The sequence below is a fragment of the Miscanthus floridulus genome, chromosome 14 (assembly GCF_019320115.1).
Source record: "Miscanthus floridulus cultivar M001 chromosome 14, ASM1932011v1, whole genome shotgun sequence".
NCBI classification, from domain to species: Eukaryota; Viridiplantae; Streptophyta; class Magnoliopsida; order Poales; family Poaceae; genus Miscanthus; species Miscanthus floridulus.
In genome coordinates this window covers 16,626,126-16,698,214 of record NC_089593.1, presented here as the reverse complement: position 1 = coordinate 16,698,214, position 72,089 = coordinate 16,626,126, and the positions used below count along the sequence as shown (strand labels likewise).

Sequence of the window (72,089 nt, the reverse complement as noted above, 5' to 3'; positions counted from 1 at the left end):
CCTACTTAGCTCCATGAGTGGTAATTAGATCCACATTGTTCAACCTGCCTTGAATGTAGTTTTCCTTTAACTTATTGCCTTGCACCTGCTCCTTATGGACATTCTGTTCTGGCTCCTGCGGTTGTTGATTCTGGCCTTGATTACTCCCAGCAAACTTCTCAAGACAATAGTTCTTATAGGGTTCAATCTCACCACAATCATAACCTTCCTTACTAGTAGAAGTATTTGTCGTTATCAAGGTGATAGTGGGAGATGATAGGCATGGCTCTTGAGAGCTAAAATGCTCCACTTCATCATTAGGTTGATGATACTGATCTTGATCATTACTTCCAAGCAGATTCATAAGGTGTGACTGATATTCTTGTTGTGTAGCGAAACAGAGATGAGTATTTCTTAACTAGCGTTGAAGGTCACGCTTTTCCTTCTTCTCTTCCATCTCTCAACGCTTGTTCTCAATTACAATTGCTCTGTCCACCAATGTTTGATAATCGGCATACACCACGGTCATCAGCTGTAGTTGCAAACCATCATTCAGTCCTTTCAAAAAGCGTTTTTGCTTCTTAGCATCACTATCCACCTCTTTTGGAGCATAGCATGACAATTGAGTGAACCAGTTACGATACTCACACACAGACATAGATCCTTTCTTTAAGTTGAGGAACTCTTCTTGCTTAAGTTCTACCTCACCTAAGGGGATATGGTAGGACCTAAAATTCTCCTTGAATTCCTACCAAGTGATAGCAGGAGCATTGTTGGGACGCCCATAATTGAATAACTCCCACCAATCTTGGGCAGTTCTTTGCAGTTGACCGAAAGCATAAAGCACCTTTTCATGGTCATCATACTGAGCTATGTCCAATTGTCACTCAACAGCTCTAAGCCAGTCATTGGCTTCTTGTGGTTCGCTTGTATGAGATAATGTCGGTGGGTGTCCCTTCATAAATTCACCATGCTTGTCAATAGGTGGCGTTTGATGTGGGTTGTTCAACACACTTTGAGCAATAGTCTGTAATAATTGAGTCTACATCATCAAAGCTTGCTCTATAGATGGGGAATTGAATGGCAGTGGATTAGAATTGGTAGGATTCCTTCCAGCACCTTGTGAAGCACTTCTCCTGGTAGCAACCATCTGTTTTCAACATGTATGAATTAGGACTCAGTCATTCGTAGCATTCTTAAATGTAGCTTCAAGAGATGGCAAGATAGGATTGATAGTTTGAGAGACAAGACAAGACCCCACCACAGAGATAATCGATGCTTCCAAATGAATAACTAGAACGTATGAAACTTCATCTTGCTAATTCTTCAACTTGGCTACCCCCCTTAAGAAAAGATCAAACAGGGTAGCTTGCACCTTCTTCTAGATGGATTAACTAGCATAAGGGCATCCTGACATCCCAAAGAAACTCATGTGCAAAGGTGTGAACAGACAACTCAATTTCACTAGCGCGATAGGAAAATAGCAGCGCAGTAAAATAGTCATAACTCTCATTCTGTTAATCCAATGAAGTTGTAGCTTATATCATTGGAAAGATTATAAACTCCTCCACAACGTCCTTATAGAACACTTTTCCAAATTCCATAGTTTAGGTAGTCAAAAATAGTGCACAATAGAAACTGCTCCAGATTTTAGACAGCGTGGTTGCATCGTCTTGTGATTTTCATAACTCCATAACCAGAATAGATATCAGGGCGGTTCTTGCTGTCACAGAAAGATATCGAAGTCTACTATTGTCCAGAATTTTCTTATGATTTTTTGGTCATCCAAGAATTAGGATGTAAGCCAATAAAGACAGGTTGCTCCGAAAAGGCAGGATAGGGAAAACAGAAGAAAACCAACACCCAACTATTTATTTCATTAACCCTTATACCTTAGGCCTATAAACTAAATGAAATTGTGGGATCACCCAACAAGATCATTGCATTCATTAGAAAGATCCAACACAAGCATAAGCATAATGACAATTCAACAAAACAATAAAGGTGCACAACTCAATCATTGACTCGACTTGCGATGCTAACGTTTTTATTACATAAAGGGGCACAAACTCCTATTCCTTAACTAAGGTGTGGCTATGAGGGCATCTAGGGAAACATCCATTGCATGACAGTGAGGGCAACATATCTTCCACTTTGTTGATCTTGGGTAGTCTAGCATGACTTCTTCATTCATCATTCTCATCAAATGCTTCTTTCGGGTTGGGTATCACTGACACTTACTGGTGGCAACCCTATAGTGACCTGACTCTGGCCACTTACATGGTATAATTGTTGATTCTTCTGTGGGCAAAAATTAACATAATGTCCTTCCTGTTGGCAATGATAACACCTTCTCTTAGCTGGATCTTTAGTGATGTCATACTCCACCGAATTGTTGCTTGGTGTGTTGTCAGCTTGCCGACTCTAAAGGTTCATCTTTGTTTGACTGAACTGTCTCTAGCTTGCTTGGTATTTCGGGGTTGAAACTCCTTATAGGTGATTGTCCATCCATCTATGCATACCTCATGTGAAGTAGTTTTAGCTTGAGAATCTTCTAACTCTTTAAAGTCTGAATTTATCTGACAAGGGGTTAGAGCTAGATGTGACAATGTAGTAGAACTCAAATGTTGGTCACTTCCCAATACTAGCTCTAGTGAGTTTGCCTTCCTCTTATTATCCACATTGGCCTCACAACTTGGGTTCACCTTGACTTCCTTCTTAGTTGGCTTGTTTCGAAGACAAGGAAAACCATAATGTGCACAACAATGACATTGATACTGACTTCCGAGTGTATTACTACCAGCACCTTCATTGGACTTCATTTTCTTCCAAGCTTCTGCCAATTATCTCTTCACTGGTCCCTTTGGTATGTTGGATTGACCCTATGGCAAGCACTGTTGAGAACTCCCATGTTGAGTGATTCCTTCTAATACTTGTTGTTGCATAGCTAAAAGCTTCTCCTTGTCGAATGCAATCAAGGACAACGTAGCTTGGTCCTCCTAATCTCTGATGCTGGTGGTGTCCTCGTTACGACCCATCTATTTAGATGAAGAGAGAGGATTGAGAATAGAGACAAGGTTTTCATAACAGAACAGAGGCCGAAGTGAGCATAACTTTTAGCAAATAACAAGGTTGGAGAGAAAGCAAGGACTAAGCAGAGATGAAAGCATACTCAAACGTCTAGTTCTATCTAGGCTTGCGTCCTACAGTTAACATTGCTCTGATACCACTTTGTAGCACCCGGTTTTAAGAAAAAAACCAGATACACACCATATATGAGCCTAGGAAGTCAAATCTCACATATAGCTACAAGCAAGGGTAATATCAATAGACAATGCTCAATATATAACGTACTTAGTATAAAGAATATAACCTTAGATAGCAAACCACGGAAAGACAACTTCAATCTTCGGGTGAAGACTCTAATTCCACAGGGACAACTGACTGGTTGATCACAAGCCTAATTCCTCCAAACTCTAGCAATCTGGTACCCATCCGGGATTTTTATCTAAATATTTGAAAGAAAAGCAAGCATAAGTACATGTCGTACTCAACAAATGTAATATGGGGTTCATGAGGCTCAAAAGGCTGATACTAGTTTAACTGTGATTAGCTTTTAAAGAGTCACAATTTTAACAATTGGGTGGCATCAAGTTTATTCACAAGCCCATAAACACATGATCAGGTAAACATGAATAATGAATAGCATAAACAATAATTATAGTGAGCATCTTTATCATCAGTATCATCAGTGTTCATCATCTATTCCGTAAGGGTTCTAAGGCCACTCGTGACCGTGAGCACGACTGATATACCAGTTTTACACTCTGTAGAGGTTGTACACTTTCACTATGAGGCGTGATTTACCCTTTCGCCCAAGGCGACCAACCTCTTGACCCACTACCAAGGAAGGTCAGTAGGGTTCACTATAAAGCCTTTCAAAGGTTCGTCTAACAAGTTAGGGCCGCTAAGGTTTCCCCATCAATAAGCATGAACTCCCCTCCAAGGAGTGACTGACAAAAGACCAAGAAACTAAAATGCAGTCAACCTAGCAGGCAAAGGTCATACCTGTCGGAGCCCCTCTTATGCCATAAAGGTAACCATTACCAAGCTAGAAAAGGTCCTCATACTAAGCTAAAGCCAGAGCCATGTAGCCCTCACAGCTGTACTGTAAGTCTCGGATGATCACTTAGAGATAAGTCCTTAGGGAGAGAAATCTAGAGCACCATAAAATCGCCCAATGCTCTAGCCCCCTTGTTACATGTTGCTAAAAAACATCTTTTAATTTTATTGCATATTCCATTCATCAAGTTACAAGATCATGGCTTTAGTTTGAGCACTAGCATCATACTATCCAATGCATATCACATAGAAGACAAGGTATAAATTCAATTTTAGGGAATCCATATCAAGGTGACACATGCAATATGAATTAAATGTATTAAAGTTGATAGGAAATAAGGATGATCCCATGCTATACTTTCCTTGAACTCAGATCCTTCATCTATTGAATTGTAATCTTCAAAGGACTTCTTCTACATCACCAACTTTTTTTATATCACCAACGCAAAGCTCACCTATTGCACATGATCATAAAGCACCACACAAGCATCCATGCAATCATACACGAAGCAAACAATAGAACTAAATAATAACAATACACCAAACATAATAAATAGCAAGTAAAAAGGTTTTAAAAATGTTCTTCACGTTATTACGAACACACAGACGCGAAAAGCACTCTGATCGAAGCTATAACGAAGAAGTTATGAATTAAACAAGATTTCCTTTAATAAAATAATAGATTAAATCTAACCTCAAATTTCAAAAGTTAAAAACATGTTTAATAATAGGATGAACATGTATATTACGCAATTACGAATCTAACGCAACTTGAACGGGTCAAATCGGAGTTAAAACGGAGAAGTTATGGCCTAAAGAAAACTAGTAGCAAAACTGTAAATAGATGAAAACCTATTTTGAATCTACTAGAAAGAAACTAAGCTTCCAGAATAGGAAAACGTATTCTGGGACTACGCCATGGACTATGGGTTGTATTTAGGTAAAACTGAGGGTCTCTTTTGCAAAAATCGCAGCGAAGGGGTACAGTACGATTTGAGCCGTCGGATCGTGATTGGATGGTAGGGATTAGAAGAGGGTGGGAGAGAGATGAGCAGACCGCGGGTTGATTTAGTAAAAGTTAGGGGTCTCTTTAGCAAAAAGGCGATGAAAGGGTACGTTCTAATCTAATCCCTTGATTGTAGATCTAACGGTTGGAATCGAATGGAGGGATGGGGTCACCGACGCATAGGGAGCCGATGTTGGGTTATGAGGATGCTACGCTAGCGGGAAAACAAAAAATTCAACCTCATAAACCAGTATCTACTGCTAGTTATAGATCACGGGATTACCACTAGATGCGTAGGTGCAGCGGGAGCGACTCTATGTAGTCATACACGTCGAAGCAGTGCCGTGCAGTTGGAAGGTCGTCCGTACGTCTGTCCCCTTCGTGCGGTTCGTCCTTGTGCTCTAGATGCAGCACCTCCGAGGTATCCACACGTACAGGGAGGAAGCGTCGCACCTTCGAACTGCTAGGTCCACGAGGAGCAACAGGCACGGGCATAGGATGGGCGGCGGCGGCGGCTGCCAAAAAGGCGTGGATCCCTAGCCCCGTTGCCCACTCCACTTATTTATAGGCGTCCCTAATGAGCTCCCGAGTTGGAGGCCCATTAGTAACCCTAAGCCTTGTCTAACTCGGATCCAATCCGAATTAGGCTTCCAACCCCTTAAGCGTGCGACCCTATGGGTTCACGCACACATAGACATGGCCCGAGTACTTCTACTCAGCCATTAGTTGATAGCGGCCTCTAGCAAGGCATGTCAACTCCTATGCGTACGCAAAGATCATATCAGATGAACCACCACAAAACCACATACTTGTTATTCCCATGCCTCATGATATTTGGTCCAACTCATAGGTTAACACTTAACCCATGCATGGCCATGCATTTCTTGATCTAGTCATTAGAGTGATCCGGTGATATCTCTCTCATATAGAGAGGGGCAAATTCCATCTTGATTGTCTATGTCTCATAGCATGTTTCCCGACAAACCCAAAAAACCACCTTTATAACTACCCTATTACGGAGTAGCGTTTGATAGTCCCTGAGTAGGTCGTTTCACATCTTGAATACATACAACAATCTTAGGTCTAAGGACATAACGTACATGATGTGAATAGAGATAATAACAACATCTCACGTTGGGTCAGTCCAGCCCCATGTCATACATGTGCCCACATTATTAGTTTGACATCTCCATGTCTATGACTTGTGAAACATAGTCATCAACTAATAATGTGCTGATCCATTATTCATGTGTGTCCTCACAGGAACTCTGACCAGGGACAACATTAGAATAACCATACAAGTAAAAGAGTTTCACAAACAATTCACATAATTGCTAATCGATAAAGGTTGTCTTTAATGGAAATTCAATGAACTCATAATATATCATGGATACAAGGCAATATAATCATCTCTATGATTATCTCTAGGGCATACTCCCAACAATCTCCCACTTGCACTAGAGTTAATCTCGAAGATATCTAATACCCATAGCTCTCATGTGTGCCTCATGCTTAGGCTGTGGAAGAGCCTTTGTCAAAGGATCTGCAACATTCAAATCTATGTGTATCTTGCACATCTTGATCTCATCTCGTCTAACGAACTCTCGAATGAGGTGAAATTTCTACAGTACATGTTTGTTCTTTTGGTGATTCCATGGCTCCTTAGCCTGCACAATTGCCCCATTGTTGTCACAATGTAGATTCAATGGGCTGGACGCATTCGGAAACACACCAAGTTCAATGAGGAACCTCCTCATCCAAACACCTTCCTTCATAGCTCTAGAAGCTGCAATGTACTCGGCCTCTGCTGTAGAATCGGTTACCGTCTCCTGCTTGGAACTTTTCTAACTTACAGCACCACCATTTATTATGAACACAAAACTTGATTGAGACTGTGAATCATCCGTGTCAGTTTGGAAGCTAGCATCGATGTAACCATTTACAACGAGCTCCTCCTCACCTCCATAGATTAGGAACACATCTTTAGTCCTTCTCAAGTACTTAAGAATGTTTTTAACAGGTGTCCAGTGACTCTCTCCTAGATCAGCTTGGTACCTGCTCGCAACACTTAGAGCATATGAGACATCTAGGTGAGTACATATCATGGCGTACATGATGAAACCAACTGCCGAGGCATATGGAACCTTACTCATGTGCTTCCGCTCATCAGCTATTGAAGGACACTATTTATCGCTAAAGCGCATACCATGTGACATAGGCAAGAACCCTTTCTTGGACTGTTCCATGTTGAATCGTTTCAACACCTTGTCAATGTACGTATCTTGGCTTAATCCTATAAGCCTCTTCGATCTATCTCTATAGATCTTGATGCCCAAAATGTATGCTGCTTCTCCTAAATCCTTCATAGAAAAAATATTATTCAGTGAAGTCTTTACAGATTGCAACATAGGAATGTCATTCCCAATCAATAATATGTCATCCACATACAAGATCAGAAATACAACAGTGCTCCCACTTTCCTTCTTGTAAACACAAGGTTCTTCTTCATTCTGATGAAAACCAAACCCTTTGACCACTTCATCAAAACGAATGTTCCAACTCTGAGATGCTTGCTTTAACCCATAAATGGATTTCTGAAGCTTGCAAATTTTTCCAGCATTGTTTGGATCAACAAAACCTTCGGGCTATATCATATACACGTCCTCATCCAAATTTCCATTTAGAAAGGTTGTTTTAACATCCATCTGCCATATCTCATAATCAAAATAAGCAGCTATTGCTAGAATGATCCGGATAGATTTAAGCATCGCTACCGGTGAGAAAGTCTCATCGTAGTCAATTCCTTGAACTTGTCAAAAACCCTTTGCAACAAGTCGAGCTTTATAGATGTGAACGTTTCCATCCATATCCTTTTCCTTTTTATAGATCCATTTGCACTCTATGGGTCTAACCCCATTAGGCGGGTCAACCAAGTTCCAAACTTGATTGTTTCCCATGGAATCTATCTCAGATCTCATGGCACTTTGCCATTTCTCAGAATTTGGGTCCATCATTGCTTCCGCATAAGTCACGGGTTCATCATCGTCTAACAATAACAAATCCCCACGCAACTAACGGATTCTTACTGACCTTCATGGTTGTGGCGGTGTTTCTATTGCCACGGGTATCTCAACTTGTTCTGCTACATTAGCATCACTCGTAGAGTCCTTCCCAACTGGCTCATCTTGAACTTCCTCAAGATACACCTTCTGTCCACTTTTCTCTCTTTTGAGAAACTCTTTCTCTAAGAAAACACCGTTCTGAGCAACAAACACTTTGCCCTCTGATCGGTTGTAGAAGTAATACCCTAAAGTTTCCTTCGGATATCCCACGAAAAGCACTTGTCTGACTTGGGTGTTAGTTTATCTATCATAAGTCGTTTGACATAAACTTCACAACCCCAAATTTTCAGAAAAGACAAACTGGGACTCTTACCAGTCCACATCTCATGTGGTGTCTTAACTACGGACTTAGACGGTACCCTATTCAATGTGAAAGCGGTTGTTTCTAGAGCGTATCCCCAAAATGATAACGGTAGGTCTGACTGGCTCATCATAGATCAAACCATATCCAACAAAGTCCGATTACGTCGCTCGGACACGCCATTTCTCTAAGGCATTCCAGGTGGCGTAAGTTGTGGAACAATTCCACAACTCTTTAGATGATTGCTAAACTCATGGCTCAAATATTCGCCTCCACGATCAGATCGCAAAGCCTTAATTTTCTTGCCACATTGATTCTCTACTTCACTCTGAAACTCCTTGAACTTTTCAAATGTCTCAGACTTATGTCTGATTAAGAGACATAGCCATATCTACTAAAGTCATTAGTGAAGGTTATGAAGTATTGGAATCCGCCTCTTGCTGTCATACTCATTGGTCCGCACACATCAGTATGTATGAGTTCCAGCAAGTCTGCCGCCCTCTCAGGAAAACCTATGAAAGGTGTCTTGGTTATCTTGCCCAGCAGGCAAGCCTCACATGTCTCGTATGATTCAAAATCAAACGAAGTTAAAAGCCCATCAGAATGGAGTCTCTTCATGTGATTCTCACTTATATGACCTAAACGACAATGCCACATATAGGTAGGACTTAACTCATTAAGCCAAGGTTTTTTAGCACTTATATTATAGACAGGAGCATCTTCAAGATTTAAAATAAATAACCCAATCACAATGGATGCAGAAGCCACAAACATGCCATTTTTAGAGATCACACAACCATTGTCTTTACTCGTAAATGAATAACCATCCTTCATCAAACATGAAGGTGACACAATGTTTCGACTTAAACTAGGAACAAAATAACAATTATTCAACTCCATAATAAATCCTAACGGGAGGTGGAGTTGCATCATCCCGACATTCAACGCAGCAACTCTTGCATTATTGCCCACGCGGAAATCAACTTCTTCCTTTTCCACGCTTCTACTTCTTATCATTCCATGCATCGTATTGCAAATATGAGCAACCGATCCTGTATCAAATACCCAAGAATTAATATAAGAATTAGTAAGGAAAATATTCGTAACATAAACAATAAGTGTACAAGCTGCGGGAGTACCTTTACTGCCGTGATCCTTTATGGATTCTAGGTACAGCTTGCAGTTCCTCTTCTAGTGACCTTTCCCATGACAATGAAAGCATTCAGCATCAGCAGGTGGTCTAGCCTTGGGCGCAGGTGGGTTTGGCTTAGAGATCTCATCTTTAGCCTTGCCTTTTTCTTCTTCCAAGAATTGCCCTTCTTCTTAAACTTAGGCTTGTTTTGGACCGCCATCACATGGCTACTGCCAGCACCTTTCTTGATATCAGCCTCTATTGTTTTAAGCATGCCACATAATTCATTCAAGCCCTTCTCCGCCCCATGCATATGGTAGTTCGCGATGAAATTTTCATAGCTAGGCGAAAGAGACGCGAGAATAAAATTAGTAGCTAATTCAGGGCCAATTGGGAAGCCCAGCTTCTCCAACCTCTGAGTGTAACCAACCATTTTGACCACATGTGGCCCAACTGTTGCGCCCTCTGCTAGCTTGGTTTCAGCAAAAACCTTTGAGACATTGAACCTTTCAGTCCTGGCTTGAGTCTGGAATATATCATTGAGCGCCACGATCATATCATGCGCTGCATGGTTATTGTCAAACTGCAACAGCAGATCTGGTTCCATACAAGCAAGCATAAGGCAACTCACTTCAAGATCAGCATCACATGCTCTCTTGTAAGCATTTTTCTCTACAGCAGGTGCATTATCAGCAGGCTCATCTGGTAATGGGGTATCTAGAATTTCTTCCTTTTTCTCAGCCCTAAGAACAATTCTCAGGTTGCGGATCCAATCCGCATAGTTTGTTCCATTCAACTTATCTTCTCAAGAATTGAACGCAAAGTAAATGGTTGATTGCTAGGTGCCATTTATCTACAACAAAAGTAATGCAAAATACTAAGACAATGTATCCAAGACAGAGTAAACAATATTAAACCTTTAATAGAATCTACTCCCACTAAAATCAATATCCCTCTCTTGAAACTTAGTGATTCAAGACCCACAACTAACAAGTCTACTAGTGAGCTTTAGCATCACCGCAAGAAGACATGGTAGATTGGTAAGCAACTCTTTGCTAATCATATCACATATGACTCTTGTTGTTGGGTAGCATCTCTATGCTTTGGTGCCCAACTACTCATGCTCCAAGGTCCCTAACCGTTAGGATGACCTTGTCTAAGTAACTAACCCTTCTGTTGTAAGTATCCGACACGAACTTGTCTAGTCAAGGAAAACCAGTGGCACCCAAATTTCATAGACCCACCACCGATTGTACAAGACACATGACAGTGCAAGGTTTGGGGAAGCATTTTAACTTAAACATTGCCGAGGGATCGTTCTACTTCACCATCGCATGTAGACAAAAACATTATCGCACGTGAAAGTAGAACATAGTAAGAACAACATTAACACAGATATGACATAGTATAGCCCATTGTTCCTTTGGGGATCTCCATCTCCATCGAACTATTCCTCATGATGATCTCCATCTCCATGATCCATGTATGCCATCCTTCAGTGATGAGTCCACCAAGACTAGCTATCACTAACGCAAGGCAGTGAAGAAGATTACATAGTCACGGATAGGGTCATCACAGTTTGGCACTCATGCCATTACATCAAATTGACAATATCTTTGTGGCTCCAGCCATATTGTCATACTCATGACATGCAAGCCATCAATTAATTACATACATGTATCACATACACATAAGGGCTATACCAGTCATAAATTCCTGCAAAACAGAGTTAACCGATTCCGACGTCTAATCTTAAAATGCCGAAAATACCATCTTCCTGGCCATTTTTCGCAAATCTAATTTCAGCGAAACCGCAAACGGGGGTGAGAATCGGATGTAAAAAATTTTTCTCTACAATTTTCGTTTAGAGTTCGTCTTAATCTGAGGTCGTATGCAAAAGTTATGGTTGTTTTACTGGACATCACTTTTTCTTGCACCCCGGCGCCCGACAGTAGATCTAATCTATCACCGCTGCGCATCACATGCGCTCGGCACTTGACCTAGGTTCGATTCGATCAATCTGATTGATCTCCATCTTGCCATGATTGGATTTACATGTATCACTTAACTCGGATGGCGAAATTCCGACCGGTACGAGTAGATCGTTACAAGACCAACATGGTAAAATCACGAACCATGATCAGAGACTCATCTACAACCGCGCATATCTCCATACGTACTCATCCGAAACTATAACAACGCAGTAACTAGCTCTGATACCATTGTTGGGTTATGAGGATGCTACGCTAGCCGGAAAACAAAAAATTCGACCTCATAAACCAGTATCTACTGCTAGTTATAGATCACGGGATTACCACTAGACGCGCAGGTGCAGCGGAAGCGACTCGATGTAGTCGTACGCATCGAAGCAGTGCCGTGCAGTTGCAAAGTCGTCCGTACGTCCATCCCATTCGTGCGGTTCATCCTTGTGCTCTAGATGCAGCACCTCCGAGGTATCCACACGTACAGGGAGGAAGCGTCGCACCTTCGGACTGCTAGGTCTGCGAGGAGCAGCAGGCGCGGGCGTAGGATGGGCGGCGGCGGCTGCCAAAAAGGTGTGGATCACTAGCCCTGTTGCCCACCCCCATTTATTTATAGGCGTCCCTAATGAGCTCCCGAGTTGGAGGCCCATTAGTAACCCTAAGCCTTGTCTAACTCGGATCCAATCTGAATTAGGCTTCTAGCCTCTTAAGCGTGCGACCCTATGGGTTCACGCACACATAGACATGGCCCAAGTACTCTACTCGGCCATTAGTTGATAGTGGCCTCTAGCAAGGCATGTCAACTCCTATGCGTACGCAAAGATCATATCAGACGAACCACCACAAAACCACATACTTGTTATTCCCTTGCCTCACGATATTTGGTCCAACTCATAGGTTAACACTTAACCCAAGCACGGCCATGCATTTCTTGATCTAATCATTAGAGTGATCCAGTGATATCTCTCTCATATAGAGAGGGGCAAATTCCATCTTGATTGTCTATGTCTCATAGCATGTTTCCCGACAAACCCGAAAAACCACCTTTATAACTACCCTGTTACGGAGTAGCGTTTGATAGTCCCTGAGTCGGTCGTTTCACATCTTGAATACATACAACAATCTCAGGTCTAAGGACATAACGTACATGATGTAAATAGAGATAATAACAACATCTAACGTTGGGTCAGTCCAGCCCCATGTCATACATGTGCCCACATTATTAGTTTGACATCTCCATGTCTATGACTTGTGAAACATAGTCATCAACTAATAATGTGTTGATCCATTATTCATGTGTGTCCTAACACGAACTCTGACCAGGGACAACATTAGAATAACCATACAAGTAAAAGAGTTTCACAAATAATTCACATAATTGCTAATCGATACAGGTTGTCTTTAATGGAAATTCAATGAACTCATAATATATCATGGATACAAGGCAATATAATCATCTCTATGATTATCTCTAGGGCATACTCCCAACAGCCGACGGCCGCGCCATGGCCGGAGAGCAGAGGACCTCACCGGCGTACTTGGGGAAGGACCTACGGCTACGACGGAGTGAACCGAGAGCACGGGAAGAAAGAGGAAAACAAGGCGAACTCACCACGGCAATCCACGGCGGCGTGGAGAGGACGGAGGCGGCGCGGTGCTCGGCGGCGGCGCTGTAGCTAGGCAAGCGAGGCGGCTGCCCTAGGGTTATGCGGGGGAAAACGGCTTGGAGCGGGCACTATTTATGGCCGGGGAAGCGACGTGGGGAACACGGCAACCGGCGTCACGGGGCGAAGGTGGAGTCCTGTAGCGGCAGAGTCCGCTTTGGGTATGCGAGGTAGAGGACGGCGCGAGGTAGGAGACGACTGACAGGTGGGTCCCACCGGTCAGCGACTACGCGCGGTGAGGAGGCGGGGCACTTCCGTGCGGTGCTGGGACGTGATGGCGCACTGGTGTAAGGGTCGAGATGGCGGACTAGAGGGGGGGTGAATAGTCTTTTCTAAAACTTAATCACGTCGGCTAACCGATACAAATGCGGAATTAAAACTATCGGTCTAGCCAAGACTATACCCCACTATATATGTTCACTAGCACCTTGCAAAGATAACAATTATGCAACAAAGGTGCCGGGCTAGTTAGAGCTCTCCAAAACAATTCTAGGAGCAAGGTTACACAAACCTATGCCACTAGTACTCTAAGCGACAAGGGAGCTCCTACACATGCTAGTAAGCAAAAGCACAAAGCTAATTAAGCTCACTAGCAATGCTCAATAACAAGACAACCAATGCCTAATTAGTGAGCGCAAATACTTAGCTACACAAACTAAGCAATGTGACTAACAAGGTTACTAAAACCAAATTAGCCACGCAAGGGAGCTACTTCTATGCTCCACAAGCAAGAAGGTAATTAGCAAGCTACACAAGCTATCTAATTACAAGAGCAACTACACAAGCTTAATATGTATAAAAGTAATTGCAAGCTTGTGTAATGGGGATGCAAACCAACGGGAAGAACAAGGTTGACACGATGATTTTTCTCCCGAGGTTCACGTGTTTGCCAACACGCTAGTCCCCGTTGTGTCGACCGCTCACTTGGTGGTTCGGCGGCTAATTAGCATCACCCGCTAAGCCCACACGTCGGGCGCCGCAAGAACCTACCCCTTGAGTGAGGGTAGCTCAATGACACGCTTTACTAGAGTTGCTCTTCGTGGCTCCCGCAGGGCGAGCATAATGCCCCTCACAAGCACTTCTCCGGAGCGCCGCACAAGCTTCTTGCGCGCTTCGACGGAGACCACCACCAAGCCGTCTAGGAGGTGGCAACCTCCAAGAGTAACAAGCACCACCGGCTTGCAACTCGATCACCTAGTGCCACTCGATGCAACCTCACGATGCAATCGCACTAGAATCGCTCACTCACACAATCGAATGATCACTATCAAGTATATGTGTGATGGAGGGCTCCCAAGCACTCACAAGCATGGACACAAAGTCCCTTGAGGTGCTCAGCCCCAGCCATGGCCGAAGGCCACTTCTATTTATAGCCCCAAGGGCTAAACTAGCCGTTACCCCTTCACTGGGCAACGGTCGAGCCGACCGGACGCTCCGGTCATGTTGACCGGACGCTCCGGTCGTGTTGACCGGACGCTGGACCACAGCGTCCGGTCGCCCACAGACGACCACGTGTCCCGGTTCCAACGGTCACTTGACCTGACCGGACGCAGCAGCTACAACTGACCGGACGCTGAACCCCCAGCGTCTGGTCGTTTCCAGTAAGGTACCGACCTCGACCAGACGCGTCCGGTCACATTTGATCGGACGCAGCCAGCGTCCGGTCACACTCCAGCTTCTGCGTCACCGTACGTCAGCCTGACCGGACGCAGCCAGCCAGCGTCCGGTGCTTTCAGACCCAGCGTCCGGTCAGTTGACCGATGCCAGCGTCTTCGCGACCAACTCGTTTTCACTTCTAACTTCTTCACCCTTGCACCAATGTGCTAACCACCAAGAATTTGCATCCGGCGTAATAGAAAATAGGCATTCCATTTTCCCGAAAGCGCCGAATCCCGCCGAGCAAGCTCGGCGGGAGGGAGAGAGGGACCCAAACCCATCTCACCCCTGCAAACGCCACCTCCTTTGTAAATGTGCCAACACCACCAAGTGTACACCACCATGTGTAAGTGTGTTAGCATTTTCACAACCATTTCCCAAAGGATGTTAGCCACTCAACTTGCCATGCCACTCGATCCTAGCGACAATGCAAAGTTAGATCACTCGAGTGGCACTAGATGACCGATATGCAAACAAGTTTGCCCCTCTTGATAGTACGGCCATCTATCCTAAACCCGGTCATAAACTTCTCTACACACCTATGACCGGTGAAATGAAATGCCCTAGGTTATACCTTTGCCTTGCGCATTCCATTCCATCTCCTTCAATGTCGATGCAACACATGCACCAACACGATCAACAATGATATGATCCACTTCATATCATCACATGATCATATTGGTTCATCGATCTTGACTCTACTTGCTCTTCACCGTTGCCATCGTCCATCGGCGCCAAGTCTTGCTTAAGCTTCACCGCCACGCGGTCCATCACTCCAAAGCCTTCGACTTGCCATTCACGCTTGCAACCGGTCCATCAAGCCAAGTCTTGTCTTGATCTTCTCCACCTTGACCACATGACTCAATGTCATGTCTCATGTGCATTTAAGCTCCTTCATCATCACATGTGTGAGCTTTGCAACATTTCAAAGCCATTTTCACCTTCATGGCATATGTTGCTCACACACATGTACCTGTGGACTAATCACCTGTGTATCTTACATAAACACAATTAGTCCACCTAGGTTGTCACTCAATTACCAAAACCAAACAAGGACCTTTCAACTGGGCCGCGGGTGAAGCGAAGAGGTAGCTGCTGGGCCGTGCGGCGCTCTGGGCCAAGCGGGGAGGAGGAGGTGAGAGCGGGCCAGGCCTTGCGCATGCGGGCCGGCGGTGAGAGAGGCGCTAACGCGCTGGCTGAGGGAGTGAGAGAAGGCCTTTGGCCAGATGAGAGAAAGGATTTTTTTTAATTCCTTTTCCTTTTCCTTTTATTTTAAAATTATTTTGAATCATTTTCAAAAGCACTTTGAAACACTTTGAATTTAGACCAAAACCACCCATTACAAAAATACAAATGCACCGGCATGTATGCTCAAACATGCTGCTACCTTGTGATAAATTTTAATTCAATGAAAATTTTATTATTTTTCCTATGTTTTCATGAGCACACAAATTCAAAATTAATTCAATTTCCCTCTATTTCAAAAGGAGCAATTTTTAGAGTGTTACATGGGCCAACTCTATGGGCTCGGTTTTTTTTTTTTTTGTAAACAATGGACAACTCCTCGTCTGCCCATGAACCATAAACTTTGGCGCCTTTCCTATAATACTGTGCAACAGGCAAATGGGTGAAAGAACCTTAGCATCCTCTCTTGCTAGGCAACAACTCCAGCAAGACCCTAAACCAGCTTCTCTTTATTATTTATAAAGGCTGCTTGCTGATGGGCAAGAAAACGCATTCAAGCTCGGGATCTATATTTCGGTCCTCAAAAGTAGGTCTTTAAATTCCCCCATCAAACTCTCATTCTTGGGGGGGGGGGGGGGGGGGGGGGGGGGGGGGGGGGGCTTTTGAGGGGCCCTTAAATCTATTTCCATATGGTTGCAATTCATGTGCCCGTCCACTCCCTCTCAACCGTCCTCCTTGCTGCCATCTCCGAGCCTCAAATCCGGCACCCCCATTCCCAGCGTTGGTCTCACTCTCTCCCGGAACAAATCTGACCTCCCTGACGTGAGCACCACCCCCAGTTGAATCCATATGTACGTAGATAGTGGAAAAATTAATCTTAGTAGTTACAATTAAGTGACAGTATTATAAAATACAAATGACAACAAAATATCTGAGCATAAAAATTTCTCTAAAAAGCAACATGAAATCTTAATTAATAAAATATTACTCAAACAACCACTTTTAGTATGCGCACTATGTAGATTTTAGACTGAAAAGTCGGGAAGGAAAAAAGAGAGAAGAATCACTTAGAGCACATAGCAAGGAGAACAGGCTAACGGCTGAGACTCGATTGCTGTGTGGGGACTGGGGAGCACCGCATGGCTGACCCTGGCCAGTGTGGGCCCGGCTGGTCACTGCGAACTCAGTGACTTGCAGAGTCGCAGGCGTAGAGCGCAGACAAGGGGTCACGACCTCACGATCTACTACGAGCAGAGACTCACGAACAGAGGAGTGTAGCGTAGACCTGTGTGCTTCACAAATCACACCCCCACGTAGCTCCGCCGGTGCCCATGCGGACATCGTCCCCTCTTCGACGTGGACAGACACCGAAGCCATGGTGATTAAAAATGTGTATTTACAACCTTACAAATGCAAATGTCTTTTAATGACTAAATTTGTTCATAAATTTAGGATTAACAATGGGTCAAGACTTATGTTTTTGCTCCCTTTCTCTTTGTATTCTCTACTATGGAGTTGTAATAGACTTCGATTTTCCATCGTATTATATTAGAAGTTTCCTCTTTGTATGGCACCTTGGTGTATCTTCGATATATGTTTAGTCGGGGTCTAGCATGAGTTAGATCAAGCTCTTAATGAATCTATTTTTTTAAATGATTTATTAGTTATGGTATTTTTTATAAGCTAAACGTTGGTATTTATCTTATCTTTTATTAAAAGAACTTTTTTACTATGAGTTAGATCAAGCTCTTGTTGTAACTCATATATGTTTAGCATGAGTTAGATCAAGCTCTTATTGTAACTCATATAATTTTTATATATGTTTAGTCGGGATCTTAGCATGAGTTAGATCAAGCTCTTGTTGTAACTCATATGTGGTTAATTAATGAATCTTTTTTTTTTTAAATCGATTTATTAGTTATGGTAATTTTTATAAGTTAAATATGGATTCTAGATCCTAAATTGCATCTTACTTATAAACAATCATTTCATTTTGCAACCTCAGCAGTTAAGATGTTCAATTTTCTCCACCAACAAACTATGTGTATATATAGTAGTATATTTTATTTTACAGAAACATAATGCTTAGGATTAAACTATCATTATAAATATTTTAAATATTTCAGCCAAAACCTATAATTTTTTGTAAAACAACAACTCACACTAATTTATTGTCACGAAATATTAGTACTTAGTAGCTCCCTCCTCTTAGAATATAACTATTTATAGCATCGAAATTTTGCCTCACAAGACTTTAGGTGGCATGCCTCTTTTAAGTAGACATTTCACAGAGATAGGCCTCTTACGACGTCCTTTCTGTAGATGTATTAATAAACATGGATGTTCTAAGTGTGTTATCTCTGTAAATTTGCAGAGGTGGCGCCGGGCCTGTCAATTTGCACAGGCGGTGCTCAAGACCGGCTGCCTCCTAAGTTAATCAACAAGTCTGTCTCCAAAAATCCAGTTCATTCCCAAAACAAATACGCTATTGAAGATCTCACCTTTGATGCTTCTAGAGAAATCTTTTGGCAACCAACGTCTGCCTGATCTGTACAGCACAGCAGCTTTGATCACGGAAACAAGCCGTTAGATGCAGCCAGCGGCCCCGTTAGCTTCGCTGAAAAAACAAGCCGAAATACTGTTTCGACTAATTTGTTATGAGAGAAAAATATTGTTTCGGCTGAAAAAATAAGTAAAAAACGAATTATAAGAGAAGCGAACAAGACCGAGCATTGTGTCGTGCCTGGCCCATAGCTGCAAGCCTGCAACCAATGTGCCGCTGCCGGACTGACTTCCTGGACCGACTTGACCAGTGCATGGTAAGCCCAACAAAGGCCCTAATCCAACAAGGCAAGTTTCAGTTTCAGGGGCCCAAGCAGGGGAGTTAAGGCCCTGTTTCATCCACCTGACTAACAGCTAGTTATCTAAGGAAGAGTCCGTTCGGATGACCTAGAACTATTCGCTAGCTCTAGCTAAAAATGTTAGCTAAAAATTAGCTATGGAGTGCTTATACCCCCAACTAAAAGTTCTACAGATAACTAAACATATGTTATATTATTGCCCTATTAGTTCAAACTAGATGGGTTTCGAATAGAGTTCCCTATTCATTTTATTCCGTTGGCATAATTATTAGTTTACCAAGTGACTTTAAAGGAGCTTTTGGAGATGTTTATATCCAAAAGCTCCTTAATATTTACTTGGTACATCAATGATTATATCAAATGAATAAAATTAACCGGGAGTTCCTTTTTAGATTTATTGAATAGTTAACTTCACAGAGATCGTAAGGGCCCGTTTGGATCCCTCTATTTTGGAGGAATTGAAATCTACTTAATGGATTAGGCTATTTGGTATAGAATTTGACATTCCATAACTTTTCTAAGCTCACAAATAAGCCTATCTCAAATTCATAAGGTGGGAGATGGAAATTGATTCTATAGATTAATATGTTATAATTCTACTCTCCAACTTATAATACACTCTTCAACTCACTTTCCTATAATAAAAATGTAACATATAAGTATATCCCTTATATGCCTAACAATAAATATACAAATATATTCCATATACAACTATATTAGCTTAATTAATCCATGTCTAAATTATAATTATTATAATAAATTCAATTCAAGGATTCAAACGGGCCCTAAGGGATTTCACAGGAATGATATAGGAATTTCACAGGAACCAATTCATTTTCATGAGAAAATCGCAGCTCGCATTCCTAGAGGGGTCTAAAACCGGTGCTTGGGGGTACGAAAACTACGGAGGAGGGGGCACCCAGTCAGATAGCAAGCATGGAAGACATAATGAATTAGAAAGTTGTTTTTTTGTTGTTGCAAGTTTTAGGTTATAGTATTACATTGCTTGCTATGCCCAATAATGGAAGGTAACAATATAAGCATTAATATTATGTATTTCCTTGGGTGCCGGCAATTGCCAACGGGCAGACAATGCACTAGGTCCTGTTCGGAATGCAAGAATTTTGTAGCAGTCACGCAGGAATTTCATAGTAATCAATTCAATTTCACGTAAAAAACACAGGACAGAGAAAATTTCTCGCATTCCATACACATCTGGAACTGCAATTGCTCGGTATTTCCGTACAGGTACGGCCGATGGCCACAAGCTATGGGTTGATGACTTGATTGCTGGACGCCAAAATTTTTGCCTGGTGGATTCTCTGCATCGAGGAACTAACAGTAGTGAATATCCATGCCAAAAACTAGAACTTGTTCGTTCGGACAAAAAGTCTGGATTGTACGTTATCGTGCTGTGAACAATGCAATGAAAAATTAGCGTGAATGTCCATGCCAAAAACTAGAACTTGTTCGGACAAATTCTGGAATACATGTTATCGTGCTGTGAAAAACGCAATAAGAAATTTGCGATCGCTAACTGTAACTGGTACCAGAAGATGTCATCGACATCGATCATCACGATCTGTACAGCAGGACTTTTTTTTTTAAGCCTGGACTCCTAGTGTATACACCATCACACACACGCACATCCTATAAGCTACAACCTATACATCTCAAACGTCCTTCTGGAAACCACCGAAGCTACACGAGCCTCGTAGAGGCTGCACATGTCGTAGTTCTATTATAGCGTCACGCGAGTGTCACACGAGCCTCGTAGAGGATGCACACGTCATAGTCCCATTATAGCGCCACGCGAGTGTCCAGAGCAGACAGAAAATTATTTGGCGGTGCCGAACCGGGGTTCGAACCCGGCCGGCCAGCTCTCACCACCGGAGTTTTGCCGCCCTGTACAGCAGGACTTGCTTGTTCGTGTAAACAGGCAAACAGCCACATGTTTAGACGATGGACACCAGGCCCAGGGGATGAAGTTTTCGTTGCTCTTTTGTCACCTTTTTCCGGATAGATAGGTCAATTTTGAGGAATACTACTAGCCTGTTACTTGGTATGGTGAAAAGGACAAATCCTACTAGTAAGTAACAACGGGCTATATGGGTCTTCCACCGCCTGTGTCCCTTTAGAGGATGAGACGTGATAGCTAAACAGCCATCACTTTTAATAAGTCATTAGTGACGCCTCCTAGGTGGCGGCCACGACTTTACCAGGTTGTCAACCATCACTAGTTTGCTATGTATGGCCTATCACCCGATCCTTCAACAACACTAATGTGCTATATATGTGCATTATTATATTGTTATTACATTTCCTTCCATTACTAGTTTAAGTTTTCGCACGCAATGAATAAGATGAAGAAATTTTAAAACCAAGCTCATGTTAATACAAGTTGATGCTAAATTAAATGCAAACCAAAGCTTGAGTTGTCGCGCAAACAACGTTAGAAAGAAAGGGAAAAAAAAATAACGAGCGTATATGCAGTAATTCAGGGGAAACAACATGTGCTTTAGCAATGGAGATTCCATATACTCTCTAATCTTTCTGAAATGCAGGGCCTTCTCGGTTGACTTTTAAATTTTGCTAAGGCAATAATTTGGCAACCAAAAGTTGGACACAAATATTTATCACAGATTTGGCAAGCTAAACATAAGGTATTGGCAATTTTGGGTAACCAACCAAAAAATTTGGATTATCTACAGTTTTAGCGACTAAAATTTAGGTACCAACCAACGGCCGGTAAAAAGCCATCTCATGGAATAAGCCGGCGAGGAAACCGAAGAATCAAGATGGGGATATCCTGCGGTACCATCCGATATTTTAACCCATCCATCCAAATCGTCCAAATCCTGTGTTGAGATCTTCACAAAAGTGACCCCTAACACGTGGAGCACTGGAATGGAATAGGATAACGCTAATCCTGCCTCTTGGGTGCCACGAAGGGGCAAATGGACGCACACAATAACTCCATCAGCCCACAGTTCAGCAGGCTTAATTCGTCAGGCAATCAGACCGGTAAACAGTGGAGCTGTTGCGTCACCTCCGATCTTTGAGACTAATTTAGAGTATTAAATATAGATTAATTATAAAACATAGATTAATTATAAAACAAATTACACAGACGGAGACTAATTTGCGAGGCGAATCTATTAAGTCTAATTAGTCCATGATTTGACAACATGTTGCTACAGTGACACATGTGCTAATGATGAATTAATTAGGCTTAATAAATTCATCTCGTAAATTAGTCTCTATCTGTGTAATTAGTTTTATAATTAGCTCATATTTAGTCTCTGTAGTTAGCATCTGAATGTCGGATGTAACATTTCGTATATACCCTAGTTATGTACTGGGTCCTGTGTACACCACGTTACCCTACGTCCTTATTTTCAAGCTTTGGGTGCTTTGCATGTCCCCGTGTCTACGTACACCGGCGAAAGTAATGCTGATGTATGGCTCTCTATACCAGCCTCAACGACGATGATGTCTTTATGTCTTTAGGTGTCGTTATCCTCGTCTGAGGCCATACATGAAAATTTTGCCTTGTTCTACTAGGCAAACGGATCGAAGGTGGTGACTTTAGCCATATCCTCGATGACGACGTCGCTTTGGAGGACCTTTTATATGTTATATATGTTCTATTGGTGTGTGGCTGTTGTCCAGTTCAGATTCTTGGGTACCTATTCGTATCTGGCATATTCCCACAGCATATGTAGGTGGAAGTGGGGATGTTTATGGGCGTGATTGGTTGCTCCGGTATTGGTGATCCGGGATGGAGCCCTGTACAGGTTTTTCCTAGCCATGATAGAAGCATGCAATTGAGTGTGTTTGGTTGCATCCGAGTACAGGATATCGGATGACCTGCATCGTGTTTGGTTCCCCGTTTGCACCGTTTCGGTGTATGAACTGATGATTCCAGGTCTTATTTGGTTGACCGCATTGCCCTAGGTCTGAGTACCCATGTATGAGTTTGGTGTGGTTACCACTAGCTATTGCAGAATGAAGAAGAATAGAAGTAAACAGAGATAACTTTGCCTCAGTTCAACAAGCTTGGCATTGACAATGACTTTGGAGTTTCTAATGACATAAACATGACAATAGTACTCCCAGCAAATCATGAATAACAAAAGTCACAGTTTCTCACAAGGTCATTGTCTTTACACGTGTTCATGGCATTTTCAAACCATCACAGGCAATATGAAACAATTAGAGGCACCTACAACAATGCTTAGCAATGAAAAAGTCAAGCATCATCAAAATAAACGATCAAATCAAAGCAATAGCCAATAACCAAGGTATTTTATGGCTTCATTGGTTGCCCGAAGCACTGCAAAGATGCATTTTAGGGCATAGACCCCAGGCTCCTTTCCCCGATAGGCAACATACCAAGCCATGGCATTTTGAGCATCACAGACAGTTGTAGCAACGAGCAAGAATGAACCACAGTAGCACCAGCAACAGAAAAGACTGCACCACAACCACAACAAATAACACTGGTTTATTTCTGAGCACCTTTGGTGGAGGATTGACAAAAACTTTATCATCTTCACAACCCATGAACTCTAAGTATGATGCTTCTGCCTCTTCTTTGTTTGGTAAGCTCTTGTAGCTGTTGTTTTTAAAACCAGTTATCTGGGCATTGCATCTAGCCCAGATTGCATATACCCCAGGAACTCTGCCACGGTACACAACATACCAAGCCATTTGCCCCTTAAAAAACACATAAAAGCAAGTATAAGATGTTGATAAGATGAGGGGTAGTTTAATCGATTTGCCTCAGATTTAATTGCCTTTTCATTTGACCTTGAACTTGGAGCTTAAGAAACATAGACAGCAACAAACCTCAAATAGATAGTAGAAAACCAAGATCATGACAGGCATGAAACCATGAGAGACATCCAGCCCAGCCATCAGATCATCCGAACCGCCCAGCTGTTGCTTGGGCATGGATGTCTCACAAGGTTTGATGACAGCCATGAGAAGCATAAGCAGAAGATAGAAGAAACAATGCTCCAGTACCTCACAAGCCCAATGTCATCAATGTGCATAATCCATTACTCAAACTGGCACTGTTATCTTCATAGGCATGAAAATGATGTCACAATTGTATCAGCCTTAGTAAAAAAATGGTTGACATCATAAGCACAAATAAACGTAGGCCTCAGCTAATGTAAACTGCAATCATCCCAAGTGGCAAATAAGAACATAAATTGCTAAGGCAAGTTCATGACTCCCATGGAAGCGTGGGACACGTCCATCCCAGCCATCCGGTAGGCATGCCTACAATAGTTTCTTGGGAATGGACGTATCCCACGGTTTGATGAAAGACATGAGAAAACACAAGAAGACAATAAAGCACCAACAGGAAGAATACAACAGGCAAGAACAAGCTTAACTTGGGTCCATGTGGATTCAGCAGGCATGTGCTCATCCTGCCCATGACTGAGGATCCAATTGTGAAGAATACAACAGATAAGAACAAGCTTAACTTGGGTCTTGTATGGGTGGAAAGGTTTGTTGTCTAATATCCTGAATCTATTCTTTAGAGACTTAAAAGCCCTCTCAACTGTTACTCTAAGAGACGAATGCCTTAGATTAAAAAGCTCTCTTTGATTTTGAGGACAGTTTGAACCAAACTCCCTCAAATGGTACCTTGTGGCACGAAATGGTGGCAAGAAACCAGGCCTCACTGCATAGCTAGCATCGACAAGATAGAATTTGCCTAAAAATTAGCAGATAGAAATATGTTTTAGTAGTTTCATTTAGGATTAAGCAAAGTGTCAAAGGTTTTTTGTGGTTTGGATGATACCTGGTGGCACTCTAAGGCCATCAGCTCTTTCAAGAGCATCAGACAAGATAAGAGCATCATGTGCAGATCCCTCCCAACCAGCAAGCACATAGGTGAATCTGAGGTCAAAGTCCACGGCTACCAACACATTTTGTGTGATGGTGTGCTTCCTGCCTCTAAAGGCAGCTTGCATCTTCACATGCACTCTAGCTAATACATGAGTACCATCAATTGCTCCTATGCAGTCCTAATTCAACAAAACATAAGTGCAAGTGAACATTGACACTAAACTGACAATGCATGAGACCTATGTATGACAAGTTATGGATATCAACCTTGAAATAGGGGTACCACCTTCTGCTCCCAAGGATCCTAGGACGGACATTGGTAGCAGGAGGGACAATCAATTCATTCCTCAGCTCTCCTACCGCATATAACACCTTCTGAAAGAACCTACTAATTGTCTCTGCGGACCTCCTGAATGTGAGGTCAACCACCCTAAACCTCTCATTATGACCAACAACATGCAAGAACATGGCTACTTGTTCTTCAACAGATGCATGTATGCTGTCAGTGACAAGCTCTCTACTACGAAAAAGGTCACAAAGTTAGAAAAAATGGGCCCTCTTCATTCTAAGAAGGTTGACACAGTGCACATCATCAGATTCATAGATGTATCTTAGGTTGTTCATCCTCTGTTTGTCCCTCTTAGCCAAGGGACCATAGGTGACTGAGCGCAAATCTTCAACTCTTCTCCTAAACCACATGAAAAACCAAGCAGCCACTGCAACAACCACAGCAGTGGCAGCCCTTTGCCTAGCTTCAAATGCCATGTCTACCAACAGGATGGAGGGCAACATTAGAAAGGGAGCATGCAACATGGGTGTGTACTGCTTAGCAAGCAAAAAATCAGACAAAATGAACTATGAAAGACGTGGCTGCCACACCAAAGGGTGCTCCTCCAGCGTATACTGTTACACAATCAACACACTGACCTCTAGGCACTTTGCTCAGTGTGTACAACAAAATAGGCATCAGCATGTACAAGATCTACACAAAACATGAGGTATAAACCAAATACGAAGCATCATGTATAGATCTGAGCTAGTAATAGATAAATCAGGTATAGCATCATACAGATCTGAGGATGTCAAACCAAGAACCCTGATTTCTTGGCATTTCAAGCAAAATCCACCAACAAATCAACAAAATCGACACTGAAGAAAGAGAAGGGGAAGAGCGCATGTGGCATATATACCATCCAAGCGCCGGAGGACCGAGAGAAATCCGCCGGCGAGGGTCGCCTCGGTAGGGCTACCGAGGTCGAGGGGGAGCAAGACGTGAGTTCGCACCGGAGCTATGGCGGAAGGAGAGACGAAGAGTGAGGGCGGTAACCCTAGCCGAGACCCCCGCGCGCGCTTTTATGGCCCGGATGACCTCATCTCCCATGCTCGGCGCGAAGGTTCCCGCCAAGCACCGAGCGAGCCTGCACCGAGAGGGAAGTGGGGATCGAAAAGACGGCGCCATCCGGGATGGAGAAGCGAATCTGCACGGGGGAAAGCAGGAGAAAAGATGCGAGTAGGGCAACCAAACACAGACGAATGCACCAAATGATGCGGGATGGGCCAAATGACGGTCCAGTTCAGGCAACCAATCACGCCCTATATATATACCGGGATCTTCGTTTGGGGAGGTCAGAGTTTCGAGCAGCAGATGGAATTGTTTCTCTCCCACTGTTAAGTTTGGCTCATGTCAACATTACAGAATAACATTTCATGAAAAAGATGAATACGTACCCAAGTAATTTGAAGATTTTTAGTTTCTTCATTTTATTAGGTCGAAGTAGTTTTCTTTGGTACATATATCAGAACGTTTAGTGTCTTGGTTTTACATGTTTCATTGTTGGGATATTTGCTATCGATTTGTAATAACTGTGGTCCGATTCATTAATTTAATGATGCCTGAACCCGGAAATCCTCCGCTATCCCAAAAAAAAAAAACGATTAATCTATTGATAAACACATGATGCCAATCAACAAAATCAAAGGGGAAAAAAACATTGTTAGTCATATTAGATATATGTTATCTTTCAACTATGTCGTAGTAGTGCGTCCTATACTAAGGCCATGTTTGTATTCTGTCTACCTGTCACTTCTTCTTTTTCCCACCTGGGAGGACATAGCTAGCTCGAAACGCCTGCAAGAGGGGCCCTTGCGCGCGGCGAAAAGCCGCTAGAATATCCCGCCACCACCAGCGCCCAGCGGGCCGCGACGTACTGTAGGGAAGGGACCATCGGGACCAAAAAAAAAAAATGATTCCGTTCCGTCACACGCCCTCGCTAGCGGGAGATGCGGCACGGGATATTCGAGGCGACCTGGGAAACATTCCCGTTGCCATGGAATCGCTACCCAACCTGGCAGGTGGCCGGTGCAAGTGCCTGTTAGTAGTATACGAGTTCGTATATCTTTTGATAAAGAACCGTGTACAAGTTTGTATATTCGTTGGGTTGGCAAATATTCGCTCTATAACAGCCACCAACGTATTGACATGATTTGGCTAATTTTCTTCTTGATTAGGCTAATTTTCTTCTTTTCCTTCTTTGTTTCCTGAATCCTGTACTCTTGGCTTTGCTTAGCTTTGTTCTGTAATGTCTTTAATTTTAAATAAATTCTTGCCTCCAGTTTCGTCCCCAAAAAAAAACGTGTTGACATGATTTTACCCTTTTTTTCCTTGGAAACTTTGACCCTATCATCCTTTGCTGGCTAGAAACTTACCTCGATGAAAGAACTATCGATAGACAACAGCTCATGATTGCCATGTGATGTTGGCGTAGGAGTTTGAACTTTGAAGCATGCACCTTCCCCCAACCCCCCTAAACTTGAAAACCATACATTACTAGTCCATCACGCGCGCCATGGCACGCGCCGGCAAATCACGCGCGTAGGTCTGGCATATAAAATTGAAGGTTATACAGATTATGTTAGAACCCATGGGCGTGTCTAATCTTCATCATGAACAATAATCATGTAATCTGACATGATTGCTGTAAAACTTTGCATACCTGTGTGGGGCTGGAGGGGATCAAACTCATTTTCTCTACAATACTCAACCTCTTTTTGGCATAGTCATAATAGGTCTTAAGCCTTGGAACCTGCAAATGAAGTTAGCTTCCAGATAAGTGAAGTCAAGCGAATATTTGGAACACATTGAATAAAAAACAGAATAAATGTACATAAAAATCTGGAAGAAAAAAAGAGCCAACTAAACGGTTTTTTGACAGCGTCCATAATCAACCAATAAGCTTCACTCTCTGCAAGCTACACACAGAGAAAAATTGCTCAGGGGAAAGGACAATTCCCTGTTACACTAAATATCCAAGAAACAATGAAAAAAGGCAGAGCTGATTTGACTCTCGAAATCTTGCGTGTACTACCGTAAAGAATGATATAGCATTACCTCAAAAAGACTAATCTGAGCATCAACATCAACTGACAGATTTTCTGAAAGCTAGAGAACTCCTCTCCTAAATTCTGTGAGTTTACTTAAGACAATTAACTGCATGAGGCAAACAGAGGCATCACATACCGATCTTATGAATAGAATTGTCGTAAAGAGAAAACGAATATTTATATTTTGAACAACAAAAGACAATATAAATGGCAGCGCACTAAAAAATAGGAAAGAATATGGCTTGACAAAGTGTACCTTGATAATGACTCACCCAGCGTCAACACACAATCACTGCAAATGACATGAGCCTATAGCAAGGACTCTCATCATGGATCTATATTGAGTCAAACATCTTTTTTTGGTTGCATCTAACGCTGGCCAGCCAGATTAGGCGTACAAAGAAGCAGTTATTTCCTATAAAATATAGGCAGTAAGATGCAGGCCTAAACCTATAAGGTGATCACTTTGCTAAAAGGCACCTGTCGGGGACCTAATACCGGGGTACCCCAGAAGGTGGAACCGATAACCACCGAACGTTAAAAACTTCTGGACGGATAAGGGCGCCGTAGCGTCCCTTGCTCGAATGACAGAAGTTTGGTTCCGCCTCGCCCGACTCCTTTGAGGTGGCTCTGCCTCGCCCGAGGGCTCAGGGCTAGTCTCCGTCTCGCCCGACGCCTTTGAGGTGGCTCTGCCTCGCCCGAGGGCTGAGGGATAGATTCTGCCTCGCCCGACCCCGGAGGGGCAGGGTCGGTCTCGCCCGAGGGCTGAGGGATAGATTCCGCCTCGCCCGACCCCGGAGGGGCAGGGTTGGTCTCGCCCAAGAGATAGGGATTGGTCTCCGTTTCACCCGACGGCCAGGAACGAGCCTCGCCCCGCTCGATATCTAAAGACTGGTTTCATCTTACCTGACAACTTCTCCTCGTTCCCTCAAGATGATGGGTACAGGGCAAGACAAGACGTTCGGGTCAACCATGGCTCTAAGGACCATACCCTGCGCCTTGGCAGGAAAAGTACTGCCAGGGAACGACGAGACAGGTGCTTTAGACCCTTCCGGGTGCCGTAGAGCCCGAAAGGTATTACAGGTGCGTACTCCTCGCCCTGTAGAGTTGTAGGCGCCGCCTTCCGCCCTGGGACACGGAACCCGACGAAGATATTCCGCTACGCTCCAGAAAAGGATTTGCTATCTCCACGAACGATGGATATTCCGTCACCACGCTATGGACCCAAGGGAGCGGCGCCCGCTTCCCGACCCCTCAGGTCCACCAAGTCAGAAGACCTTGGCCACGTCATTACTCCGGACCCCGACCCCGCGTCCCTCCAACGAAGACTCATAGGAACCAGAAGGCGTGCGGAGCAAGGCTGGGGAAGGCTAATAAGTCAAAACCACTGTACTACAGCCCATACCCTGCGTAGGGCAGCGTTCTGTAATCAACCTGACATTCTACAGAGACATCGACAGTATTGTAGGCACTTATCTTCCTTCGCACTCATCAGAATAAAGAACCAGGCCGGGTAGACATGAGCCACAAGACTAGGTAAAATACGCATCCTAAAGCCCTCACCCTTATAAAGCCAGCCCCTTCATCTATAAAAGGGGATGCGCTTCCTCCACAAAAGGGGGGACTTTTGACCGAACAAGACAAGACACACACACACAGTCAAGCTGCTACCAAGCTCTTGACCTCCTTTCAACCCTTCCATCAGAGACTTGGGACCAGTCCCTCTCTCGACCGTTTGTACCCCCTACTACGAACCGTTCATGGTGCTAATAACATGAACAGCAACAAACTGGACGTAGGGACATTCGGCCCGAACCAGTATAAATCTTGTGTCCTTTAGCGCACCATCCGAGCCTAACGCGCATTATTATAAATTTACTTGCCGGTGCTTGTACAAAACACCGACAGTTGGCGCGCCAGGTAGGGGCCTTGCGCATTCCAAATCAGGCCTCGAATGGCCACCCACACAATCAGCTGGGCCCTGGGCGCACATGTGCGTTTGGGCGACCTAGATTTTATCGTCACACTAGGAGGAGAACTGGCGCTGACCCACACGGCCGCACAGTCTCTCCCTTCCATCAACCTCAGCCGTCTGAGGCTTGGGGGCTCGCGGGGTGACTCCCTTGGACCCTAGTTATCCAGGGAGCCCCCGCGAAGCATCACCCTTTTTCCGAAAGGCCCCATACGAAGCGCCCCGACAGCGTTTCCGTTCGGTCTCCGCAACGCCACGGCGACAGCTGGCCACCTTCTAGCACTACGCATGGTTCAGCCACCTATGGACAACGAGTTCGTGGGGGTAATCGAACACGATCCGGAGACTCTCTACGGGCTCCTCAACGAGGAGCCAGGATCATTCTCTAGCTCGGATTCTAGTAGGGGGAGCCACCACCCTTCCCGGGAATGCTTCATGACGCAGACCCCCGAGGGTCACGTCGAAAGTGTCTCCGGGGAAGAGGTCACCCCTACAAACGACCCTGACGGCAGATTTGGGGAAGAGACGACAGCCCCATCTCGCCTAAGGATGGAGCAGCTGAGGGCCCATCAGCAAGAGATTGATGAGGCCGGGCAGGGGCTCGTCCGGGAGTACGCGGACATCAATCGCGAGATTGAACGCCGCAAAGACGGGGGGCGCGCGCGCGCCACGGCCCGCACCGTACACCAAAGGATCCTCACCGACGATGGGACCCTTCCTCACTTTGCCCGAGCAAGCCAGAACATCGCCGCAGCAACCGCCTTGCTGCATGGCCTTTCGGAGGCCACGACGTCCGAAGATCGTCGCGCCCGCCGAGAAATTCGCACGTTGCTCGAGCGTGCAGCGACGCAGCAGGCGGAAAGTTCGTTGTCTCGATGACGTAAACCTGACAGCAGCCAGCGCACCCCCTTAGTGCGTCCCACCAAGGACGCATCCGTTCACCAAACACCGCCAGGCGGTAGGCAGCCCTTCGCCGTCCCAGTGCATCAACGCCTTGGCCATGGCCGCAACGTACGCAGCATCATCGACGCTCGGAAACACGCTCACGGCGATGACGGAGAAGCAGCACGCCGCGGCTACCATCCTCGACGTGGCGAACGCTACGACAGCAACGAGGACCGAAGCCCGAGCCTCGGCCTACCAGGTGCTCAGGCCTTCGGTCGACACATCCTCAACGCTGCGTTCCCCCTAAGGTATCGACCGCCTACCAACATCCCTAAATATTCTGGCGAAACAAATCCTGGGCTTTGGCTCGAAGACTACCGGCTTGCATGTCAGGCCGGTGGTGCGAGTGATGACGATTTCATTATTCGCAATCTCCCGCTGTTCTTGGCCGATTTGGCGCGAGCATGGCTAGAGCACTTACCGTCCAACGCCATTCAAAGTTGGGCGGACCTAACGGAGATCTTCATGGGCAACTTCCAGGGCACGTACAAACGCCCTAGAAACCCATGGGACCTCAAAAACTGTCGCCAAAAGGCTGATGAAACCCTCCGCGGGTACATCCGGCGCTTCTCTAGGCAGTGCAACGAGCTCCCTAACATCGCCGACGCCGACGTGATAGGAGCCTTCTTATCCGAGACAACCTGCGAATCCCTGGTCCACAAGCTAGGATGTAGGGGCCCGCGGACTACCAAGGAACTCCTGGACATCGCCACCAGCCACGCCTCTGGATAGGAGGCGGTCGGAGCCATCTTCGATCGCTCCGATGGAAAGACGGGGCGGGACGAGGACGCTGGCGAAGGTGCCTCCAACTGTCCCGCCAAAAGGAAAAATAAGAAGCAACGGTGCGACAACTCGCTCATGGCCGCTGCCGACCGCAAAGGTGGCCAGAAGCCCATGGAGGGCACTCCGAACCACTTCGAGAAAATGCTTGAGGGGCCATGCCCAAACCACGCCTTCCCGACCAAGCATCTATACAAGGATTGCGGCCTCATGCGCAAATACTTGTCCGGGGGCCTTAACAAAGGGGAGCAGGGGAAGGAGCCTGTTCCCGCCACAGACGACGCAGAGGAGAAGGACGACGCCTTCCCAACTCCGACCGACACCCTCATGATCTTCAGAGGATCAACGGCCTACGACTCTAAGCGCCGCCAGAAGGTCACGCGCCGCGAGGTCTATACAGCCGAACCAGCCACGCCAGCCTTCCTCCGGTGGTCGGAATCTGCCATAACCTTCGACCGGACCGACCATTCGGATGCCGTCCCACATCTGGGAAGGTACCCGCTTGTTGTCGATCCGATCGTTGGTCCAAAGCGGCTCACAAAAGTACCGACGGACGGAGGCAGCGGCCTCAACATCATGTACGCCAAGATGCTCGACGAGATGGGCGTCAACTGAACGAACCTCCGTCCCATCCGAGTGCCTTTCCATGGCATCGTGCCTGGTAGGCAAGCCGTGCCACTGGGGCAGATCGATCTGCCCATCACTTTCGGGGATCGGTCCAATTACTGGACCGAGACCCTCACCTTCAACATAGTGGGGTTCCCGAGGACTTTCCACGCCATCCTAGGACGACCATGCTACGCGAAGTTCATGACCGTCCCCAATTATACGTACCTTAAGCTAAAGATGCCGGGCCCCCACGGGGTCATCACCATCGGCACCTCCTTCTAGCGCGCTTATGAATGCGAAGTCGAATGCTGCGGACATGCATCCACAGTCATCGCCTCCGAAGAGCTCACCACCCTCAGGGAAGAGGTCGTTGAAGAGGCACCCGATGCAAAGAAATCAACCGGGTCGTTCGAATCGGCAGAAGGCTCCAGGGAGGTCCTCTTGGACCCTAGCAGCTCCGAGGGCAAAAAAGTCCGTATCGGGATCACGCTCTCCTCCGAATAGGAAAGCGCGCTCATCGACTTCCTCCGCGACAACAAAGACAACTTTGCGTGGAAATCCTCAGATATGCCGGGCATCTCGAGGGAGGTCGCCGAGCATACTCTCCAGATCCTCCCGGGCTCCAAGCCGGTGAAGCAACGCCTGCGCCGCTTCGACGAGGAGAAACGTAGGGCCAGTGGCGAGGAGATAGCCAAACAGCTGGCCGCAGGATTCATTAAGGAAGTATACCACCCAGAGTGGTTAGCAAATCCCGTTCTTGTGCGAAAAAAGAGCGGGAAATAGAGAATGTGTGTCGATTACACAGGACTCAACAAGGCGTGTCCAAAGGATCCGTTTCCTTTGCCACGAATAGACTAAATAGTCGATTCCACCTCAAGGTGCAAAACCCTCTGCTTCCTTGACGCATACTCCGGCTACCACCAAATCATGATGAAAGAGTCCGACCAGCTCGCGACATCTTTTATCACCCCCTTTGGATCGTTTTGCTACATTTCAATGCCGTTCGGTCTAAAGAATGCTGGGGCAACTTACCAGTGCTATATGCTCAATTGCTTCGAAAACCTCATCGGGCGAACCGTTGAGGTCTATGTCGATGACATCGTAGTCAAGTCCAAGCGAGCTGACCACCTTGTCGCCAACCTTGAACAAACCTTTGCAAAACTCCGGGTAAACGGCATCAAACTCAATCCCGAAAAATGTGTTTTTGGGGTCCCGAGGGGCATGCTGCTCGGCTTCATCGTCTCCGAGCGTGGCATCGAAGCCAACCCAGAGAAGATATCAGCCATCACAAGGATGGGCCCGATCCAAAACATAAAGGGAGTTCAGCAGATCACAGGGTGCCTTGCCGCCCTCAGCCGATTCATTTCGCGCCTCGGTGAACGAGGACTCCCCCTTTATCGACTCCTGAAGAAATCTGACCGCTTCGAGTGGACAGTCGAGGCTCAGGAGGCGCTTGATATGGTTAAACGATTTTTAACTAAACCTCCGGTCCTAGTTCCTCCATGCAACGGAGAATCCCTCCTACTGTATATATCGGTCACCACCCAAGTGGTCAGCTCCGCCTTAGTGGTAGAACAAGAGGAAGAGGGGCACGCCTTCAAGGTGCAGTGCCCTATATATTTCATCAGTGAGGTGTTATCCAACTCCAAAGCTCGCTACTCCCAAATCCAGAAACTCCTCTACACCGTCCTCATCACCAAGAGGAAACTGCGCCACTACTTCGACTCACACCCCGTGACAGTAGTGACGTCGTTCCCCCTCGGCGAGGTTGTCCGTAGCCATGACGCTACGGGAAGAACCGCAAAGTGGGCACTCGAGCTGATGGATCAGGGCATTTCTTATGCCCCCCGAACAGCGATCAAATCTCAGGTACTGGTTGACTTCATCGCGGAGTGGACCGAGGTCTAGATGCCACCAGCACCCATCGATCAAGAGTACTAGACAATGTACTTCGATGGATCGCGGATGAAGAAGGGCGCCGGAGTAGGACTAGTCTTTGTATCTCCCCTTAGGGTCCACATGAGGTACATGGTTTGGCTCCATTTCCCCTCATCAAACAATACTACAGAATATGAAGCGCTCGTCAACGGCCTACGAATCGCCATCGAGCTGGGCATCCGACGCCTCGACGTTAGGGGTGACTCCTAGCTGGTCGTCAACCAAGTCATGAAGGAGTCAAGCTACCACGACGCCAAGATGGAGGCATACTGTCAAGAAGTCCAACAACTGGAGGACAGATTCGACGGCCTCGAACTCAATCACATCCCAAGACGCCTCAACGAAGCAGCCGACACGCTCGCGAAAGCAGCGTCCGGCCGAGAGCCAGTCCCAACAGGTGTCTTTGCTAGTGATCAACACAAACCCTTGGTACGCTACATGGGGTCGGAACAAGCCGACAATGGCCCATCTAGTCCGACCCCAGGGGCCGATCCGCCAACTGCTCCGCCTGACCCTAAGGTTATGAAGCTCGAAGAGGACCCAGTAGCGGAGTTCGACCCTCCCGATGACTGGAGAACGCTTTACCTCGACTACCTCCTCCACGACATACTACCGGTAGACAAGATAGAAGCCCGACGGCTCGCGCGACGCGCCAAGTCCTTCGTTCTTGTAGAGGGCGAACTCTACAAACGGAGTCACGATGGTATTCTGCAACTCTGTATCCCTGGCGAACAGGGGAAGCTCCTGCTGGGCGACATCCACGGTGGAATTTGCGGCCATCATGCCACACCAAGAACCTTGGTTGGAAATGCATTCCGTCAAGGCTTTTACTGGCCCACCGCGGTAGCCGATGCCGAGCAAATTGTACGCACCTGCGAAGGGTGTCAGTACTATGCTCAGTAAACACACCTCCCGGCCTAGGCACTCCAGATGATCCCCATCATGTGGCCCTTCACGGTCTGGGGGCTCGAGCTGGTTGGGCCACTCAAAAAGGCGCCTGGGGGCTTCACCCACCTGCTTGTCACCATAGACAAGTTTACAAAATGGATTGAAGCTCGACCAATATCCACGATCAAATCCGAGTAGGCTGTGCTATTCTTCCTCGACATCATCCATCGCTTTGGAGTACCAAACTCCATCATCACAGACAACGACACGCAGTTCACTGGCAGGAAATTCATTCGATTCTGTGATGAACAACACATCCAGATCGATTGGGCAGCCATCGCACACCCCTAGACAAACGGGCAGGTCGAGCGCACAAACGGCATGCTCCTCTAAGGCCTCAAACCCAGAATTTTCAACCGGTTGAACAAGTTCGGCGCGCGCTGGCTCGCTGAGCTCCCGGCCGTGCTCTAGAGCCTAAGGATAACTCCTAGCCGGGCCACCGGCTACACACCTTTCTTCATGGTCTACGGTTCCGAGGCCGTTCTCCCAACAGACCTCGACTATGGAGCACCAAGAATCAGAGCGTACGATGAACAGGGGGCCAAAGCATCTCACCAAGACGCCATGGACCAGCTAGATGAAGCCCGCGATATCACCCTCCTCCGTTCAGCTAAGTACTAGCAGGCGTTGCGACGGTACCACAGCCGATGGGTACAGGGTCGAGCCTTCAACGTCGGGGACCTCGTCCTCCGCCTTGTGCAGAGCAACAAGGATCGCCACAAACTCTCCCCGCCCTGGGAAGGGCCCTACGTCGTCGCGGAAGTACTTCGCCCGGGCGCCTATAGGTTGAAAACCATCAACGACGAGGTCTTCACCAATGCCTGGAACATTGAGCAGCTACGTCGTTTTTACCCTTAAAATAAGCGTACACTCTTCCTTATCAGTTTTTGTCATTACAAAACCTCGATCCTTAGTGACTTTCGACCCCTGCAAATCGCGAGGGGCCAGACCTCACTCGGGGGCTGACATGAGTAATACAAGTATTACGCTTGCAAAAAACCTCCTGTGTTATATTTGCAAACATTCGCTAAGTTTTCCATTCTTCTCATAAACAAGTCCTAAGGGCTAAGATTTTGGGAACAAACTCTGAATACAACTAGTAGGACTGCGGGAGACCCACGCCCCAGCGGCTGCAACCTCTTTGCTCACCAGCTCAATCAGAATTAGTTCACCCACGTTCCTAGTTTCTTACGACTTAGACCGTGAGAAGGGTCGGAGGACACTAAAACCGTTTCTATAAAAAAGAGAGAAAGTTAAAAAACTGCTTGCCATAGGCAAAAGATGAAGATTTGTTCATTTTTTCACAAATTCGCCACTTACAAAGTGATTCCATTACAAAAAGGACTAATATACTTGTAAATTCAGAGGACTGTTTACTCGGAGGCTTCCCCCACAAAATTATTCAATTACAGTATTTGCTTAGCTTTACTACAGGTACTGCTGCGGTCGCTGCGCCACGCTCTCCATCGGCGACGCCCGGGGCGTGTACACAGGCCAGCTCGTCTACTACGGCCGCCGCGCCACGCTCTCCATCGGCGACACCTGGGGCATGTACATGGGCTAGCTCGTCTACTGTGGCCGCCGCGCCACGCTCTCCATTGGCGACGCTCGGGGCGTGTACACGGGCCAGCTCATCTACTGCGGCCACCGCGCCACGCTCTCCATCGGTGACATCCCGCCGCTTCGTAGGATCCTCGAAGGCGCCGTCATCTACAACGCCTCTGCCAGGGTGTCCGGGGACTACGCCATCGTCGTCAGCCGCAACCCCGACATTGACGCCTCCGCTAGGGCATCCGGGGACTACGCTATCATCGCCAGCCGCAACCCCGACAGCGACGCCTCCGCCAGGGCATCCGAGGACTACGCCATCATCGCCAACCACAACCCTGACAATGGTGTCAGGGCAGGAAACGCCTCCTACCAAAGGAAGAACACAACAAACGACGGCGAGGTCGACAACGTACGGCGCCCACCAGCGCTCCTTCTCCTTTGGCGGCAGCGACTCCTCAGCAAGGGAGGCACACACCATCTCATCTATGTTGGATGACCTCCGGCTCGACATCAGGCTCTAGATTCATGAGCGGATTTGTGAGCTTTCTATCTCTCTGGCATTACTCTTCCTCACTCAGGAACCGCCGCGACGCACGGACGCATTCAGTGGAAAGGGAGAAGGAGAGGTAGCGGCTCAGAGGCAGAAGAAGAGGTGGGACGAGAACTCTCCTCCCCCTCCCTATTTAAAGAGGAGACACTGCAGCTAAGGAAAGGCGAAAGGTTGGACAAAAAACCCTCTCCCTTCCCCTCCTTAAATATAGAATCAATGCTGATAGACGCCTGAGGGGACGCGTCGGAACTGACGGGACGCGCCCCGGTCGACGAGGCGTCCCCCCCCGATCAAATTGGACACTGCCTGGGTAGGGCCCGCCACTGACCCGCTCCGGATGCGGCAATTAAGGCGCCCACATGGGCAGACGACCCTTCGCCTCCCCATGCGGGACCACGGAACGATTCGACAATAGGACCTCTGTAAAGGGGAGCCCAACGGCTCTCCTGGGTCGACCATGCGGCCTAGGAGAGACGACGAACAAACATCCAAAGAAAGATAAGCATCTCTGCCTTCTTACTTTACGCATTAAAGATTTATTACCGAACTTCCGACCCCGTCAAATGGCGGGGACAAGAACATCACTCGAGAGCTGCCGAGGATGTCTACCAGTCTAGACATCCTCTTCACCCGACCCCTCCGTATGCTCGAAACCAGGGGTATGGAATACGGGCATAGAACTTTGAGTAAAACTAGACAAACTAGCAGACCCTACGCCTCGGTAGCTATGGCGTTTCTGTTCACCAGAAAAATCATACTCAACGCCCCTCGCGTCTCCACCTTCGACGTCTGCCTTCTCAAGAAGGGTTCGGAGGGGTCCACCTACAGAATCTCCCCCAAAGGAGAAGCTATCAGGTTGCCCAAGTTAATTAAACGGCTTGGACCGCCACCGAGGTACAAAAAAAAGAGAATAGCGATTCTTATGCAGGTTACTCCAACCTCATCGCAAACATCAGGGCCCAAACCCCGCACGGACACATCTGGTAGGAGCTTTTTCGTCACTCATACCACCAAGGTAACATTACCGACCCCGCCTTTATTTTGATTAAATTGTACATTCAAGCATTACATATGCAAAACATTACATCCCAACGCTTCGTGTCCCATCACGAAACGGACGTCGCCTCATTCGATATAGGTGGTAGCAGGCCGAGGTTCAAAGGTCGGCCCGCGAAGGGCTCGAGGCCGCCTCGTGCCAAACAGAGCCAGGGAGAAATAACTGAGACAAGCCCCAGCGGCCCTGACCGACCCCGCTCAGAAGCGGATAGGGACGTCTCAACCTTTTCTCGTTCGATTCTAACCCTGAGACAAACCCACAGAATCTCCACCGAGGAGAGGCCATCGGGCCGCCTGAGCCTATCGAATGGCTCGGGCATCTGCCAGAAGGCGGGTTAAGAAGTTGTGGAGTGCCACCAGAGGGCTCTGCCGACCCCATCAGCAAATGATAGACCCGGATTCCATACGAACATACCCGTTAGCGAGCTCATTGAGCGCGATACTCGAGCTGTCGAGGCAAGTGTCGTTTACTCAGCCCCTCCGATTGCGAAAATCGAGCACGGGGTAACACGCAAATTATGGCCGACCCCTATCAGACCCTGACAAGGCCCAGGGGCTCGAGCCAATCAATACAGGGACATAGGTTCGAAGGCCCTACCTTGCCGAGCCCATAGAGTCCCTGTTTGGGAAATTCTGTTGGAAGACAGGGCGGGGAATATTGCAATGCCATCCAAGGACTTCGCCGACCCTGTCACCAAAACCACGGAATGGGATTCCATCTGAACGTTCTAGTCTCTAGTAACCCCTGACCCCAGCAAATGCAGGGGGTCAGACCTTACTCGGGGGCTGGTTAAGGTACGGCTACCTCCCTTCCTTTTTTCGAAACAATCTCCTCGCATCAAGACCAGCGGCAAGATTCGGGGGAACAGATTGGTAAGATCACAAGAAATCAAACAAAACAAAACAAAACTGCGTCCAGACTCGAAAATACCGACACTTGTTCACATATTACATATAAGTTGTTCTCAAAATTATTCGACTAACTACTCCCGCGAAGGGAGAACCATCTCTTTCAGATTATCCGCCAGGTTTTTTGCAAGGGGAGCAACCATCTTCTCCATTGCCTCTAGCTCATCATCCTCATAGCTGGACGGGAAACCTTCGCTCATCTCCTTCAGGTTGATTTCCTTCTCGTAATGAGCATGGGCGACGGTGAAGGCCTGGGTGATCCCGGCGTGAAAAGCACTCTCCTTAAGCTGGCCCACCCGAGCCGTGATACCTGCGGCACGAGCCACGAGTGGGCTGGTCTCCATTGGCTCCACCACCTTCAGGGCATCAAGGACCACCCTAACCACAGCTTGCAGAAGATCGTGCTCATCGCTCTCAGTCTGAAGGGTCCTTCGTATATGGGCAAGCTCCTTTTCTAGCTTGACAGAGACGTTTTCGGCGCTCAACCTTCGGCTCACCGCGTCACCGAGATCCGCCCAGAGAGAACGGACCACCTCGATGTCCTCATCCACCTTCTGCTGAAGGGCCGTGGTCCTACTCTCGGCCTTCCACCGGGGTCCCGCTCCATCTCCAGCTCCTTCAGGACCTCGCCGGCCTTCTCATTAGCCGTGGCATTCCTCTACAGCAGCTCGTCTCGCTCCTTTTGGAGCCTAGCGATCTCCTCCCCATCCAGCTTTGACCTCGCCGACAAATCCTCAAACATCCTGTGGGCCTCCTCCACGTCCTGACGCGCCTGGTCCTCCCGCTCCTGGGCGGCAGCAAGCTGTGCGGCCATGTCTGCTCGTAGTTGGGCCTCCTCGGAAAGGCGATCCCACTCCGCCTTCTGCTCGTGGAGGAATTAGGATTTATTCCGGCTACGAGCAACAAGAATCTGAAGAGGAAGAAGACTTGTATCAGAAATGCGAAAACACAAAAACATGCAAAGAAAGAAGAAAACCTAGCGAATACCTATGTAGTAGGAACAATGATTTCACGCAGGGCTCCTCTGGCCTGGTCCAGGGCATCCAGCATGGTCAAGATTCTGATGTCAAGACCCTCCCGCTCCATGCTCTCAGCATGAAAAGAGCCGACGTCGGATCCTGGGCGGCCATCCACTGGAGCGGCGGCTCCCCCCGCGCGGGGGAGCGGCTTCCTCCCAACAAAGGGGCCGGGGGTGGCTCCCTCCCAACCCTATGCGGCACCACCGCCGTGCTCAAGGACCCTCCGACTAGACCCTCCTCCACCTGGGCCACTTCGAGCGCCACGGGTGGATCCACCTGGGCCCCCGGTGGCGTGGATTGCACTATGCCCTCGAGCGCCACCACGGCTACGCCCGGCTGATCCTGGCTTGGCGCGGTCACGACCACCTCCATCAGTGGTATCCGGCCCTCGGCCGGCTGTACCACGTCCGCCATGGAGGAAGCCGCCTGCTCGGTAACCTCCGCGGGCGTGGGCGCCACCACAGACGCCGTCGGGTCGGCCAACGTGGCTCCAACGTCGGCACCACTCCTGCCCGAAACAGGGGTGATGCCAGCCGACGCCATCTGTTCCACTTGAATGGCGAGGCTCTTCTTGGGCGCCAGCCCCAGGGGGTGACCCATCCGCAAGAACCTACACAAAGGTAATAGTCATTAGGTCAAAATAGAAATGGAAAAAGGATGAAAACAGGGGAATCAGCAGCTTACGCTGACGCCCTCGGCCGGCGGAAGCGTTTTGGGGATGGATCCCCAAATCCCTGCCCCAACTCATCTGGGCGGGACCGTTTCGAGCCTGCCCCCTGCCCTGAGGCAGTGGGGCTCATCTCCCTCACCTCGTCATGGGGCGCGGCACCAGAGCCGCTCCCCTCCATCGTCTCATGGGGCGCGGCACCAGAGCCACTCCCCTCCACCATCACCTCGGGGTCGGCGGCAGCAAGCCCGCCTTCCCCCATCCATCGATCCTCGGCCGGCACACCGTGCGAAGCGGCGGACTCTCCGGCCTCCACCGACTCACTTCCCTCCGCATGGAATGAGAAGGGTCCCTACACGGACGGGTGGGCACTTGTCAGCGTGTCCTCATCCTCCAGGATGCCCCAATCCATGTCGACGACTACCTCGTCGTCATCATCATCATCGTCGTCGTCGTCATCACTGCTCACGTCCTCTCCCCGATCCCGTGCCTCCTGCTTCAGTCATTTCGCCTTCTTCATCTGCTCCCATGCTTTCTTGTCCCGCTCGGCCGCGAGTCGATTCGCCGCCGCCACGGCCTTGTCCTTCGGCAGCGGAACTGGACTATCTTTGAAGACTAGGCCCCTCGGCTGGTCCCAATGTCGCAAAAGCAAGTATAAAAAAATGGAGATTTAGGAAAAAGAAAGAGCATGGGAGAAGAGGGCTTACGAATTCAAAGAACCCAGGTTCCGGCCGCATTAGGGGATGTCTGGGCACTGGATACACAATGTCGAGGACGCTGCCTTTGGAATCCTTCGTCGGCTCCGTCGCCTCCTTAATGCGCTGCGCCACTTCTGAAAAAGGGAGCGCCTCGTTAAGAAGCACCGTCCCCTCGAACGACATTCCGGGCATCATCCGATGCAGGGGAAGCACGCGCGCCATCAGCGGCGCCACCCTCCTCGCATGATAGGCGCCGATAATCCTTGTCCCCTTTATGCCCCGATCCTTCAGGGCTTGGAGGGCGAAAAGAAGGTCGGAGAGGTGTTTCTTGTCTTTGGACTGGACGCCCCAGCCCCATGACTCCGGAGCCTCTTCAATAAGGCGTCCAGTGTACCTCGGTAGGGTGGCACTCACATCATCCCTAACATAAAACCACTACGAGTGCCATCCCTTGTTGGATGTCGCCAGACGCATGTATGGGTAACCCCTCGACTGGGTATGGCGCAGATGAATGCTGGCACATCCCATTGGCGCGTTCACATCTTTCCCCCCAATCTTCCTCTTCAACAAACTAATGGTAAAGAAATACCGCCACAGATCAAAATAGAGATCGATCCCCAGGAAACCCTCGCACAGGGCAACAAACACCGTCATATGTTGAACCCCGTTGGGAGTTAGATGCTGTAGCTCCACCTCATAATAATCCAGTAGCCCCCGAAGGAATCTATGCGCGGGTACCGCAAATCCCCGCTCATGGAAGATGGCGAAAGAAATGACATACCCTTCGGGCGGCACCGGCTCACCCTCGTCGCCAGGTAGCAGCCACTCCTGGACGGCGGACAGTGGGCGGAGAAGGCCACGGCGGACGAGGCCCTCCAAACACTGTGAGGTGATGCTAGATCTGCCCCACAACTCCATTAAAGCAATTGGGGAGAAAGGTGGGCGCGAGCTCGACGGCGGCTACGGGACAGGCGCAAGCTTGACGGCGGCTGCAACACGGATGCAAGCCGGCTAACGGTGGCGGCGTGGGTGCAGGAGGCTGGGGCGATTGGCGGCGGATGTTTCAAGACGCAAAGGCAAGGGAGCGAAATACGGAACCTTGGGGGTGAACCCCATGGTTTTATAGGGGCGACGGACGCGAGAAGGGCAACCATCCGCCTCGATCTCCAGGCCTGCCACGCGCACCGCCGCGTCACGGCACGGGACACGCGCCCGCAGTCCCTATCCTCTCCCACCAAAAATCATGGTGGATGGTTCGCCTTCCCTAGGCGAATCCGAAATCTCTACCCATCTAGGAAACATAGGTCATGAAGATTTTTCTCTCTTTGGCCCACCTAAGGCCCAGAAGCTCGATGACTGGCCCAACTGGGGACGGGTCCACGAACGATCCAAACTCAAGGGCGCAAGCATTACTGAGGTCTCGATCCACAGTCAAGCCCCGGCTAGGTCAGCCCAGAATGAGATCCCCACGAACGGGATACCACGACCCCCTCGAAAAATATCCAGTTGACGAAAGACTAAGTCCTTCAGCCTTACCCGCGAAGGGTCCAAAAACACCCTCCAGACGATCCTATCTGAATCACCTAGAGGCTCGGGGGCTACACCCATCGGGTGCGCTCGCGTGCACCCTCTGGCAAAGTAACTCCGACAAAATCGAAAACACCCTCCAAGCGGTTCTATCCAAATCACCGGGAGGCTCGGGGGCTACTGTCGGGGACCTAATACCAGGGTACCCCAGAAGGTGGAACCGATAACCACCGAACGTTAAAAACATCTGGATGGATAAGGGCGCCGTAGTGTCCCTTGCTCGAATGACAGGAGTTTGGTTCTGCCTCGCCCGACGCCTTTGAGGTGGCTCTACCTCGCCCGAGGGCTCAGGGCTAGTCTCCGTCTCACCCGACGCCTTTGAGTGGCTCTGCCTCGCCCGAGGGCTGAGGGATAGATTCCGCCTCGCTCGACCCCAGAGGGGCAGGGTCAGTCTCGCCCAAGAGATAGGGATTGGTCTCCGTTTCACCCGACGGCCAGGAACAAGCCTCGCCCCGCTCGATATCTAAAGACTGGTTTCATCTTACCTGACAACTTCTCCCCGTTCCCTCAAGATGATGGGTATAGGGCAAGATAAGACATTCGGGTCAACCATGGCTCCAAGGACCATACCCTGCGCCCTGGTAGGAAAAGTACTGCCAGGGAACGACGAGACAGGTGCTTTAGACCCTTTTGGGCGCCGCAGAGCCCGAAAGGTATTACAGGTGCGTACTCCTCGCCCTGTAGAGTTGTAGGCGCCGCCTTCCACCCTGGGACACGGAACCCAACGAAGATATACGACAACCGCTACGCTCTAGAAAAGGATTTGCTATCTCCACGAACGACATATATTCCGTCACCACGCTATGGACCCAAGGGAGCGGCGCCCGCTTCCCAACCCCTCAGGTCCACCAAGTCAGAAGACCTTGGCCACGGCATTACTCTGGACCCCGACCCCACGTCCCTCCGATGAAGACTCACAAGAACCAGAAGGCGTGCGGAGCAAGGCTGGGGGAGGCTAATAAGTCAAAACCACTGTACTACAGCCCATACCCTGCGTAGGGTAGCGTTCTGTAATCAACCTGACATTCTACAGAGACATCGACAGTATTGTAGGCGCTTATCTTCCTTTGCACTCATCAGAATGAAGAACCAGGCCGGGTAGACGTGAGCCACAAGACTAGGTAAAATACACATCCTAAAGCCCTCACCCTTGTAAAGCTAGCCCCTTCATCTATAAAAGGGGATGCGCTTCCTCCACAAAAGGGGGGGGGACTTTTGATCGAACAAGACAAGACACACATACACAGTCAAGCTGCTACCAAGCTCTTGACCTCCTTTCAACCCTTCCATCAGAGACTTAAGACCAGTCCCTCTCTCGATCGTTTGTACCCCCTACTACGAACCGTTCACGGTGCTAATAACACAAGCAACAACAAACTGGACGTAGGGAGATTCGGCCCGAACCTGTATAAATCTTGTGTCCTTTAGCGCACCATCCGAGCCTAACGTGCATTACTATAAATTTACTTGCTGGTGCTTGTACAAAACACTGATAGCACCATAGGCAGTAAGATGCAGGCCTAAACCGATAAGGTGATCACTTTGCTAAAAGGCACCATAGGCAGCAAGGCATAGGCCTATATCGCTAAGTTGATCGCTTTTTAGAAGCTATTATTACAAAGCAAAGCAAACCATGAGGCACTACATTGCTGCTGCAACTTATATACATATAAACGGCATATCAACTAATATTAGCTTAGTGGTACTCAAAAAAATATAGAGATAATTCTTGATGGTGCTACAATGTTATCTGGCGAGTTGATCTACCACTTATCTTTTCATAAAATCACATGATCCACATATGAACACACCTATGAGAGATAGAACTCACCTATGCAGCACATGATCCACATACGAACACACAAGAAGTTCAGGCCAGCACCAGCTCTTATATGAGAAGCTGGCGCTAAAAGCACAGGCTTTGGAAACACCTCCTACTGGTGGTGGCATATAATTAAAGGCACACAATAGGATCAGTCTAGGATTGAATTTAGACATGTGAAACTAACAGAGATCATTATCCATGTAAATAGGACAAGGTTCTATTTGAGGGCTGAGCAAATTCAGGCAGCGCGGGAAGGGGGCTGAGCAAAAAATCCCCTTTATCTTCTTTCCTACCTTGTCGGCCATCGGTGGAGCCCATGCAGCCGGATCCAGTGGAGACGGGGAGGCCTCACGCTGGATCCGTCTGCTCGGCGCAGATCCACCGCGTTCGTTGCCGGCGCGAGGTCCACTCCGTGCTCCAGCTTCAGATCCGCCACCGGGAGGGACCCTGCGAGCGGCCGCTTTAGATCCACCGCTGAGTTTGCTGACGTGACCTCCTCAGCATCATCGACGGCCAGCACGGAGGTCCCTCTGCCGCCAGAGCCGGCCGTCGCATCAGGGCCTCAGCTTGCTGGCCGTGCGACCGTGGGGACGACCGACGACGGAGGGGCCAAACCCTAGGCCGCGCGACCCGCTGCCTTGCGTCGCAAGGAGGAAGCGGCGTGGAGGAGGAGGAGGAGGAGTGTGGCGGTGGCCGCGTGGAGGGCTGGCCACTGCCGCGGCATCGCGCTGCAGTTCCGGCAGGGCCTTGCGCGTTGAGCCGGCAGCGTTGACCCGCCCGGTATGCGGCGACACGAGGGGAGGAGGAGGAGGGCGTCGCAGCGTCGGGAGGGAGAGAGGAAGGGCTGGAAGAGGGGGCGAGGAGCGTCGCGGAGAGGTCGAGGGAGACGGTACGACGGGAGGCTTCAAGATGCAGCGGACGCGGTGGGAGCAGATATTCCAAGGCAGGCACTGCAGAAGCCGATGGGAGCAACCAGGACCGTTGATCTAAGAATCCAACGACTGAATTAATCGGGGTGACGTGGCCACCCTAAGCGACGGTCGAGGCTAGCCGGCTTAATGATAGTAAATACACTCAAAATCAAACAAATTTCGCCACTGTAGTTGTTCAAAGTGGGTTTCAAGGGTGGCCGGAGTTCCACGAGCAGTGGCAATAGCAAAGGGCAGGGCACCCCACTGCTTCCTTGTGTCTGCTATAGTGGGATCAATAGCGGCCTCTATAGCGGGATCAATATCAATAGCACATGAAAGTGCTCGCCATGGCTCTTTATTTTCGACACGACGACGACATTGTGAGCAAGGTTAGTGGGGATGTTAGAGTGCGAGCAGAGCTCCACCCGCTATACCCGCTATACCCACAAGTTGGTACCGGAGCTCAAAACATAGGCTCGAGCCTAACTCCGTCCAAAAGGCTACCATGATAGTTCCTCACCTTATATGTTTTGCTCCTCCAACATCAATTATCAATGTGGGACAAAACCTAACAGGGATTAGTGAGACCACAGGGATGATGAGGACGACCAAATTTGGGTAGTAGTGGGAGAGAGAGGGGGAGAGGAAGATCTAGGGATACATGCAGAGAGGGAAGGATGCTTGCATATAGGACCCACATGCCACATCCAAGGACTACCTTGAAAGTTACTTTTAATATTGTGAGGGGGTTAAATTGTTCGGTTTTTAGTTGACGTCATATGATGTAAGGATTTTAGAGTTGGGGTCGTATGATATAATATAAGGTTTTTAGCAAAACCACATTGACGACCACTTTGAAATGGGTAATTTATATGCATGGTTTTGAAAGTTGGGGTGGGATATTTATAAGAGTTCTTGGAGTTTCCAAACTTTGTGTCTAGTTTAGGGTGACAAATGAACTTTACTCATTTTGATTTAAGTTTTATCTAGTCTACAGGAAGATATAAACACCGAATTGTTCCACTAGTATATTTGTTTGTTGTTGCAAAATTGTTTCCCATGAAAATATTGCTATGTTTTTCAGTTAATTTAAATAAACTTAAGATAAATCTAAAATACCTTTCATTTTGAAGAGGGGAAAACACCGGCAGAATCTGGGACAACAATAACACCAAAGGGAACATTTCAAATGAACTTTAATATTTACATGACATACAGATGCACGATTTCAGTCCAAGGATTCAATGTACACGATCATCCTTCACAACCGTGCAGCGTATCAATCAAATGAAGTTAACTACAACAACATACAATGAGGTCTGCAGGGTGCATATCACTACTATTTTTTTTGGTAACTTATTCTTTTATCTTACAAAAACAGAGGGCAAAATGCTGGATATATATATACAGCAGACCTCATTGTACAGCAATAGTAAAAAGCTAGCACGAAGAAGGAACTCTCAAGTTTACGTGTCGCTGTACCGCTGGACGTAAGCTAAAATGAGAAGCAAAGTTGGCGATCGAGGCCGGCGTTCATTATGCAGAGGTGGTCTGCGACGACGACGACACGGCCGGCGAGCCAGAGCAGGCGTCCCCGCTGCGCCGCCCGCCGGAGCAGCTACTCGACTGCCTCTGCGGACGTGGCGGCTGCAGTCCGGGCGTCAACGCCGTCGTCGCCACCGGAGCGTACACCTAGTTGGCGGTTGTCGTCGTCGTTCCTGACGCGTCGCCGGGTAGGTCGTGCACCAGCTGCGGCTGTGCCGCAGCGTACTCCGGCGGTGGCACCCAGATGCCTCCCACCACGACGAACTGCGGTGCGGCCGGCGGCGTGACGCTGGTGCCGCTGTTCTGGACCGCGACCGCCGTCGAGTTCGGCCGCCTCGTGTGCAGACGGTACTTCTGAAGTCCCAACAAGTTCAAAAATGAAGGGCAGAGTGACAAGAGAACAGATGGTCCTATGAACTGCAAATACACTCTTTTTTGAGGCAGCTACTGACCTGCAAATGGCTTTTGACCTCATCGTTGGTGAGACCGTCGACCTTCATGAGCTCCCGGATCTGCTTCGGCGTCGCCGCTGCATATATGAGCATCCATTATTAACAATTTAGGGCTCTGATCTGAAACTTGATGAAACTGGCTGAAAATCACAATTCCGGCTGAGGGCCTATTTAGTTGTACCTTAAAACGTCAAATTTTTCAAGATTCATCGTCACATCGAATCTTTGGACGCATGCATAAAGCATTAAATATAAATAAAAAATAAAACTAATTACACAGTTTAGACGAAATCCACGGGACGAATCTTTTAAACCTAATTAGACTATGATTAGACACTAATTGCCAAATAACAACGAAAATGCTACAGTGTCGTTTGCCAAAATTTTCCAGAAAACAAACGGTGCCTGAATTGTTGTGAGAAAAAAAAACACTGTATCGACTAAAAAAAGAAGCCAAACAAACCGAATATAGGATAAGCAGAACAGGGCCTTAACTCACATTAGTTAGATTGTTAATTATTGTGTCAGAGACTAAGGCTCCGTTTAGTTCCGAAAATTTTTGGCTTTTGGCTACGGTAGCACTTTCATTTTTATTTGGCAAAAATTATCTAATTATGGACTATTTAGGCTTAAAAGATTTGTCTCATAATTTCTCGGCTAACTGTGTAATTAGTTTTTTTTTCCGTCTACGTTTAGTATTCTATGCATGTGTCGTAAGATTCGATGTGACGAAAAATCTTGAAAATTTTTAGTTTTTGGCTTGCATCTAAACGGGGCCTAATTGTACACGATTTTGAAGTGTTGGTGATGAGGTGGTAGAATAAGGGAGAGCAACTAACCGTGGAACCCGCCGAGCTGCTGCAGCGCCTGCAGGAACCGGCGGTGGAGCTCCGGCGCCCAGCACCGCCGCGGCTTCCGGCCGGGCGCCTGCGACGCCGACTGCGCCTCCTTGTCCTTGCCGCCGCCTTTGATGCTCGCCTTATTAGTATTCCCCGCCGTGTCGTTGTCGGTGGCGCCGCCGGCCCGGTCACAGCTGTCCCCGACCACGGCCGAGCTCGCCGCGGCCGTGGCCGACGACGAGGCCGGCAGCGGCATCTCGGTGCGCTGCTTCCGCTTCTCCTTCTTGTCCTTGTCCTTCTCGAACGGCTGGAACGCGCCCCCGGGCTTCCGGCAGGCACTGAGCGCCACCGGCCTGCACGGCAGCAGCAGCTCATCCTGGTGGGGCTGCGGCGGGGAGGGTTGTTGTTGCTGATGGTTACTCCAGAGCTGGACGGACTGCAGCCAGTCCGGCGTGGCCTTCTTGGTCTCCGGCTGTGGCAATCGCCGCCTGCCGCTGCTGGCTCTGGCCGCTGCCGTCTCCGGATCTCCCGGCGCCGCCTCGTCGCTCTTGTCGGCATCGACGCCGTCGTCAGCCGTGCCGGCAGAGCGTTGGTGGTGGGAGCTGTCGTGCTCTTCGCCGTCGTCCTCGGAAGAGGAGGACGAGAGGGTGGGCTTGAGCGGCATGAACTCCTCCAGCACGGACCCGCCGTGGTCGCTGACCGTCTCCTCGCTGCCGCCAACGATGCTGTCCATGTGGTTCCTCATCCCCTCGATAGCTGCACAGCACACACGTACGTAGAGATTTTATGGAAGGAATGGACGACGCCGGGCGCCGACGGCGCAGGAGAAGAAGCTTGAGACGAGACGACGGCGTCGCGGAGGCGGAGCGAGAGAGCTGGCGCGCGCGTGGGCTGCTACGTTAGTGAGCGAGTCAGAGTGAGACAGAGAGAGCACTCACTCTGCGTGACGAGGTCGAGGCAGAGCGGCAGCTCGCGCTGGAACACCTGGATCTTGCGTCGCTCCTCCTCCAGCGCGAGCAGGTACTCGCTGCAGCGGCGGCGGCGGTCGGCGTGCAGGGGCGGCGGCGGGTCCATCTCCATGCTCCGTCCTGCGCTGTGCCGGTGCTAGAGCACTGATTGTTGTGCGGCGGGCCGTGGGAGAGTCGGAGAGCCCGGAGAGGTAGAAGACGAGAGGCGTGGGAAGGGAGGGGAAAAGCAATGGGGAATCGAGGTCGAGGCGTCGCGTAGGAGGCGAATCTTTCTCACTCGCGATGGAGGCTATCTCCAACGACAACGAATCCCAAAATAAGACTCATTCGTAGCGCTAGCAAAAATATACATATTCGGCGTTTTCTTCGATAATAACATAAAAAAATTCTTTCTATAAATAAGTTTTTATATGTGAAGATATTCATATTTAGATTATGTCTCTTAGATAATTTAAAATAGATCTCCTATATAAATAGGATGTTAAAAACTAATTTTAGATGTCTCACTATCATTTTGTATTTGGATACCTATATATAAGACATGCTGACGTGGGCGGGGGCCCTGGCCCAACGCCCCCCAACGGGATAAGGCTATCCGCACTCGTCGACCTCTATTTCCATCTCTTAAAAGGAATATTCTATTCTAGTCATCGAGATTCTCTACTCTATACTTATTTCTTCTGCACTCGTATTACCTCTATCCCATACTCTATACCCACTATTTTATATTTTATTCCTCTCTCTCTCCTTTCTCTCTCTCCCCAGCTCTCTTTCTCTCTCGCAGGAACCTCGGGAGACGTATAGCGGGCCGACAGCGCGACCTCCACGGATAGCGGCGCGCGCGGGCCGCTACCGTCGCGTGCCGCATGCAGGTGCGCGCTGCGCGCATACAGGCGCTGCAGCGCCGTTTGCAGGCCTGTTTCCAGGCCGCGGTGCGGACAGCCTAAGACCAGGCGCGGATCAATGCGGAATCTACCCGGGGCCCACCGGCAGCTGTGGCACTGGCACCAGCAACACTTTCTCACGTCCCAACTCTGGACTGGAGCGCCCAACCAGACAACGATGCAAGGGAAGAAGATTCCGGAGAAATCCCCTCTCCTCTCCTACTCCATTTTTACTCTTTTTTCCTCCAAGTAATTTAAAAAATTAGGTTAGTTTGGGGTGGCCCAATTTTATTTCCATAATATAAAATAAAATCCATGTCCATATTTAGAGCTAGCTGCAATAAATGATAATCCCCCATTAAAAATTGACCAATGCTTCATCTCATATAATTAAAAAAGAATAAAACGGGGATACTTTTTAATTGACTTTTTGTTTCGTGTCCGCCTCTGTCCGTGCGTCGTTTGGTCGCTCTATTCCGTCCACCCTCACCGCGCCGCTGCCGCATGCGCCTGCCCGGCTCCCGCGCCCGATCGCAACTTTCTTCGTGCCCGTGCGTTGATGCAGTTGCTACGGATACACCGGTGACGAGGCCGGCTCCCTCCACGCGCGCCGCGCCTCCAAGATCTTCGCGGGCCACCGCGCCGCTTGGATGGATGCCGAGCGTCGCCTCCAGGTCCACGCCGCCGCCGCCGCCGCCGCCGCCGGGGACGAGGCCGCCTCCCTCCACGCGCGCCTCGCCGACGCCGAGGCCGCGCCGCGCATCCCGCCTGCGTCGCACAGCACCAGGCTCAAAACCAAGGTACACACCGTGTCACATTCCCCGCGTTCAACAAAAATATCCAATCAATTCGCCCATCTCAGCCCGCCCGGCCGTGGGGCTTGGGTTGCGCAGGGCGGCGGCGGCGTCTCGGCGCGGTCAAGAGCCCCCAGGGCGATGTCTGCACACGTGAGATTTGTGGAGGGAGAGAGACCAGGCAGCTGCTCCTCCGCTCGGCGGCGGTGGCGGCAAGGGGAGCCATCGATTGCCAACCTGCTTCTGCCACCGTCTCGCCTGCATCTCCGAAATCTGAATCTCCACCAAGGATTGGCGAGAGGTATGGTTTACTGCCTTCTGGATGTCTGATGGCCTATTCCTGTGTTTTCCTGGAGATTGCTGGTCCTCTGTTGCCTCAATGATCGGATCCGTGTTCTTGAGTTTGTATTTGCCATCCAGTCCGCTGTGGTATTTGTCTGCGAAAACGCAGCACGAATAAGAAACAATGCGTGTTTCATGTTTCAGTCTTCGTTCGTGTTGGTGCGGATATATTTTCAGATGTGATTTATTCGATGCCCGTTTCAGTTCTCTGGTTTTGGGACGGATGGAAATCACATCAGGTCTTGCTAATGTTTACTGCAAATTGAGTTGGTACTGGGTTATGCATTTGCAGGGCACAAAAATCATAGGTGCATCAAAGCCAAGCCTGACGCCCAGACGTTGCGCATCTCTAGCACAACAAGCTCGGTCAACGTGTCCTGAGGTCGAACTCCAGTGCACACACATCGGACCTTCTAGGTGCTGGATGCGTTCTTGCCATTACGCTGCTGGATGGCGAGACTCCCTAATTTCCAAAGTCTACAACAAATCAAGGTGAGGGCACTCGACATAATAGGCTGAATGCAATGATAACCACGCACAAGATCTGCTTGACCAAATCTCTCAATGATCTAAGGCTTATCTCAACGAAGGATTTAGTATTTGCCTGACATCTCAATTATTTTTTTGTTTGGATTTAAATAGCAACATATTTGACTACTAAGAAATGCTGATAGTGCTGTTATCACACTGCTGGAGCTACGTAACTGCAAGAACTCTTAACTTCCATTTGATATTTTTCACTACGTAGGAGGAATGGATTTTTCATTGAAAATTTGTATTGTTCAAAGGCAACAATGAACTTGCAGATGACGAAGCCAACAGAGGTCGCTATGCAGTCCAAGAACAATGAACTTGCTAATGTTGCTATCTTGCTTGAGAATCTCCAGCAGCGTAGCATGAACAAGTCCTCCTCCATAGCCGCCGCCCCCTACCCTCGCCACAGCCCCCTACCTCACAACAGGCGTGTTACAACAATACTTGAGCTTATTGCTGTTTGTTATTTTTTTTAAAAAAATTGTATCCTCATGCATAATCCAAGGCCGGCTTCTGCCGAGCGAGTGATACACAGACATCTCTGCATCTGAATCCTTAACATCCTTAACTGTATCTCTCGGTGTTTGACGTTGTTGAATTGTATCTGTCTTTTTCTTTGTATCAGATGATGAAACCTCGAAACAATCTTAGGACACCTTCTGACACAGTGCTGGTAGCTCTGTGAGTGGAAGACAATTCTTTTATGATGATAATGCAAGTGCTCTTTTATTTTTGTTTTTGGGTATCTTTTGGTCTTTAAAATTGTTTGCTCTAGGTAGGTATCTTTACAAACTTACACTGTCATGTGATATGTGGTATGCCAATCTAGAATTACCGTCAAATTACTTATGCCAAAAATTGTCTGACTTGCTGTGGCTTATGTGACTATACATATTATACATTTCCTATTTTGGTCATGTACTCATGTTAGTTTAATCTGATTATATAGACGTAGTTGTAGCCCCAATGAGGATCTCAAGACCTACCAATAGGAAGTGTCGTTTGACAATGTAAACAACAGCTGCTTCTTTCTGCTGCAAGTGTCTATCCTTCGACCATAACCTCTGGTCTGATCTAGGATGGAGCCCCATCTGTAGTTGTTTAATTCAGCTGTGGTGTGATTTAAATCGGGTCCCTGAGGGGTTATAATAACTGCCTGTTAACTTATTAACGTCTTTTAGTTTATGAACTGTAATGATATGCTACAGACAAAAAAAACTGCAATGAAATGAAATTTCGGGCCTAATGCCACACTTCTGTTAGACATGGCATTGACTAGAGATGCTATGATTAGGCTGAAACAAAATTGTTTCAACATTAGCATGGCACACTACTAGCGTTAGCACGGCGCGAGACCAATATTGTTCTAGAATTAACTTTTGACTTAATATGGTCCGTAGCGTTAGCACAGGCACTATACTATAAGAATATAAATATAAATAATGGGATGACCTCTATGGTTCTGCTGTATAGAATTTTCATCTTCCTGTACACAGTCAGTTTGCCCACCAACCAATCTTTATATTGATTTATTTGTGTTCAGTCTGTTCAACTTCAGTCATTCATAGTTTCAGTCTCACTTTAATTTTATGCAGGAACATGTTCAGTTTGGCCATAAGACAAATCTTCAGTTCGAACTTGCTGCATTACATAGCTGAACCATTTGTGCTCTCTTGAAGCAGATCCACTTGGGGCCCTTGTGGAGGTACAAAGGAATGGTCCAAAAGAATTTTTCAGCAGCTGTATAATTTTTCAATTACACCATGGGCTGTACAGGGGGTAAATTCATATACTTGTTGGTGATAAAGCTTTCAAAAATGAATTTGCCATCAAGTTAGATCAGCTCGGTGATGATCCTTTTGATTTCCTTGCGAACATGCTTGTTGAACTTATCCAACATGATGATTATTGATCTGGGGATTCAAACGGCCCGACCAGTACATGTAAGTTGCTGCCACTGAAGGAAAACATTTTCAAGGAGATTGAAAAGACTGAACTTGAGATTGATTCATTGGAAGGTGAATTTACATTTGTGAGTATATATTTGAAGAAATCAACATTTCTTATCTAAAAAATTGTAGACATCTAACAGCCTGATCAAATGAGCCATGGATGTCAGATTCGACAATCAATTTATTGTAAAACAGTGGTGTTACATGGCAATAGTGGTCTGATTATGTGATCATCTTTAATCCAATGATTATCTATACTATAATTTCATTGTATCAATCAAGACTCGATGTTTCTGTTTGTTCACATTAAAACTTGAATTTTTATATTCTAACTGTTCATGCTAAGTGAGAACTCATGTAATATTGATGATTAGCTAGAATGTTGGTCGTTTTTTAATGATACAACACATGTTCAAATTTGAATCATCATGGTATAGTTTTTTTTTCCTTTGCAATGCACGGGCAATCACCTATTCTATAATATATGTCTGTGTGGAATAGTTTTAAAGTCACACATATTTATACGGTGAGTATAACATACTTTGTTTTAAGATTTTATGAGAGATTTTTTAAGGTACGCAGTATTATCGATGTGACAGGCACTAATATCTATATATATACTCGAACCTGTGTGTATAGGATTAAATGGAGATGCAGCGGAACTTATTCATGGATTTATCGACGCATGAAAGAAATGTATATCGGAGAATTCTTTCTGTCGATATAAAATATTATCTTAGCCGTATCACGGAAAAGTCTATACAGTTGAGTTTGTGAGCCTGCGATGTCGCGCTCTCCGTGACTGTGTTAATTTTACGAACTTTGCTTTTTGAATTAAATGTCATTTTAATGTCGGTATTTAATTTCACAGTATTGTTATCTTATCTTGCGATCCGTGTGTTTTTAGTACAAAAGATTTAGCTGTCTCGTAGCCACGCACGGGCACGCTACCTAGTTTTATATATATTTATTATAAGGTTGAGGAAGGTCGGAGGTGACCATAAGATGAGGCACGAGTATCTCATGGAAGACAAAATTGGCTCCCTAGACATAGGGGGGACCAGATCGATTACTTGAAGGCCAACATCTACACGAGGGACCATAGGCTTAGAATACCAGGCATAGATATGTAAATACCCGAACTGATGAGGTTCAATTGTAAGTGACTAGAAAAACAACATGTAAATGAAAAGGGTTATGCATAAAAGGTTTAGTTAGGCTCAATCGATAGGTTGATGCCACAAGAAAATAAAAAGGATAAAATAAAATAAAAGAACGCACGTAAAGGTGGTACTAAAGAAAAGGAAAAGAGGTAGACTAAATCTAATCAACCACGAGTAAAAAATAACGATAATGTTAGGGTCAGGGCGTCCGTCCTATCCGTCCAGACGCTTCGCTTACTGAGCCTGCGGACCGGCCCAGGCAACCAGCCTCTAGCCTTCGTTCTCCTGCAGAACATTTCCCCACTCTCGTTCGTTCTCCTGCAGAACATTTCCCCACTCGTTCGTTGTAGCCACTTCCTTTGCGCATCCGTCCACAGTGGCCGCCTCCACCGCGCTCTCCACCCACGCCCAATCTGCCTCCGCTGCACCTATCCCGTGTCGTGCCCGTCGCAATCCTGTGCCACGCCACCATCCCGCGTCACGCCCCCATCTCACCTCGTCTGTTGCGGCTATGGCGTTCTTTTCGCCACCACCACCCGGCGCCACCAGGAGGAGGGCGCCACCGGTGCTCCTATATACGCCTGGGTGTACGCTGGGCCGTTGTTCTCGACGTCCCCTGGCCCGAGCTTGTTGGCTACTGTAGTTCCTCACCAGGTAGGTCGTGGCTGCCGGCGACGCCGTGTTTTAAGTGTTTTAGACGTCTCAGATAGATGTTTAAGTGTTTCAACTGTATGTTGCCAAATTAGATCTGGGATGTTGCATATGTTGAAATGACAATATATGCAAGTTGCAAGCGTATGTTTTGAGTGTTTCAGGTGTTTCAGATATATGTTTCAAGTGTTTCATCTGAATGTTGCATAAGTAAATCTGGATGTTGCATAACATGCATGTTGCAAACATTTGCTTTAAGTGTTTCAGGTGTTTATATGTATGTTGTAAGTGTTTTATCTGGATGTTGCATATGTTTTGCAATTGCTACGCATGTGTTTTCAAGTGTTTCAAGTGTTTCAGATGTATGTTGCAAGTGTTTCAGCTATTTCGGACATATATTGCAAGTGTTTCATCTAGATATTTCAAAAGTAGATCGGGATACTGCACATGTTGCAATGTGCCCCACCTGCCACAACCTCCTGCTATAGCTGCTGGGGCATCATGCATGCGCATTGGAGCGCTGCTCGGCGGCGGGAGCGGGAAGCAGAGGAAGATGGCGGCAGCGGTGTAGGCAGTCGCCGTGTGCGTGCGGGAAGCAGGAGAACAGTGCAGGCGCAGCAGGCCGGGAAGCGCTTGGAGCGGCGGGGAGGGGAGGGGTGTAGGAAGTAAGAAGCACGGGGAGCGGCGCGAGCAGTCCCCCGCCTGTGCGTGTAGCAGGCACAGGCGTCCGGACACTCGCGTCCGTCCAAACGTACAGTGCTAGCACTGCTGGTAAAACAATTAAGGTTGTGTTTTGCTTCCCTATGCGCTCGTAGACAACACTACGCTTCATTTTTGTCTTTTTTTTTATAAAGGAAGCTTTTATTAAATTCTCAAAGCAATACATGCATTGTCCTTGTTGCAAGATTAAAACAATGTCCATGCAACGTTTTCTTCACTTTATCCTATTAATCATGGCAAAGCCAATTGTGAAGAAATTTTATTAATTATCTTTGAACTCACTGGTCGACTTCATCCTATGTCATGATCCTTGGTCTTGATAAGTTGGCCCATTGATTTGGTTGTCATTACCTTCGCTGCACGCTGCTGCATCTTCTTCGTGGATTTACCCCCGTGTTTAGAACAGAACATGTGCAAAATATTGCCCTGATGAAAACCTTATGTAATTACCTTTCCAACGAGTTACCAGTTGTCGTTCACCCAAAACAGATTCTGGACAAGGGAGTTATGTCCTTTTAATTTACTTTGGCACCATCTGCTATCCAGATCTTGATTTTTTTGATGCAAACACGGGCCTTGTCATTAAAACCGATGGCTCCACAACATTGTTGATGCTATAGGCCCCATTCGTTTCGCTGAAAAAACAAGCCGAAACACTGTTATAGCTGATTGGTTGTAAGAGAAAAAAATATTGTTCCGGCTGAAAAAACAAGCTGAAAAGTACAGATTATAAGAGAAGCGAACAATGCCATAATTTGGCCGCAACTAGGTTTGTTGCTAAATTCGGCTTTATAGCTAATTTGTTTGTTAGCCGATGAAAGCCTGAAATATATCCAATGGCCAGGTTAATTAGTGAACAAGATGAATCAACCATTAACAAGTATTTGGATTAATCTGTACTTAGCTACTCAAGCAGCAGGATTTATGAGGAGCAGAAGCACATGGAGTTCTTCAAAATTAGCAAGTGCTGGCGACTTGGCGTTGTCATATCAAGTTGTATGGGATAATGACAGATCAAGATATCATGCGCGGATTAATTAAGGATGGCGCTGATGAACAGCACATTCAGGAGTATGTCCAGCACGGAGACCCTGGCGCTACTTTGATGCATGTTGCATGCTGCTGGAGTATACGTGTGAATTAAGATAAAAGAAACTCAGAAAGGAGGGATCAAGAGAGGATTTTGCAGTTTTTGCACAGAATAATTGTTTGCCCAGAGGATTCAAATTCTACTCGGATTAGCTGGTAGCTCACGTCTCAGCTGCAGGGCCAAACGAACTCAAGAGGATTAGGAGGATTTTTTTTATTCAAAGGGAACAAGCCCACTAATCTAGATTCACTATAAATCCATGGATTCACAAGAGCAGTCACAAATACAATTAGTTAATGCAGTCTGCCCTAGGAGATAAACGCATAACATCCTTTTTTGCTTGCAAACAATAGCTAAGCATGTAAAAACCATGGTTGGAAGACGAGGAAAAGCTAGCAACATGCTACAAGCCAAGCCCATCAGGGCTTCGTCTCCTCATCTTCCTCGATCTTTGGCGCCAGGTAAAATCTAATGTAACCCATCTCTGCGATCTTGTACTCGACCACCACTGGTAGCTCGGATGACAGGCTGATAGTCACTTGTTCGGACAGTGAAGATGCCTTTGTGAAGGAGTTCATGTACCTCAGCGCAAAGGTCAGGGAAACTGGCTCCTGCATCTCTATGGTGGTAGCCTCTTCCGGCTTGTCAATAGTTTGGTTCTGCCTGCAGACAATGTTTCCACTCCCAATTTCTCCAGATGTGAACTTCACGTCCTCCTTAGTCACCGAGACAACGACAGTGTCCCCGATGCCGCTGAGGACCTTGCAGATCGTCATAAACTCAGCAGAAGGCATGCGGACGATAGCTTGGTACTCACAATCAGCGACGGACCTAGGTTTTTACCTCTGGGTATGCGCAGCAAAAAATTTTCTTATGCAATTCGGTAAACCATATATAATTTGGTAAAACCATATTCTCATTCGGTAAAACCATATTCTAAAACCATATAAATTGTTCAAATGAAATACAAAATACTTTAAAATATAGCCATATAAGAGACTTACAATATTACTTGTTGATCCGTCACTTTCTCAATGACATGAATGTCTCAATTATATCATCTTCATCAACTTAAAAGAAAATATCCCGCTCAATAAATGTTTGTAGACAATCATCAAGAACAATATCACCTAGCTTATTCCTTGATTTTGTTTTCACTATAACCAATGCAGAAAATACCCTTTTAACGCTCACAGTTGCCACCGATAAAAGCAATACCAATTTGAGAAGCGAGTACACCATATCATACACTTTGTGCCTATTTGTATCAACAAGCTTAACTGAGAGATCAACAATGTTGTCTAGACCTTGGAAGCATTCAGTTCATTTCATGTCATCAATATAATTATCAAGTTACAATTCTAGCTGTACCAAATTATTGTTGAAGTCATTATGATAAAATTCAGTCAATCTACGCAGCTTCTGTGCATCAAATGAAGCAAAGGACTTGGAAGGACTAAAGGCTGACATACAAGAGAGTAGCTCCATGTTGATCTCATCAAACCCATCATCAACCTCTTGACTAATTTGATCAATGACACCAATGTACACTTCTCTTCTAAAATGATCATCATTTTTTTGGTTTCGGGCATGGGCATACCTTGCTGATTTTCCATAAGGCACATAGGCATCATCCATAGCAGGAACTTCGACACCATGTGTAATACAAAAAGAAGTGACCGTCTTATGAAATTTATCCCAACCATCAGACCTCAACTGTTGCATTCTGCTCTTTGCCACATTAACAAGTGAGATTGCATTAAGAATATCTTGATCCCTTCTCTGTAAACACTCGGATAACTCATTTGTGTATCCAAGAATAACATACATTAAGTGCACAAAGAAAACAAACTCAAAGGTTTCAAATGCTCCAAGCACAAAATGAATCTTTGTCCAATCATCCTTATATGCAATATCAGCACCAAGCTCAATGAGCACATCATGGATTGAGGAATACATAGTGATGATGCTACATATAGTTTTGTAATGCGAGCCCCACCGAGTGTCACCAGGCCTAGGCAAACCCATCTCTTGATTTAAACCACTCCCTGATTCAAGCTCACCACACTGTAGTGATTTCTTGACATTCTCCAGCCTAGCATTTCAAAGCATACCATGACGCTTGCAAGAAACCCCAAAATGTTCAACAAGATAGATACTTGATCAAAAAAGGTCTTGCAATCAGTATTTCCCTTGGCAACAACTATAAGAACTAGTTGGAGTTGATGTGCAAAGCAATGAATATAATAATCAGAAGGTGATTCTTTCATGATTAATGTTTTCAGCCCTTTAATATCACCTTTCATATTGCTAGCCCCATCATAACCTTGACCTCTAATCCGAGTCATACTCAATCCATTACTATCAAGTAAACCTTTGATTGCTTCCTTAAGTGACAAAGACGTAGTATCATCTACATGAACAACTCCAATGAAGTGCTCACATGGCCTTCCAAGTTTATCAACAAAATGCAAGCAAAGAGCTAGTTGTTCTTTATGTGATATGTCACTAGACTCATCGGCTAAAATTGCAAAGGGCTCATCACCAAGTTCCTCAATTATTTTCTTTCTAGTTTCTATGGCACAACAATGAATAATTTGCTTTTGTATCTTTGGGCTAGTCAAAGTGCAATTACCTGGTGCATTGTTCAAGACACACTTGTTCACTTCATCACTATTTCCTGCAAGAAACTTCAAAAGTTCAATGAAGTTGCCTCTGTTGCTAGACTCTTCACTTTCATCATTTCCACGGAATGCCAATCCTTGAAGCAAAAGAAACTTGATACATCTAAGTGAATATGTCAATCTTTTCTTGTAAAGACGAAGCTCCTCATCAGTCCACTTGTCAATGTGATAATCAATTGCTACCTTGGGATTTATAAAACCAATATACCTCTCCTGAGCTACTTTGTGTGCCTTAGAACCACTATGTTTGATGAGTGTGGCGTTTCCTATATTCCAATTATCCCATCCATCAACAACAAATGCATCTGACCCACTGCCCTTCTTGAACAAGTAGCATATAAAGCAAAATATAGAATCCTTCTTGATACTATATTCAAGCCACTCATAATTATACAACCACTGTAAACTGAATCGACAAGGTGTGTCTCCAATGTTTCGATACGGGAAATCATGTATATAAGGTTTGCAAGGACCTTTAGTAATATATGCTCTACGGATTGCATCTTGATCATTAACATGATAATCTTTTATGGGCAGCCTTTCACCTGGATCATATGGTAGAAGATTGATGTCATACACCGGTGGCTTTGATGCGGGCGGTGGCGGTGGCGATGACGCTAGCGGGGGCGAAGGATCTACAATTTCTTCAACTTCTGCTCTATCTTCTCGATTCTGCTCTTCCACAACAGTTTCAACTGGAGGTGGGGTAGGGTTCAAAGCAGCTGCAGCCGGCTTCTTTGCTGCTTTGCCAAAAAAGGATCGAATGTCGCCGTTTCTCTTCATCATTCAACAATTCTTCTGAAAAATAGTTTATAATTACCAAACGTGTGAAACTCAAATAGTATAGTCACATGCGATATTGAGTTATTGACTCATGTTTGGACTTTGGAACTTACCGACCGGTGCTGATGAACTTGCTGGAGTTCTGGACCTCGCGCGTCGCCCTGAGGAGCCGAGCAGATCACCGTCGCTACCTCGCCGGATCATCGCGGGCTCGCGGCTTCTCCTTTCCCATTGCGGCGTCGCCCTAAAGGAGCCAGGCAGGAGCAGATCATCGTGGACTCGTGGCCAGGAAATCCCGTGGATCACCGTCGGTCGTCGCCGTCTCCAACTCTCCCGTCTAGTCGTCTTCTCGGCTTCTCCAGTTCTCCTCGTCCTCGATCAAGAATTCGAGATGTGTCACAGCGCCGCCCAGTAGTTACTCCGTCCGCGGTGTCCACGCCTGCTAGGTGCTAGTGAGATCACGGAACCGAGAGTCCAGGACGGAAGCCAAAGCGCCGATTGTTTCCTTTTTTTATTTTTTTTACATTGAAAATTTCTACCTATCTATATGACTGGCGGACCCTAGGGTATGCGGTGGCCCACCCTGCATACCCTGTGGGTCCATCCCTGCTCACAATTTGGGATTCCGAGGTGCTCGCTATCAATATCCATCACTTTCATCTCGCAATCCGCGATCTTACCTTGCTTGGGCGACTCAAACATGAAGGTGATGGTGTCGGAGCCATCGTCGGCCTTGATGGTGATGATGTCGTCGTCGTTGCGGGCGCAGCGGAGCATCTTGGCCATGTTGTTGAGGTTCATGCCCATGGAGAGGTTGTGGTCGCAGTGGTAGTGCTCGAACCCCTCCGCGTGGAGGAGCAGCGCGACGAGCGCGACGTGGCTCGAGTCCATGGCCTGCAGCAAAAACCCGGTCCTAGAGCAGTCGAAGTTGGCGTCGGTGACCAGCTCATGGATCGCCTCCAAGACCTTCTTGAGGAGGCTCCCCTGCACCAGCCGCAGCTCCAACATCATGGCGGCGGCCCGGCCGGTGCCTGAGTGGGAGGAGGGGAGATCGGGGAAACCCTAGCTAGAATCTAGGCGGGAGTGGGGCTTTGGGAGGGAGGATGAATATTTTATATGCATGAGAGTACGTACTCTCTCCGTCCCCAAAAGAGTGATATTTTTACTTTCAGACATCGTGTTTGACTGTTCGTCTTATTCAAAAATTTTGTGTAAATTATAAAATAAATAAATCATTATTAAAGTATCTCTAATGATAAAACAAGTCATAACAAAATAGATAATATTTATACAAAAATTTTGAATAAGACGAATGGTCAAACAAGATGTCTTAAAGTAAAAACGACACTCTTTTTTTGGACGGAGGGATTATGTGTGAAGAGTCCTAAGTCTCTACGACAAAGACCAGCTCACAACCGGAGACGGCTTCTTTGCTGAGTGTCCCAGACTTTGCCGAGTGCTTTTTATCGGACACTCGATAAAGAGGCTGTTTGCCGAGTGCCAGAGAGAAAGTACTCGGCAAACAACTGGCACTCGGCAAAGAGGTGGTTTGCCGAGTGCCGAGCACTCGACAAACAATAACACTTAGCAAAGAGGTGGTTTGCTGAGTGTTCGGAACTCGACAAACCAGAACACTCGGTAAAGGGACGCCTCCGTGAATGGCCGGCAGCCGCTGTTAATCCTTTGCCGAGTGTCTTCTCCTGACACTCGGCAAAGAGGCTCCTTTACCGAGTGTCATTTTTTGACACTCGGCACACCATATTTTTTTTTACTTTTGACCTCCAAACTTTTTCTGCAGTCCATATACAATACCTGGTACTCTATGTTCCAATGTGGCACATTTCTCAGACTTTGTCTATATTTCTTTAATTTATTTCATTTAATTGAATTTTCTTGGATAATTCAAATTATAACTGCTAGTCATTTGAATAATGAAAAAAATGAATGAAAAAATGATATTCATGTTATTTAGTATAATGTGAGGCCGTATCTAGGAACAGACCACCAATTTTGAACATCGTGTTCACGAAACATCACCACGAACTTGCGGTCGAGTTGTTTTTAAATTCTATAAAAAGCAAACGAAGTCCGAAAATCATGAAACTTGTAAAGATGTCAAGATATCATATGTGGAGGTTGTGATAAAAAATTGAGAAGGTTTCGCGCAAGTTGTCACGTACGATGCTTGCAAACCGAAGAATCTCCGAAGAATTTTCATGATTTCGTGAAGAGGCCGACGAGGTGGTAAGCATCGTACGTGACAAACTTATGCAAAACCTCCATAATTTTTTATCACAGCCTCCACATATGATATCTTGACATCTTGACAAGTTTCATGATTTTTGGCCTTCGTTTGCTTTTTAAAGAATTTAAAAGCAACTCGACCGCAAGTTCATGGTCATGTTTCGTGAACAAGATGTTCGAAATTGGTGGCCACTTCCTGGATACGACCTCACATTATACTAAATAACATGAATATAATTTTTCATTCATTTTTTTCATTATTCGAATGACTAGTAGTTATAATTTGAATTATGCAAGGAAATTCAATTAAATGAAATAAATTAAAGAAATATAGAAAAAGTCCGAGAAATATGCCACATTGGAACATGGAGTACCAGGTATTGTATGAGGACTGCAGAAAAAGTTTGGAGGTCAAAAGTGAAAAAATATGATTTGTCGAGTGTCAAAAAATGACACTCGGCAAAGGAGCCTCTTTGCCGAGTGTCAGGACGGCTGGCACTCGGCAAAGTTTTTTTAATTTTTTTTAAAAAACCCTCTTTGCCGAGTGCCAGGCCAGGTGACACTCGGCAAAGAATTAAAAAAAATTAAAAAAACCATTGCCGAGTGCCAGATCGGGGGGACTCGGCAAAGGGGGGATTTAACCCCGCCGGCTGGGCCGGCCCACACACACCGCACACACGCACACACGCCCGCGCCGCGCCACCGGAGGAGGAGGAGAAAGAGAGGAGGAGGTGGAGAGGAGGAGAGGAGGAAGAAGGAGGAAGAGAAGGAGGCCGCCGAAGCAACGGTGCCTTTGCCCTCGCGCGCTCCTGCAGCGGCACCGCAGCAACGCCGCCGAGGTGCGGCGCGGCTCCACAGCAGTGGCGACCCGCATTCGGCCATCTCAGTCGCCATTCTGTAGTGGTGAGCCCCTATGCTGTCTCTGCCTAATGGATATCGATGCATGAATATATTAAGATGTCCTGGTTAGGGTGCCTTCGTGGACACTGGTTATGGTGCATAATTGCAAATCTGAGGTTTAGCATGGATGGATTGTGGATGCATGGATTGATGTTTGTCATAAATTAACATAGCTTATGGAGTATATTAGTAATGGGATATAGATCCTAAATTTGTAATCCCTGATCCTTGCTTATCCTGATTACGTTGCTAGGTGTTCCTTACATAATCTTGTGCATGACGGCCATCATGCCGTTCATATATATGTGCATGTCGGCCATCGTGCCGTTGGTTTTCTTGCAGGTTTTGGAAACCTCACCGTGCAGGGGAGGTGCTGCTGAAATTTTGTATTGATAGTTTTATGTATCTTTTCTTGCAGAGAAGAGCCCGTCGGAGCGGAGCCAGAGTACCTCGGTGATCCTGATCGCCTTCCTCACCGCTGCGGGCCTGTCTGCACCGCATCGCCTCGCCACTGCACTGACCCGCCATGGCCCCGCTAGCCTGACTCCACCGCCACCCTAGGTATAACCCCTCTTTCCGTATCATGGTCGTAGATCACGTAACCCAGTTAGACGTCTCCCGTTTGAAAGAGATACGGTTGGAAATATACAGATATTTCCATATCTAAAACCGTATCTGTTTCAAATTGTCCATGTTTTTTGGACAGCCCGTGGATGCATAGGTGGGGTTAGTTTCCATGGTCTGCTGCGATCCGAGACATAGTTTTGGCATCATCTCTCTTTTGTTCTCCGGATACACTCTCCCTAGCAGGATGTGTATTTGGAGAACAGCGGGGAGGTGCTGTCGAAATTCTATCTCGGATAGGAGTAGAGCATGGAAACTAACCTCATCTACGGATCCACGCATGGGATTATGATCTATCCTCACCTATTAGATAGTAGGAACGTCATGTAGATGCAATTGATGTTTATATTACTCACCGCTATATATGTTTGAGGATGGAGGACCATAAGCGGATGTACACAGGCCGCGCAAGTCAGAGTCAGGTCACCAATGAATGGATCGACAAGACCGATGCTTTCTTGGATCAGGCATTTGGAGTGGCTGCTAAAGGAGCGAGTAAAATTTGTTGTCCCTGCTGTAAGGTCGAGATGGCGGACTAGAGGCGGGGGGGGGGGGGGGGTTAATAGACCTTTCTAAAATTAATTGCATTGGCTAACCGAAACAAGTGTGTAATTAAGACTATCGGTCTAGCCAAGACTATATCCCTCTATCTATGTTCTCTAACACCTTCCAAAGATACTAATTAAGCAACAAAGGTGCCGGGCTAGCTATAGCTCACCTAACCAATTCTAGAAGCAAGGTCACACAAACCTATGCCACTAGTACTTTAAGCAACAGGGGAGCTCCTACACATGCTAGTAAGCAAAAGCACAAAGCCACCTAATGCTCACCAACAATGCTCAATAACAAGGCAACCAATGCCAAATTAGAGAGCGTAATTACTTAGCTGCACAAACTAAGCAATGTAACTAACAAGGTCACACAAACCAAATTAGCCATGCAAGGGAGCTACTTCTAAGCTACACAAGCAAGAAGGTAACTAGTAAGCTACACAAGCTAACTAATTACAAAAGCAACTACACAAGCACAATGTATGCAAAAGTAATTACAAGCTTGTGTAACAAGGATGTAAACCAACGGGAAGAACAAGGTTGACACGGTGATTTTTCTCCCGAGGTTCACGTGTTTGCCAACACGCTAGTCCCCGTTGTGTCGACCACTCACTTGGTGGTTCGGCGGCTAATTGGCATCACCCACCAAGCCCGTACATCGGGCACCGCAAGAACCTACCCCAAAAGTAAGGGTAGCTCAATGACACGCTCAACTAGAGTTGCTCTTCGTGGCTCCCGCGGGGCAAGCATAATGCCCCTCACAAAGCTCTTCTCCAGATCACCGCACAAGCTTCTTGCGGGCTTCGATGGAGACCACCACCAAGCCATCTAGGAGGTGGCAACCTCCAAGAGTAACAAGCACCACCGGCTTGCAACTCGATCACCTAGTGCCCCTTGATGCAACCTCACAATGCAATCGCCCTAGAATCGCTCTCTCACACAATCGGATGATCACTATCAAGCATATGTGAGATGGAGGGCTCCCAAGCACTCTCAAGCATGGACACAAAGTCCCTCGAGGTGCTCAGCGCCAGCCATGGTCAAGGCCACCTTCTATTTATAGCCCCACGGGGTAAACTAGCCGTTACCCTGCCAGCATCTGGTCACTTCCAGCACCAGCGTCCGGTCGAAGACCGACGCCTACACGCTCTCTGCCGCCACTGACCGGACACAGGACCCCAGCGTCCGGTCACCACGTGACCAGCGTCCGGTCTACTCTGTGAAACCCTATCTTTTCTGTATAGCACCAGTGGCACCGTCGGACTGTCCGCACACTATGGGCGGACACTCCGCTGGTGGAGTTTCAAACCCTTCTCGCCTTTGTTTCATCGCCGAGTTGATCCACATAAACTCCAACTTCATCTCCTTTGTAAATGTGCCAACACCACCAAGTGTATACCATCATGTGTATGTGTGTTAGCATTTTCACAATCATTTTCCAAAGGATTAGCCACTCAACTTGCCACGCCACTTAATCCTAGCGATGATGCAAAGTTAGATCACTCGAGTGGCACTAGATGACTGATATGCAAACAAGTTTGCCCCTCTTAATAGTACGGCCATCTATCCTAAACCCGGTCACAAACTTCTCTACACACCTATGACCGGTGAAATGAAATGCCCTAGGTTATACCTTTGCATTGCGCATTCCATTCCATCTCCTCCAATGTCGATGCAACACATGCACCAACACGATCAACAATGATATGATCCACTCCATATCATCATGTGATCATATTGGTTCATCGATGTTGACTTCACTTGCTTTTCACCGTTGCCTTCGTCCATCGGCGCCAAGTCTTGCTCAAGCTTCACCGCCACGCGGTCCATTGCTCTAAAGCCTCTGACTTGTCATTCACGCTTGCAACCGGTCCATCAAGCCAAGTCTTGTCTTGATCTTCTTTACCTTGATCACATGACTCAATGTCATGTCTCATGTGCAATAAGCTCCTTCATCATCACATGTGTGAGCTTTGCAACATCTCCAAGCTATTTTCACCTTCATGGCATATGTTGCTCACACATATGTACCTGTGGACTAATCACCTGTGTATCTCACATAAACACAATTAGTCCACCTAGGTTGTCACTCAATTACCAAAACCACACAAGGACCTTTCACCTGCAGCAAATGTACAAACAGGAAAAGACAAACGAAGAAGGTCATGGGGGAACATCTTTGGAAGAATGGATTTATGGCAGACTATACCCAGTGGGTCTACCATGGTGAAGCTGATCGTATGAGAGAGGAAGTGGTGAGACCACATGTCTAGGATTATGATGCTAATGCCGGGGTAGCAGACATGTTAAATGACTATCACGAGGCACAGTTCGCTGAAGGACGTACGGAGGAGGAGCCAGAGGCAATCGCAAAGGCGTTCTACGACATGTTTGCCACAACACTGAAACCCCTTCACGGCCAGACAAAGGTTTCTCAACTGGATGCCATTGGACGCAGTATAGCCTGAGTCAAGACGCCTTCGATGGTATGTTGATAGTTATTGGCAGCCTGCTTCCGGAGGGTCACCTTCTGCCAAAGGGCATGCACGAGTCACAGAAACTCCTTCGTGCACTTAAGATGCCGTATGAGCAGATACATGCTTACCTGAAGGGGTGCATCCTATTTAGGAAAGAATACGTGGAAGCAAAGTACTGTCCAAAGTATAAATCCTCTAGGTTCCTAGAGGTAGATTCTGGTGATGGCCAGAAGAGGCAGCTTGACATTCCCATGACAATCCTACAGCACCTTCTGTTCATACCGAGGATCCAACGGCTATACATGATCGAGGAATCCGCAAAACAGATGACATGGCACAAAAATGGCAAACGATACAATCTTGACAGGATGGTACATGCATCCGATGGTGAAGCATGGGCCCACTTTGATGGCATTCATCATGAGAAAGCTAAAGAGACTCGTAATGTACGTGCTGCGCTGGCAACAGATGGGTTCAATCCTTATGGAATGATGGCTGCCCCATACACATGTTGGCCTGTGTTTGTTATCCCCCTCAATCTCCCCCCCAGCGTATGCTTTCAATGACAGAACGTGTTCTTGTCATTGATAACTCCTGGACACCCGAGGAATAATATGGGTGTGTTCATGGAGCCTGTGATTGATGAATTGGTCCATGCTTGGGAGGAAGGGGTATGGACATATGACCGAGCTACAAAGAAAAACTTCAAAATGCATGTTTGGTACCACTACTCCCTGCATGACTTCCTAGCGTATGGGATATTCTGTGCCTAGTGTGTTCATAGGAAGTTCCCATGCCCAGTATGCAAGGAAGGTATGAAGTTCATTTGGTTGCAGAAGGGTGGCAAGTATTGATCGTTCGACAAACATCAGCAATTCCTCCCTCTTGACCATGCATTTAGATGAAACATCAAGAACTTTACGAAAGGTGTCGTAGTGACAGACCCTGCACCACCGATAATGACTGGTGCCACGGTTCGTGAACAGATAGATGGTCTCGTGGTCAATCCAGAAGGTGGTTTTGTGGGATATGGAGAGCAACATATGTGGACTCATAAGTCGGGCTTGACTCGGCTCCCCTATTTTGATGACCTTCTCCTTCCACACAACATTGATGTAATGCACACTAAAAAGAATGTCGCCGAGGCACTTTGGGCAACAATCATGGACATTCTTGACAAGTCAAAGGATAACGTTAAGGCTAGAGTGGATCTGACAACGTTATGCGATAGACCAAACCAACATATGAAGTCTCCTAGTCATGGCAAGACATGGAGAAGGCCTAAGGCTGATTTTGTCTTGAGCAAGCCCCAAAGGAGGGAAGTAATAGAATGGATTCAGACATTAATGTTCCCTGATGGGTATGCAGCTAATCTGAGGAGGGGAGTGAACTTATCTACTATGCGAGTCTTAGGGATGAAGATTCATGACTACCACATATGGATTGAGCAGCTTCTTTCGGCGATGGTTCGAGGCTATGTCCCTGAGCATGTCTGGCTAGTGCTAGCAGAGTTGAGCTATTTCTTTCGCCAGCTTTGTGCCAAGGAGTCATCTCGGACCGTGATTACTGACTTGGAAAGAATGGCACCGGTGTTGCTCTGTAAGTTAGAGAAGATCTTTCCACCTAGCTTCTTCAATCTGATGCAGCATTTGATTTTGCACCTCCCGTATGAGGCACGAATGGGGGGGCCGGTGTAGGGCCGTTGGTGCTATCCAATCGAGAGATGTCTAAAGGTTCTTTGAAAGAAATGTAGAAATAAATGCAAAATTGAGGCTTCCATTGCAGAGGCATACATTCTGGAGGAGGTGGCGAACTTCATAACAACATACTATGGTGACAACCTCCCTAGCGTGTATAATCCACCCCTCGTTACAATGCTGGCGAAAATGAATCGAACCTCAGCCTTTTCTGTGGGCAACTCGGAAGCGCAAGTGCATCGACCCCCAAGACCTTGAATCATGAAGAGTGGCGCCATATCATGCTATACGTGTTGACCAACCTTAACGAAGTGGCACCGTACATGCTGTAAGTTCTCAACGAACTTGTTAAATACGCCGTCACTATTCTACATCCAACCCCCTTGTTTCTCATTGGTACAAGGAATTTCTTCATGAATTCTGGCGACAATCAAGGGATCTTACCCCGTAGCAGGTAGATACCCTTCTTAGACAGGGTGCAGGAAATGGAATGCCCGATTTCATTTCTTGGTTCAAACGGAAGGTACCGTCCAATTTAGCTCGTACTTAGTTTGACATTCTAAGTTACTCGTACGTGCGAATAATATAACGATGTATCCTGCTTGAGCTTGTAGGGCTAGAGGGATGCGTCTATGCGTGCTGAGTTGAGATAGGTTGCCGATGGCTTTGCCTATAGGGTCAGGTCATTTTCCGGTTATAACGTGAATGGATATCGCTTTCGCACAACAAGCTACGAGCAGAGTTGGCCCAATCGAAGAACCACAAGTTCCAGAGTTTTTACGCCCGGCGTTGATGAGGTCGAGTATTATGGAAGAATTGAAGAAATATACGAACTCAAGTTTCATGGTTCCAAACCTTTTAATCCCGTCATATTCAAATGCCATTGGTTTGATCCTGAAGTAACGAGATGGACATATTCTAATCTTGGGCTAGTCAAAATTCGACAGGATTCCATCTTACCAGGAGATGTCTATATTGTGGCCCAACAGGCCACGTAAGTTTATTATCTCCCATACGCGTGTCAAACCAAAAGTCATCTTAAGGGTTGGGATATTGTGCACAGGGTATCGCCACACGGTAAAGTGCCTGTCCCAAACGATGAAGATTACAACTTAGACCCAAACACATATGATGGTGAGTTCTTTCAAGAAGAGGGACTAGAAGGGAGGATTGAGATAGACTTAACCAAAGCGATCGGAATGGAAGTAGACAATGAAACGGTTATTGAAGAGGACGCTGGAGACGAGGTGCAAAATGTGAAGGACTTACAAATGCTTGAGCGATTATATTTAGACAATGACAATGGCAACATTGCTCATTCGGATAGTGTTGATTATTTCAACATGATTGATAGTGATGATGGGACTTATGATCCAGCTAATCCCGATCATGAAAATTATTTCTAATACATGTAATACTATGTTATTTTGTAATTACGTTTTGTTTATTTTGCATCTCTTTCTAAGTGCTTGTTTATCTGTGCATATTGGTTTACTCTTTTTAATTGCAGGTGATTGAACAAAGATGATGGGCGGTGGGATGAGGAAGCTAGGTGATGATACTTGTGGTTGTTAATGGTACTTCTATTTGCAATTGTGGTTGTAGATGATGGAGCACTTTGATTACTTGTGAACTTATTTGTGATATATTGTGAGACATGTGACGTTTGTGATATATATGTGGTGTTGGTGATATATATGTGCTGTTGATGATATATGTATATGTGATGTTGGTGATGTTTGTTATATATATTTTCTGTTTATTTGGATGGAATGTAAAAAACAGATAAAAAGGTTGTTTTCAGTCACTTTGCCGAGTGCAATGACCATGACACTCGACAAAGTGACGACCTGAGAACATGCCTGGGAACATGCTTTGCCGAGTGCACATGCCATTGCACTCGGCAAACATCATAGATTTGCCGAGTGCCATGGGCCAGACACTCGGCAAAGGTCACCTATTTGTCGAGTGTCT

At 47.0% G+C, this 72,089-nt stretch overlaps 2 protein-coding genes, 1 non-coding gene and 2 pseudogenes across 3 annotated transcripts; 3 read left to right on the top strand and 2 right to left on the bottom strand.

Annotated features, from left to right (window-relative positions):
* Nucleotides 1–47,461: 47,461 nt before the first annotated feature.
* LOC136505452 (transcription factor NIGT1-like) lies at nt 47,462–50,325 on the bottom strand. Its single transcript, XM_066500607.1, has 4 exons — nt 49,996–50,325; nt 49,058–49,813; nt 48,219–48,295; nt 47,462–48,120 (listed from the first exon to the last, which is right to left on the bottom strand). The coding sequence occupies exons 1-4, from the start codon at nt 50,135–50,137 to the stop codon at nt 47,914–47,916; spliced, it is 1,182 nt and encodes a 393-aa protein (XP_066356704.1). The 5' UTR covers nt 50,138–50,325; the 3' UTR covers nt 47,462–47,913.
* A 2,871-nt stretch (nt 50,326–53,196) lies between these two features.
* LOC136506323 (small nucleolar RNA snoR31/Z110/Z27) lies at nt 53,197–53,293 on the top strand (annotated as a pseudogene).
* A 246-nt stretch (nt 53,294–53,539) lies between these two features.
* On the top strand, nt 53,540–53,723 carry LOC136506316 (small nucleolar RNA Z112). Its single transcript, XR_010771530.1, has one exon. It is a non-coding gene; the product is annotated as a small nucleolar RNA Z112 (small nucleolar RNA).
* Nucleotides 53,724–53,818: 95 nt separating this feature from the next.
* Nucleotides 53,819–53,899, top strand: LOC136506336 (small nucleolar RNA snoR2/U65; annotated as a pseudogene).
* A 4,675-nt stretch (nt 53,900–58,574) lies between these two features.
* LOC136506081 (proliferating cell nuclear antigen-like) lies at nt 58,575–62,630 on the bottom strand. The gene is made up of 2 exons (XM_066501207.1): nt 62,243–62,630; nt 58,575–58,978 (listed from the first exon to the last, which is right to left on the bottom strand). The coding sequence occupies exons 1-2, from the start codon at nt 62,628–62,630 to the stop codon at nt 58,575–58,577; spliced, it is 792 nt and encodes a 263-aa protein (XP_066357304.1).
* Nucleotides 62,631–72,089: the final 9,459 nt, after the last annotated feature.

Coding starts and splice junctions, on each gene's coding strand:
- LOC136505452 (XM_066500607.1), bottom strand. CDS start 50,137: ATGGAGATGGACCCGCCGCCGCCCCTGCACGCCGACCGCCGCCGCCGC. Junction 49,814..49,995: donor CCTCGACCTCGTCACGCAGA/GTGAGTGCTCTC, acceptor TGTGCTGTGCAG/CTATCGAGGGGATGAGGAAC. Junction 48,296..49,057: donor GCAGCTCGGCGGGTTCCACG/GTTAGTTGCTCT, acceptor TCATATATGCAG/CGGCGACGCCGAAGCAGATC.
- LOC136506081 (XM_066501207.1), bottom strand. CDS start 62,630: ATGTTGGAGCTGCGGCTGGTGCAGGGGAGCCTCCTCAAGAAGGTCTTG. Junction 58,979..62,242: donor TAGCGAGCACCTCGGAATCC/CAAATTGTGAGC, acceptor CTAGGTCCGTCG/CTGATTGTGAGTACCAAGCT.